We start from the raw sequence: 57,532 nt of genomic DNA on the forward strand, positions 1-57,532 counted from the left end.
GTATTACTGCAGTGTTACATTAGTAGTTTAGCACTGTGTTAGTACCCTGCAAATATTAGCATAGTAGTACTTTAGTGTAACTCAGATGTTGTTGTAACATGAAATAAGTATTACTGTAGTATTATGATGGTAGTATTGTAGTTATTGCAGCCCAGTAAACTGAGTGTGTTGAAACAGTAAAATGTAATTGGACGTCTGCAGAGATGCTCTTTATTTCAGGCGACGTTCAGGATAAAAGTGTTGAAGGACTGACTTACACTGTCTTTGTGTCTTTGTTCAGAAGCAGAGCGACACAGATGGATCCAGTTCTCAACCTTGTCATCGCTGTGGTGGTGGGAAAGACTTTCGTTGTGATCTTTGTGGAATAACTTTCAGTCGAAAACACACCCTAAAAGTACATCAACGTAAACACACTGGAGACAAACTGAAATATTGCAAAGAATGTGGGAGAAGCTTCCCCACATCAGGTAGATTAAAACAACATGAACTGATTCACAGTGGGGTTAAAAAGCACCTCTGTGATCAGTGTGGGTCATCCTTCATCACTGCAATCAACCTTAAAAGACATAAACGAGTCCACACAGGAGAGAAACAATACAAGTGCAGACACTGTGACAAAAGCTTCTTACAATCAGGTAATCGTAACAAGCATGAACGTACACACGTGGAAGGAAACTACAGCTGTGACCAGTGTGACAAGAGCTTCAGGAATCTCAGTTCATACTCCAAACACAAACGATCCCACGTTACTAATAAACTGTTTCACTGTTACCAATGTGCCAAAACATTCACCTCATTGTCTGCTCTGTGCAAACATCAGCGTGATCACTCAGGGCTGAAATCACTCCCATCACAGTGAATCTGAAGAGACAGAAAGATCCTCTTCTAGTTTGAGCGTCAGACTTTAAACCCTTGAGATCAGGCTCCACAGAGTTTAGATGTAAAAATCTGATGAGACAGCTGTGAATGAAAATGTTCCTCAAGTAACATTTTAACCCTCAGGGGTCAACGGCATGTCAAAATCACATGACCAATTTAAGAGCAACAAGATGCAGTAACCCAGGGTCTCCATTTCAACTGGAGTCGAAAGTGTGGACTTCAAACTATGTACCAGTTTTTAAATTGTGTTGACAGGCCATGTAAAACCAGATTCATGATAAAAATTTGGCATTTGGTTGTTTAGGAAGATGGGGAAGTTTCAGGAGTGACGCCAGTGAGATAGAGAGAGTGATCAAAAGAAAGAGAACAAGTTTTGAGATGTGAGACATTTGCTACGGTTACCGTGTTTGCAGTGTGTAGTTGGTGTGTAGTGTCGTCCAAAGGTTTGTTTTGTGTGTCAGAAGAATGAGGCAACTGCTGAATGCAAAAAAGCCACCAATGGCAGTGTTGTGGACTTTTTATGACATATATACCTGTATACACTGGACTTACACTGACATGTATACACTATTGTTACATTGAAATTGTTAAATGTTGTCATTGTTTTACTTAAATTTGCAAACCTTCTCTTAACCTGTGTGTTTAGAGACGAGAGTTAATTAAACTTACTGAGTGTGCACCTGGGACTCTTTCTCTCTGCTCATCTTTATTGACTCATGTTGTGTTCAGCGTTTCCAAAGTCTATCTGGTAAACAAACCTGGGCTGCGGGGGATGCACCTGGGATTGTTTTTTCTCACCTCAGTTTTTTCGCCTTCTGGCAGCTATGTTTTTTCTTCCTGTTCTTATGAGTCTAAATATTAAACCCTGTTCCAAGAATTCTACGCCGGTGCAGCCCCCTCTAGCTTCTGCTCGGTGGCTACTGGGTGACGCCTTGTCTGGGGATCCTCAGCTCTTCCCATGAGGGTGGCACGGATGCCCCTCCGGTGGTCCTCCTTGGGCTCTAGCACTCTGGGGCCTCTGGATGTCTGGGGCCTGGATCTCCTCCATGCCTGCTTCATGCCCTGGGGGACGGGGCTATGGCTCGCTACACCCTCTCAGACCATTACATGTGGAAACCATTTGAATACAAGCGCGCTGATCCACACAGGTGTGCACACGGGTGTTCACTGCTCGTAGACTTAAATTACACCTTTCTTGGCTGCTACTTCAAAGCACATTGTTCACTGTCTGTCCTGCGTGCTGCACAACAACATTGAATATTTAGTATTTACTGCTGTTTACACTTAGCTAGATTAATGCGATGGTGTTGTGTTTAGTATGTTGCTTTGGTTTTTTTTTTTTTTTTGCTTGTTTTCTATTCTTCTACTCTCAACAGGTGATCCAGGAGATTTTTTTTCCCCTTTCTCACTGTCCTTCTCCCCTTCTGTTTTTCTTTTCCTTCCTCTTTCTTTCTCCCTTTCCTATCCCTCACTCATGTCTGTCCCGTCTGTAACATCTGAAAATAAAATATAATAAATAATAAAAACAAAGGTCGATCAAATGGACCAATACGGCAATGCCACGATGATCCATTTGGCAAAATGAATCCATTGGGTATCCTTGTTGGTCTTCAGACAACAATTCTGACGGCTAAAGAACCAAATGGGACAGGCAAAAAAAAAAAAAAGAATTCTACCTTTTTCCAGAGGATCTTTTTGAGTGCCTTGATTTTAACTGAATCCAAAAAAGCTGGATCTCCACATTGTTGAGGGAATAATAGAATAGAATTCAACTTTATTGTCACTGCACAAGTACAAGTCAACAAAATGCAGTTTGCATCCATCCAGAAGTGCTTTAGCGATGATATAGATATATTACAAATATATATTAGCAATAATGTAGATATATAAATATATTACAGAAATCGGTCTGTTATAGGTATGAGAGTACAAAATATGGGGCCATTTTGGGTATGTTATAATGTTCACGGTATGAAGGTATGTTATGAATATGCTATAACTATAGGTATGTACAGGCTGTAGTGGTGTACAAGCTGTGAACAGGATATAAATATGAGAACTATACAGAAATATGAACTATGCAAGTTATAAACAGTTGTAAAATTAAAATTATCGTATTATACAGAATGATTATTTATACAGAATTATACAGTAGTGCAGTTAAGATAAGTGAAATATGTGGATAATTTCTACAGAGGTTATATAAAGTGCTAGTGGTTGTGAGTGGTGGTTCAGTCCATGTTATTCTTGTGTGTATGAGAGTACAGTTGTCCATTGGTTTGTTTTTGTCCATTGTGTGTGTTTAGGTGGTTGTGTGTATTTTCAGTCCATGAGTTTAACGTGGGTCAGATGTCAGGAAGCAGAGTTCAGGAGTCAGGTGAATAAGGTTACCATGATGAGTCTGTGAAGGTTCTCAGTCATCCAGGTCTGTGATGGACCGAGCAGTGAAGGAAACTTAGGCACAGGTTAAAGTCCAAAAAAATGATTTTTTATTTAACCCAAAAAACATAATTGGTTAATTCATGCAAAAAGAATCAAAATCTTGGGCCCATAAAAGAGGTCAAAATATCAAAACTCTACTCAAAGTTGACAACACAACTAATAACTCAAACAAACTGACCTAACTTAACGAGACAAAGGGGAAACTTAAATAGTGGCTGATCAGCCCACAAAAAACACAAGAAGGGGTAAAACACACAAAACCTAACTAAACCAAACATAATGAACTCCAATTCCCCCCCATGGTCCCGAGTTATGGCATGAACCAATTTGTAGTCTTCCTTTAAAGCTCGCTCCGCCCCTTTTCCACCTCTTGGCTCCTTAATCAAGGGACTGGAACAGCTGCAACTAAGGTAACTCAGAAAACAAAAAATTAATCATACATAACAGTGTAAACTAAAATGTGCGCACTTATTTTAGAATGCAGTGTTGTGTCTGTGAAGGTTCTCAGCCATCCAGGTCATCATAGTCAAAGGAGCTTGCAAAGAAAAGCGTCTGGACTTCTTTAAGTTACTTGAAGATGTTTCACCTCTCATCCGAGAAGCTTCTTCAGTTCTAAGGTCAAATGGTGGAGAGTCCCAGATATAAACCTAGTGGGAGTAACCCCCCACAGAGGGACAAAAGGACCCCCTGATGATCCTCTAATTGCCTGAGCCAAGATGTGAAACTGGGTGTGGGTCACAATCAGCCGAGGTTTTGGGTGATTAGGTAGAGGATGTACATGTCAGTTCCCTGAATTGTTTGTTGTGGAAAATTTAACAATAACCCGCAACACACCCAGTGAGCTTGATTTGAAGTGGGTTTAATAAACACATTGCAATGTGGAGAGAGCATCCCAGTGAAACATCAGGACCACCTCTGAATTGTGGCCACCGTCCTTACATCTTATATACAGAGACACAGACAAAGAACATTCCACAAACTCTTACAAAGCGCATCTTTGGTCTCGTTCTCTTGGTGGCGCTGTCACTTGGTGTTCGCTCGCTCTGCGGTAGAGTATCACTTCCTGTTCCTGCTCAAACACAGTGGTGTTTCTGAGTAGCTTATTTGCTTAGCGATTTAAATGAACAACTTTTACATACATTCTTTTTTCATAGTATAATCTTCACGTGCTTCATCCGAAGCACACTTTCTGTGTACTTACTACCTAATTTATAGCTAAAGTATTCACTCACTGTCTCTGTACTGTTTCGCTAGCTTAGCTTAGCTCGTAGCCGACTCGTTAGCACCATGGCTACTTCACCTGTCCCTCCTGCACTTTCTTGCTCATTGTGTCAGATGTTTAGTTACTCCTCGGCCTCCTTTAGCAGTAATGATATCTGTAACAAATGTGGCATACAGTGGGGCAAAAAAGTATTTAGTCAGCCACCGATTGTGCAAGTTCCCCCACCTAAAATGATGACAGAGGTCAGTAATTTGCACCAGAGGTACACTTCAACTGTGAGAGACAGAATGTGAAAAAAAAAAATCCATGAATCCACATGGTAGGATTTGTAAAGAATTTATTCGTAAATCAGGGTGGAAAGTATTTGGTCAATAACAAAAATACAACTCAATACTTTGTAACATAACCTTTGTTGGCAATAACAGAGGTCAAACGTTTACTATAGGTCTTTACCAGGTTTGCACACACAGTAGCTGGTATTTTGGCCCATTCCTCCATGCAGATCTTCTCGAGAGCAGTGATGTTTTGGGGCTGTCGCCGAGCAACACGGACTTTCAACTCCCGCCACAGATTTTCTATGGGGTTGAGGTCTGGGGACTGGCTAGGCCACTCCAGGACTTTCAAATGCTTCTTACGGAGCCACTCCTTTGTTGCCCGGGCGGTGTGTTTTGGATCATTGTCATGTTGGAAGACCCAGCCTCGTTTCATCTTCAAAGTTCTCACTGATGGAAGGAGGTTTTGGCTCAAAATCTCACGATACATGGCCCCATTCATTCTGTCCTTAACACGGATCAGTCGTCCTGTCCCCTTGGCAGAAAAACAGCCCCATAGCATGATGTTTCCACCCCCATGCTTCACAGTAGGTATGGTGTTCTTGGGATGCAACTCAGTATTCTTCTTCCTCCAAACACGACGAGTTGAGTTTATACCAAAAAGTTCTACTTTGGTTTCATCTGACCACATGACATTCTCCCAATCCTCTGCTGTATCATCCATGTGCTCTCTGGCAAACTTCAGACGGGCCTGGACATGCACTGGCTTCAGCAGCGGTACACGTCTGGCACTGCGGGATTTGATTCCCTGCCGTTGTAGTGTGTTACTGATGGTGACCTTTGTTACTTTGGTCCCAGCTCTCTGCAGGTCATTCACCAGGTCCCCCCGTGTGGTTCTGGGATCTTTGCTCACCGTTCTCATGATCATTTTGACCCCACGGGATGAGATCTTGCGTGGAGCCCCAGATCGAGGGAGATTATCAGTGGTCTTGTATGTCTTCCATTTTCTGATGATTGCTCCCACAGTTGATTTTTTCACACCAAGCTGCTTGCCTATTGTAGATTCACTCTTCCCAGTCTGGTGCAGGTCTACAATACTTTTACTGGAGTCCTTCGAAACCTCTTTGGTCTTGGCCATGGCGGAGTTTGGAGTCTGACTGTTTGAGGCTGTGGACAGGTGTCTTTTATACAGATGATGAGTTCAAACAGGTGCCATTCATACAGGTAACGAGTGGGGGACTAAAAAGCTTCTTACAGAAGACGTTACAGGTCTGTGAGAGCCAGAGATTTTCCTTGTTTGAGGTGACCAAATACTTATTTTCCACCCTGATTTACGAATAAATTCTTTACAAATCCTACCATGTGGATTCATGGATTTTTTTTTCACATTCTGTCTCTCACAGTTGAAGTGTACCTCTGGTGCAAATTACTGACCTCTGTCATCATTTTAAGTGGGGGAACTTGCACAATTGGTGGCTGACTAAATACTTTTTTGCCCCACTGTATTTGCAGCTCCGGAGGCCAGGATTACTGAATTGGAGACTCTGCTTCGCACCCTTCATTCACCCATAGCTAGCCAGGCCCCTGTAGCTGGTGCAGCTGAAGATAGCGTAGGCCCCGCTAGCTGTTCCCCGGCAGACCCCAAGCAGCTGGGGAAAGAGGGCGGCTGGGTGACGGTGAGGAGGAAGCATAGTCCTAAACAGAAGCCCCAGGTACACCACCAACCCGTTCATGTGTCTAACCGTTTTTCCCCACTCGGCGACACACCCGCCAGGGGTCAAACTCTGGTAATTGGTGATTCTGTTCTCAGTTCATTAGTGCATAAGCCAGTATCAAATATAACTGGGAAATGATCCGAGATCCCAGCGTTACTTATATCCTTGATACAAATGTCCAGACCATATGAGAAAAACAAGTCCAAAGTATGTCCTTTAACATGCGATGGGTCATTAACCCACTGAGCCAGGTTAAAAGAGTCCGTTAAAGCAAGGAAGTCTTTAGCAAATGGGTCATCCTTAAAGCAAGTGTGTATGTTAACATCACCGACAATGAGAACACAACCATATTTAAAAACGGAGCCTAGGAGATCAGCAAAGTCCGTGATAAAATATTTGCTGTAGTTAGGTGGTCGATAAACCACCACGCAGAGTGTTGTCGCGGATGCAGTCATCTCTAATAATTGGACTTCAAAGCTAGAGTAGGTAGGTGAGGGTAGCTGCCGAACTGCATAAGAATTTTTAAAGACCAAGGCTACGCCGCCACCCCTACCAGTAAGTCTTGGTGAGCTAAAAGCGACACAGTCCGATGGAAGACGTTCAGTAAAAGGGATGAACTCATCAGGAGATGCTGATTAATTACACCATTATCCCAATAAGTCAAGGTAAAGGGATTTATGTTGTGTCCTTCTAATCCACAAAAGCAAGAATCCTTCAAAACTTTTAAAATCTCTTTGACGTACAAACAAAATAAACATATTGAGGTATCCAGGAGAAATTTAAAAATTAGATTCTTTTCCTGTTTCAGGAAATACACACATGACTATTATAGCAATTACTGCAGGGGTGGTAGTACTCGTATGCATCCTATCGTCAGTCTGCCTGGTGCTGTACTGCAAAAGGAAAAGAGGTAAAAGTACATTCTGCCTGTACTACTGAAATAATTTGTATATTTGTATCAATCTTATGGATCCAAAACATGTCTCAGGTCAGCAAGAAAACAGCATGACAGCGTCAGAGAGTGGTGAACCCAACATGTAAGTAAATATTGTGAATAAAAATGCACACCGTGCTATTAGTTATCATATTGGAGAACATTTTTATCATGGAGTTAGGACCAGTTTTCTCACACGTGAATCTAAATATTCCCTAGAGCCAGTTTAGTCAAATAAGAATTCCCTACTTGAGATCTTACTTTGATGAATTCAGCTTAGCCAAAATAATTTCAGTAAAAAGTTCCAGAATAAGAGTTCAAAAACTCCTTCAGTCTGACAAATGGAAATTCAAACAATAAAGATGAATTGTAATCGTTGTAATGCCTTTACCTGGTGCAAATGGATTTTATTTACAGTGCACATTACAGTGTAATGTTGTAAAGTAAAAGCAAAGTAAAATTTTATTTATATAGCACCTTTTAAGACAAAAGTCACAAAGTGCTTCACAGAATCAGAAACGGGCATACAACTCCAAACAAACAAAATCAACCAAAAGCAAGTTTAAACAGATACATTTTTAACTGCTTTTTACAAGAAATGACTGAGTCCAGAGATCTCAAACGCAAAGGGAGCGAGTTCCAGAGTCTGGGGGCCACTGATACGAACGCTCTGTCACCTTTTGTTTTAAACTTGTATGCTGGACAACCAGCAAGCCCTGGTCACATAACCTAAGAGACCTGCTGGGGTGATAAGGAAGAAGATCAAATTCAAATTCAAATTCAAATTTTATTTGTCACATACACAGTCGTACGCAGTACAATATGCAGTGAAATGCTTAGACAACTGCTCATGACCTAAAGAAAAAAAGACTATGAATAGGATAGGAAATAAATATGAAAATTAAAATGAAGGGTAAATTTAACTAGTAAGGAATAAAATAAAATATAAAAATTAAAACCCAAAATCCTACAGGGAGCACACTTAATTCAAACTGAAAGTCCAGTAAATATTCAGGAAATTTATGTTAAATTACACTTAAAATCTAAATTTACATGTGATATTATGTAAAATTAACACTGAATTGTAATTTTAAAGCAGAAAGTGCTACTGCTGTAAGTAAGCCTAACAGCTTCCAGATCACTTATATTTCTGGAAAGATGGCAAGAAGGGCATCACTGCTCATTTCTACAATCTCTCAAATGTTGGAATACAAGCCTTTGTCCCATAAAAATGTTTACTAAAACCTACAAATGAAGAGTTATCCTGGAAAAATTATTATAGATGTTTTAAGACCGTAAAACCTCTCACTACACACTTTATACACTTTTCTCAGACAGGCACGAACCTTTTCACACGTTTCTCTTTTGTTTAAACACTCTTAAAGTTCAAACCTTCATAGAAACATAAGTCCAGTATTACCAAATGAAACCATGCAAAACGTTTCGTCGGCATTGTTGTGTTGAGGAGAAAACTTACAAACATACAGTAGGCCACAGCACTTCAGGGTTACACTGCTCGCGATCGAAGATTTATATAAATTCGACAACCTAAACGCCTTTTGTACTGTACAGCAGCGGTCTCCAACCTTTTTTGCACCACGGACCAGTTTAATGTCAGAAAATATTTTCATGGACCGGCCTTTAAGATGTCGCGGATAAATACAACAAAATAAAATGATACAGACAAAGAAAAAAACTGTGGTATTTTGTAAATATAATAATAAACGCGCATTCACTGTGTAATTGTGTAACTTTATTAGCAGCGTACTCCTGAAACCAACAACGCTGAGAGTAACATCCTCCTCTCTGCTTTTTGATGCTCTCTAGTCGCTATGGTAACGCGTAAATAGTTCTTTCAAAATAAGACACATGACTACAACACGAGAAAAGACCCAGGGAAACCAACTTAACGATTAAAAACCCTGAAAACCATACACTTCCCACCCGAGCCTCAACTCTCGTGGCCCGGTACCAAATGAGCCCGGGTGTTGGGAACCGCTGCTGTACAGGAGACACGGCACTAGATTGATTGACAATGGTCTACACAGCAATCAGAACGCACAACACAATGTGCTGTAAAAAATAAATAATTAAAAAACAGCGAGTGACCACTGTACAATAATTTCCAGTAGCACTGCTGATATATGAAATGTTGAGTTTTGAGGTTGTATTGAAACAAGTGCATTGTACTAGAAAAAGGCGTTTGAAGGATTATTTTAAATTTATGAAAAAGCCTTTATGTAGAAAACGTAACAAAAAAACGAAAAGATAAAAAATAACACATGGACACTTTTGGCCACAAACAAGCTGAAGGTATGGTGATGTTTTTTAAATAAACTCAGAGTATTAAAAACACTTAGAGCCAAATTTATTTATCAGCAGCATCACTAGTAACAAAAACACAATTTAGTTTTCGCTGTAAAAATCGATTAAACTGAATTTACGTGTTTCCGGTTAATGTGGAGGTCACGTGTTTCCTGTTACTGTGGAAGTCATGTGTTTCCAGTTAGTGTTTTTTTTTTTGTTTTGTTTTTTTCCAAGTTGAGTTAAACTTTATTAAACTGTAGATTCATACATTCGCTCCACATCACAGTAATCAGAATTTTGCCCTTACATGATAAATGTTCCATCTAAAACTTTTCATGTTTACTTATTTCATATTTGTTGCTACGCTGCATAAGAAAAGATGCAGAAAGGGCCCTTCATGAGAAGATTTGGTGCTGTAACAACATACAAATATGAAATAAATGATTCCTCATAGAATTGTTTTTATTTTGTTTCCATAAAAGCAGAAATAGAACACGACCACATCCAGTCCAGGTGCCGCTCTGGTTGGAGGATGTTGAGCAGAAACCCTTGGTCAACATTGGAAACATTAAAAGTCAGTGTGGGGGGAGACGTGTGCCCGTCATCGGACTACGCACACATCCAGAATACAGAACTTGGCTCTACAAGTAGGGCAGGGAACCCTGCTGGACAACCACGTCTCCGGTGTCTGCTCGTCTAGACGGCTGGCGAACCATCGACCCAGACACAACAGACACCACATGGGTCTGCAGTGACACTGCTGGCAGTCTGAATCGTCATCATCGGTCTCTGCTTCGTGGCAAAGCGTGACCAGTTTGGCGTTTGCTGGAACCTGCATGCGGCCGATACAGGGCTCTAACTCCTGTCCGTGGGGGAGGGCATACGGCTGATTGAGGTCCACCTGAGCCTTGAACGTTTCCAAAAAGAGTTCACTGAGCGTTCGATGGATCACCACATTAGGAGAGTTTCTGATGGGAGCCCGGAGCTTCTCCCGGAGCTCTGCGTACTCCGTAGAGTTGAGCTTGATATTGAATGGTGTGACAGCAGGGTTAATGCTGTCAACTCTCAGGGTCAGGATCTCTGTGGGCGAGGCTGAATCCGGACTCAGGTGGTGCTGTGTGGACTCTGTCACTGTGACGTGGCAATCGCTCTGCAGGGCCATGTAAATGTGATACGTGGTCACCTTTAACACCCAGGTGTCAGTGACGATGACTCTAGCTCCCGGTGCTCCTGTAGCAAACTTATCTATGTGTCTGAACTCAGTGTTGATGCTGACTGCCACAGAGCCCCAGCTGGAGAAAGGGGGCTGCACATGGGCCTGCAGCACCTTACTGATTGGATGATTGTGCCAGCGACGCCGGGACCAGTAGAAGACAATTATCCAGCTGACCGACTGGAGGCAGAGAGACAGAAGGAGAAACGCTCTCCAGTTGTCACTAACCTGGTAAATGTTAACCAGGTTTTTTTCTGGAGCAGCGACACACATTCCCATGTAGTAACCTAAAGGCAGCGCGGAGTGGACCACGATGGTGATGCTGGTCCTTCTGATGTGATACTGGATGAAGCCCACGTCCTCGCTGCCCAGCCACGACGAGAACAGGTTCTGGATGGTGAGGCCGGCCGAGCGGAACTCATTGGGCGTGAACACGAAACAGAAGGAGAGGACGACGTAAGCCAGAGTAAACGACAGCTCCGGGCTCTCCATACTACTGCCAAGGTCTTTTTTTTTTTTTTTTTTTTTTTTCTCCCCTCATACTTTAATTAAATTTATGCACATATTACTCCGCAGACCGTGCGGAAATGTGTGTGGTGGACCCAGGAGCGAACACAAGCGAGGATGCAGGAGTGGAGTTAAACAAAAGCGAGCCTTTTATTCTGGCTGATGAAAGGAACAAAACAGAGTGAGGGCAGCATAAGAGTAATAGTTCAAACAGAAACCTAAACTGGACATAAACTAAGGAAAAGCTATGGCTGGAGATACGGAACACAGGGGGTGGTAACACAGACGACGCGACACAGACTACATGAAACACAGAGACTAAATACACAAGAGGGATGATCAGGGGAAGTGGCCACACATGGGAACACAGCTGACACAGATAAACATAACAAGACAAGGCAGGAGTAAACAACACTGACGGGAGACTGTCAAAGTAAAACAGGAAGTACACAGAGGTGCAAACAGGAGGAGAGAGAGAGCACGGGCATAGTGGGCTGGGGAAACATGGAATGAAACACAAGGAGGGGAGATGAGGGCTCACAGATACATAGAGGGGCACACAGAGGATAAGAGTAACAAGGGGAAGTCAAATAAGGAACAACATAACAGGACAACTCAGGAAACATGACCTAAATAAGGAACGAAATACAAAAATACAAGAAACTAAGAATACTGGGCCCACATGGCCCAGGACCATGACATCACCCCCCCCCCTTAAGGGCTGGCACCAGACAGCCCAAACACAGAAAAAACCAAACGGAAAACAACCCAGGGCGGGCGGCGGGGGCCCAGGACGGAGGGCCAAAACAAAAACTACCACCAGAAGCACAGGGGACAGTCCAGAAATCAGTCCAGCGGGCCAACCCAAAGGGCAGCAGCACCAGAGTCCGAACAGTTCAGGGGGCCGACCGTGCGGACGGCAACGGCGGCGACACGGAAACAGTTCAGGGGGTCGGCCGCGCGGAAGGCAGCGGCAGCGGCGAAGGAGACGACGGAGCAGTTCAGGAGGCCGGCCGCGCGGAAGGCAGCGGCGGCGGCGAAGGAGACGGAGCAGTTCAGGAGGCCGGCCGCGCGGAAGGCAGCGGCGGCGGCGAAGGAGATGACGGAGCAGTTCAGGAGGCCGGCCGCGCGGAAGGCAGCGGCGGTGACGAAGGAGACGGAGCAGTTCAGGAGGCCGGCCGCGCGGAAGGCAGCGGCGGCTCTCCAGTGTTAGGCGTGCTGGCCATGGCCCGGTGGGCACAGGACCAGTCGAGGCAGGACCAGACGAGGACGAAGACTCTGAGGCTGGGCCAGGCGAAGGTGAGGCTGAAGCCGGAGCTGAGGCTGAGGCCGGACTGGGCGACGTTGAAGGCGACGACGGGGCCGGACCAGGCGAAGCACAGGCTGAAGCTGGACCAGGAGGAGCAGAAGCCAAAGTCGAAGTTGGACCAGACGAGGACGAAGACTCTGAGGCTGCAGCAGGCGAAGCACAGGCTGGAGCTGCAGCAGGCGAAGCACAGGCTGGAGCTGCAGCAGGCGAAGCACAGGCTGGAGCTGCAGCAGGCGAGGATGAAGACTCTGATGAAGCTGGACCAGGCGAGGACGAGGCGGCCGCAGGTGGCAGCTGGACAGGCTCCTCGGGCCCTCCAGCTGACGCGGCAGGAGGCTGAACGGGCCCCTCGGACCCTCCAGCGGAGACGGGTGGCTGAACGGGCCCCTCGGACCCTCCAGCGGAGACGGGTGGCTGAACGGGCCCCTCGGACCCTCCAGCGGAGACGGGTGGCTGAACGGGCCCCTCGGACCCTCCAGCTAACGTGACGTGAAGCGGTGGTGTCGCCGCAGGGTGCCGGATAGGCACACCTGGGAGTCCAACAGCAGATGCAGGACAAACAGTTATGTAGGCCCCTGGCTGGACTAGGAGCTGAGGAAACACAGGCTGCTGAGGCACAAACCCAGAGAGAGAGAAAGCAGGTAGAAAACAGTCTATAGGGCTTAACATCTTGGCATGAAAAACCATGAAGTGAACAGTGGTAGGGACCACCAGTTCAGAGCCAGCAATCATTAGGTTCCCAGAGTCTGCATCAGTCCAAGGTGGCTCACAGGTTACTGGCCCAGTCTCAGTAATCCTAGGAGAGGCCAACATAAGCTGGTTGGACTTAACCGATGGTAGTGTGCGGCTCAGAGGAGCTGGTTCAACCATACGGAAAACAAGAATTGCCACTCGATCCACAAAAACAAGGCTTAGATCATCAGGAGCCAACTCCTGAAAAAACAGTAAATACACAGGTATGGACCTAACCAATGTCACCGTGGTAGCATGACTGTGGTGTGTTGGATGGATGTGTTTGTTGGAACCTGCACCCGCAGTGATCTGTGGCGTCAGAGTGATGACTATATTGAGTGGAGAGACAGATACAGGTAAAACGGTACGTAAACCATTAACTGAAGCAGGTGACACTTCAGGCTGAGAGTGAGTGGTTACACCATTGTTCGAGGCTAAAATCTTATCCAGTGATGAGTTCACAGAGACAGGAGAAAACGGTGTCACATTAACCCTGATCTCAGCCTCCATCTCCTGAGTGGAGGTACTGGTGCTGGAGCAAAACAGTTCAGAATCACCCTGTGTATGACCTTCAGGAAGACAGAATTCATATTGTGACGTTACACAGTCCAGGTTACCATGATCAGCATTTATGTTTTCATCTTGACAGGTTAGAGTGAGTTCATGATCGGCATTCACCGTTTTCAGTTCATTAAACACAAGAGTAGCAGGGAAAACAGGATCACTAGTCATGTTACACTTTAATTCATGATTTGCCAACTCTGCAATATCCTTGCTTACTGTGGCTTCAGAGGGCCCCGGAGGTGAGAAAACACAGTTCTTGAGGTCAGGCTCAGAAACAGATAGCTCAGACTTGGATGGAACCTCAGACATGGTAAAAGACACAAAAGGAAACACCTTCACCCCACTACTCACACTATTACCCTGAGAATCAGTGGAAGTCTCTTTCAGTCTATGTGTAGATTTTGTGGTCCCTGCAGGATTGAGTGAAGCAGTCATGATCGACTGAGAAGGACTGTCTCTAGCCTGTGGCTTGGTGAATAGCTCATTGCTAGCCATATCACCGGCTAGGTCTGTAGTTACTTCACATGCCGTCCGCTCAGAGGAAACTTGGGGTGACAGAACAGGTTCACTCACCTCCGAGCGTCGGGTGATGCGGTGACGACGCGAACGCCGTTTTTTCTTGGCCGTGGGCCCCGTTAACGTGGAAAGTGGAGCCTCCTGCGGTGACGCAGAGGCTGAGGAGGCGTCGTACTGTCACGGTCTGTGGAGGCAGACCGTGCGGAAATGTGTGTGGTGGACCCAGGAGCGAACACAAGCGAGGATGCAGGAGTGGAGTTAAACAAAAGCGAGCCTTTTATTCTGGCTGATGAAAGGAACAAAACAGAGTGAGGGCAGCATAAGAGTAATAGTTCAAACAGAAACCTAAACTGGACATAAACTAAGGAAAAGCTATGGCTGGAGATACGGAACACGGGGTGGTAACACAGACGACGCGACACAGACTACATGAAACACAGAGACTAAATACACAAGAGGGATGATCAGGGGAAGTGGCCACACATGGGAACACAGCTGACACAGATAAACATAACAAGACAAGGCAGGAGTAAACAACACTGACGGGAGACTGTCAAAGTAAAACAGGAAGTACACAGAGGTGCAAACAGGAGGAGAGAGAGAGCACGGGCATAGTGGGCTGGGGAAACATGGAATGAAACACAAGGAGGGGAGATGAGGGCTCACAGATACATAGAGGGGCACACAGGGGATAAGAGTCACAAGGGGAAGTCAAATAAGGAACAACATAACAGGACAACTCAGGAAACATGACCTAAATAAGGAATGAAATACAAAAATACAAGAAACTAAGAATACTGGGCCCACATGGCCCAGGACCATGACAATTACAATCTCTCGTTGGGAGACAACATTAGTGCAACAACATCTTGAAAAGGTTGAATAAGAAACCAAACGAAAAAAAAAACAAAAACAAAACAAAAAAACCCCCAAAAAAACAAAAACACATATATACATATACATAAATATATGAAGGCCATTTTTATGACATATAACAGTTTCCTTTCTGCGAACACTTTAACATACATGTGGCTTACTTAGTACACCAAAAACACAATCATTAAAAGGATAGAGATTGAGTCCCATTGTCGAATATCAAAGCAGCCTCTTTACATGAATCCCTCAGTAATTCTAAAGATGACAAAAAAGATTTTAATTCAATTTTCAATACAGTTAGGGAAGGTCTTTTACTTTGCCATTTGCATTTGTGTATGTGGTATTTGCCCATAATTATCACCACCTTGTGTAGCATGGACAGTTCCTTAGATGGATCACCATTATTAAATAAAACTTGTGTTAGAGTCAGTGGGGTCATCCCATCTATTCTTATACTCAACCAGTCTACTAAATCTTGCCAGAAGTCAGTTGTTACTGAGCAGGAAAAAAACAAATGATCAATACTTTCCACATTTTGTGAACAAAATCCACATGGCTCTACCTCAAACCCAAACCTTTTTTAAGCATTTCAGCTGCTGGGTAATATCCATTAATTATTTTAAATTGCATTTCTTTGACTTTGGGGGGGATAGGCCATTTTAAAAAGTGCGTATATTTGTTCGTTATTTTAATATTACTCCCTTTTAGTTTTGTGTTAATGTTAAAGTCGTGAAATAATTTGTTTTTAAATATCTTGTTCATGGTTTTATTATTACAGTTTTTATCCGTCAAAGGAATCTGGTTTAGATGTAAAGAAGGTAGACTAATTTGTGCCTTAGAGTAATACAAATAACCTTGAATCAAACTCAACAGAGGTAAGGGGATTGCCTTACAAACCTTGTCATATTCTCTAAGGGAACACTGAATGTTAAACTTAGCATTAAAAACACCCACTGAGAGAAACTGACCCCTTTCATCAAGTAAGTCTGTTATAAAAATTATGTTTTTTTCAAACCACTCTTTAACAAACAATGACTTCTTATTAATTGTAATTGTTCTGTTATTCCACAAGGTGGAGCAATGTGGTGAAAAGTTATGGGCAAACACCATCTTCCAATAAGACAAGACCTGCTTATGATATTCTGACAGTTTCACAGGCAACTTCAATATATCAAAATCACATTTCAGGAGAAAATCCAACCCTCCCACCTTTTTGAAAATATTTTTTGGGATATGGAACCATATGGAGTCAGGTTTCAAGAGGAAGGCTTTTATCCAGTTTATTTTAAAAACTCCAACCATTGATTGAAAATCAATTGACTTTATACCACCTTTAGCGTAATCTTTGACAAGTTGTGATTTTTTAATGTAATGTGTTTTATTGCGCCAAATGAATTGATAGATTATAGAGTTAATCTTTTTAATACTTTTCGGGGTAATGTATAGTGAGTAAGCTGGATAAACCATCTTTGAGACGCCCTCTGATTTGGATAATAGATTGCGTCCAAAAATTGTAATATCTCTCGTCAACCAATGATTTAGTGTTTTGGACATGCCATCAATTTTGTCTTTTAGGTTTTTTGATTCTCTAGTGTTGATGTCTTTGTCTAAATAGATGCCTAGATACTTAACTTCATTTTTCACTGGAATCGTCCTCATGCTATTTTCCAAGCAATCATAAAGTGGCAAAAGTTCACACTTCTTCAGGTTCAGACACAAGCCTGAAGCTTTAGAAACAATTGAAATGACATTCAATGCTTTCTCGAGTATTGATTTATCCTTTAAAAATATTACTGTGTCGTCTGCAAACTGACTTATTTTCAGTTCAATATCAAAAATGTTTATTCCTTCAATGTCTGAATGGTTCACAATGAGGTAAGCCATTAATTGAGTGCAAAGAATAAATAATTTTGGAGAAATTGGGCAACCCTGTCGAATTCCACAGAATATGTCTATCCTAGATGTTATGCCTGGATTGAGCGAAACATAACTATAAATTTGCTTGTAGAACAGTTTGATCACTTTGCAAAATTTGTTTCCAAATCCAAAAAGTTCTAAAGATCTAGATAAAAAATTATGGTCTATTGAATCAAAAGCTTTAAAAAAGTCAATAAAAAGTATTAAACTTTCTGAATTAATAAAGGATCGATAGTCAATCATATCTAATATCAATCTTATGTTATTATGAATCTGCCTTCCTTTAATACATGCTGATTGGCACTCATCAATCAATTTGGTTAAGACGCTTTTAAGCCTATTTGCATATACTAAGGCTAATAATTTGTAGTCGTTACATAAAAGTGTTATGGGTCTCCAATTGTCTAGCATTTGTAAATCTTTGTTTGGTTTGGGTAATAAGGTTATTAATCCTGTTTTCGTTGTTGGGGATAGTTCTTCATTTTTTAAACAATCCAAAAAGCCATTAAATAACAAATCTTTAATGTCTTGCCAAAAGGTTTTATAAAATTCAATCGTTAGACCATCAATTCCAGGTGATTTTCCATTTTTCATTTGTTTTAGAGCTGTATCTAATTCGGATATTTTCAAATCTTCTTCTAACCATGTTTTATCATCCTCTTCCAATTTTTTAACCTGATCTTTAATCATATCAAAAAAGATATCTGCATTTTCTTTTTCAGTTCTTGATTTATACAGATTACTATAGAATATGTTAATTTCCTCACTTATTTTGTTTGGTTCCTCAATTATAGTACCATCTTTACTCAATTTAGTTATTTTTTTCTTTGTTTGTCTACGCTTCTCTAGACTATAGAAATAAGATGAATTTTTTTCTCCATGCTCAATCCACTTGGCTCTAGACCTTACATATGCTCCTTTAGCTTTAATCAAGTACACCTCATCTAGCTTATTTTGTAAAGATTGTAAGCGTTCTGACTCTTCCGCAGTCATACAGGGTTTACCACATAATAAATGAATTTGTTCAATTAGATTTTTCTGTTCACATACGCGTAGGGCAGACACTTTCTTTCCCGTTTCTATAGCTAATTGTTTCACACTATATTTAAACCATTCCCATTTACTGACATTAGTCATGCTCATATTGTTAATTTCTGATTTAAGTTCTTTAACTTGTTTACAGAAGTCTTCGTTTTGTAATAAACTATTGTTAAATTTCCATATGTTGTCAGATCTTTGTTGTTTACGTAGAGATAATAAGAGACTTATCAGACAATGATCAGTAAGTGGGGTTGACTGGGTCTCACATTTCGTAACATATGATGATACTGTTTGGGAGACAAGCCAATAATCTAATCTTGAACATACGTTTTTATTTGATGGACTAAACCAAGTATATTTCTTCGTATTTGGGTTTGTCATCCTCCAATAATCGATCATATTGGTTGTCGTACAAAAGTCACAAATAATGCTATCGTGTTCTGGTTGATTTCCTCTTTGTGGTTGTCTGTCAAGCCATGAGTTAGGAGCCAGGTTAAAATCGCCTCCAGTTATTACCTTGGTAGAACCATATGTAGTACTCCACTTTGCAATTAATTTACTTAAGTTAGACATCATATTTCTATTTAGCGACCTGTTATTGTATCCATACACGTTAATAAGAATAATTTTCTGTTCACAGACTTCTACCAACACCATGATCCAATGCCCCATTCCGTCGCTTTTATGATCAATAACTCTCCCTGCAAATTTGTTGAATAAGATCATAACTCCTGCTGAGTGAGTAGTACCATGTGAATAAAGAATACTATCTCCCCATTGATGTTTCCAAAATGTTTCCTCTTCCTTACCAGAATGTGTTTCTTGTAAAAACAAAATGTTTGCCTTAATTTCCTTGCAGAATAAAAACATGGCCTTACGTTTGACATTGTTTTTTAAGCCTCGAACATTTAAGGAACTTAATAGAACAGCCATCTATAAGATAAAGAAAAAACAAAAACAAAAAACGCAAGAACAAAATACAAAACAAGAACAGTAACGGCTTCCTTGGCACTTACTAGAAGAAAAAAAAGTGCTTGAAGCAGGAATAAGCCTAGTGTCCTACCTATGTAATCATAACAGTACTCCGACCCTATCACAGTACTACCCCTTTATATATGCGGCAATTTTAGCTCTGGATAGCCCACGTTTAACTACGGCTTTGCTTTTTGACCCTCTCCTATTTTTTATTTGTGTATTTTTAACAGATATGTATATATAAACATATATATACACACATACATACCCACATTTTTTGGTTAACTTGTAGTGACTTCTTCAAGTGCATCTCACAGATCGATCCTTTTACCGTCTATTATTGCATAACCCTCCTTTAGGAATGCTCTTTTGCCGTTGTTTCGAGCTTCCTGCACCTTGGGCCACAGCTTGATCCGAGCTTCACGGTCTTCTTTGGAGAAGTCTTCTTTAAATTTTATGTTCAGTTCTTTGCAGACCCTGGCCTCTTTGGATTTCCTCCATACTTCATCCCTTGCCGTCCTCATGCTGAACTGTATGATGATTGGTCTTGGCACCTTGTTGCTCACTGCATTGTCTTTCTTCCCCAGTCGGTGTACTGTATCAACCATGAGCTGCAGTTTTTCCACTGATACAGGAACCACTCTTGTTAGAATGCCGATCACTGTTTCACGTGTATTCTCGTTGTCCTTCTCTGTCAGACCCAAAATTCTGAGGTCCCATCTTCTGCGGTAACGTGCACTCTCCCGACAGCTCTCCTTTAATTCTTTGTTTTCCTTCATCAGCGACTCCACCTTCGTCGTCAGCTTGTCAATTTCCTCTCTGTTTTTTTGGGTCGCCTGTGTATTTACTTCAATGCGTTGTTCGAAGGCTTCCAACTTCTTTTCAAGCGAATCAAACCTTTCCTCGCATCTCTTTGTGAAGCCAAGTAAAACTTCATATACATTCTCGATGCTCACCTGCTTCTCAGTTATTTTGCTTTTCATTTTTTTGGGATTGGGACTTGGTAACGGAGTGTGGTCACCTATGGGTCTTCCGATCTCTTTCTGAAGTTCCATCTCTTCTATATCTTCATCCTCACATGCTTCCCGCATAGCAGCAAGGTTGTAATCATGGTCGGAGAGGCTACCTGTTAGCTTGGGGTTAGCCATTTTTATCACTCTAAGTTTATCTTTGTGTCTGCCTGAAGGTCTGTCAAAGTAACTTCCAGGGGGTTTCGCTTGCGTTCTACTTCCTTTGGAGTAACAGTTTGTCAGTAAAGTATTTTACAGGACATCAAAATCACGTTTCTTAATTTTTTTTTCTTTTATTAGTAATATAAACATACAAACAAAATGCACCATATATTACAGATTCAGAGAATAAACATTTGTTACATATTAGCAACTTTCATATATAGTGAAAATAAAATATAAAGATGGGGTCACATAAATTAACAGATTATTAACTCACTAAATCAAAATCTTCTACAAAGGAAACAAAAAAGCAGCCTTTTTCTTTTTAACTAAAGTCAAAGATTTAACCAACAGGTTTAGGTCGTTTTTCCAGTGAGCCAGTGTTGGTTTAATCTTAAAAAAGCGACATTTATGTATAAAATACTTACACAAGATTAATAACACATTAACACCATAATTAGCTTTCTTTTCTTTCAAAAACACTCCAAACATTATCATATTTAAGGTAAATGGGGTAATTTGAATCCCACTGGAATAAAGCCAGGTATGAAAATCCAACCAAAATATTTGTATAAAATTGCACAAAAAGAATAGATGGTCCAAATCCTCCTCTTCTGTTTCACAAAATACACAATTACCCGTTTCTATTTTGAATCTATCACTAAGGAGTCTATTTGTCGGGTAAATTTTATTCAAGATTTTAAATTGGACTTCTTTCCCTTTAGGAGGGATAGGGAAGGTGATATAATCAGTTCTTATTTTTTCAATTTCTTCCCTTTGGAAATCTTTTAATATGTAATTACGTCTAAGTAAATTTGGAGAATAAAGACTCCTTAATGAAGATCTAAGAAACTTATTGTTGCATTTAACATCACAAAATCGAATACCATCTATATATAATTGCCTTAACTTGGGGGAGATGTCAGAATATATTATATCATTTACAACTATGTTTTTAAGTGACAATGGAATGGATTTTATAACCCGATTAAATTTACTTTTAGAACATTGGATATTAAACTTTTGGCAAAAATCTTGATGTCCTAGAACATGTCCTTCCTCATCTACAAAATGGGCAATTGCCCAAACACCTTTTGATAACCAATCTTGAATAAAAATAGATTTTCTGTTCATCAGTATATATCTATTGTTCCAAATTGGGCTATTATGTGGAGTGAAATTATGTTTAAATAACATTTTCCAATAAAGAAGGACCTGTTTATGGAATTCAGAGAGTTTAGCAGGTAGCTTAGTAATTTCAAAGTCACACTTTAGGAGAAAGTCGATACCCCCTAGTGTGTTAAAGACCTTACTTGGTATAAAAAACCAAATGGAGTGTGGATTATTTAGGAAGGATTTTAACCATTTAAGTTTCAAAACACCATTCATTATGTCAAAATCAATTGCGTTTCCACCGCCTTCAATGTATGGTTTAACCAAATCATCTTTAGATATATAATGGCACTTATTCCTCCAAATAAAATTAAAATTCAAGCTATTAATTGTTTTAATAACTTTATTTGATATTGATAGAGAGTAAGCTGGATATATAAATCTAGATAAACTATCCATTTTGGTTAATAATATTCTTCCAAAAATTGTGATGTCTCTTTGTAACCACTTATTTAGGATTGTCTTACATTTGTCAACATTATCTAAAATATTTACTTTTTCTAAGACTTTGTGATCTTTTGAAATTGTGATGCCCAAATATTTTACCTCCCTCTTCACCTTTATATCGTACAGTAATTGTGAATTACACTCCTTTAATGCCAATAATTCACATTTATTTAAATTTAACTTTAAGCCTGAAGCTTTTGAGAATGTAGTGATTATTTGTTTTACCAGGGGAATCTGATGTTCATTTTTTAAGAAAAGAGTAGTGTCATCCGCAAGTTGACTAATTATTAAAGAATTGTCCATAATCTCAATTCCGGCAACGCTGCTGTTTTTAATTAGAATTGCGAGCATCTCCACAACCATTATGAACAACAACGGAGAGCTTCCACACCCTTGCCTAATTCCTCTTTTGACGCCAAATCTTTTACCAGTGCCATAGCCTAATGACACAGAGCTATTTATATCATTATACAGTATATCTATTATCTTCCTAAATTTATCCCCAAATCCAAATCGAGTTAGTGTTTCTAAAATAAAAGGATGTTCTACTGAATCGAAAGCTTTATAAAAGTCCAAGAAAAGAATAAAACTGTCATCACTAATCAGATCATTGTAGTCCAGTAAGTCTAAAACCAATCTGATATTATTATGAATGTTCCTGTCTTTCAAAAACCCTGATTGTGTCTCACTAATTATACTTGAAACCCCTTGTTTGAGCCTTGTTGCAACTGAGCTAGAGAAAATTTTATAATCTGTATTTAATAAAGTTATGGGCCTTAAGTTATCCAATTGTCGTTTATCTTTGTTTGGTTTAGGAATTAATGTAATTAATCCTTGTTTCATGCTAGACATCAATTCTCCCTTTTCAATACTGGCCAGTATAGCTTTGAATAAAATTTCCCGTAAGTCTTCCCAAAAAAATTGGAAGAAATTAACTGTCAGCCCATCTGGACCAGGGGATTTATTAAGTGCCATTTTCTTAACAGATGCATCTAACTCTTCAATTCTGAAGTCAGATTCACATAATTCCTTAAATGATTCAATCACGTTTCTTAATCAGACCCGCAGATTGTACAACCGCTTATTCCGCCATCTTTCTCTCCCCTGGGTAGACCCTGTTGTCACTACCCGATCCGTACCGGGGGAGAGAAAGATGGCGGAATAAGCGGTTGTACAATCTGCGGGTCTGATTAAGAAACGTGATTTTGATGTCCTGTAAAATACTTTACTGACAAACTGTTACTCCAAAGGAAGTAGAATGCAAGCGAAACCCCCTGGAAGTTACTTTGACAGACCTTCAGGCAGACACAAAGATAAACTTAGAGTGATAAAAATGGCTAACCCCAAGCTAACAGGTAGCCTCTCCGACCATGATTACAACCTTGCTGCTATGCGGGAAGCATGTGAGGATGAAGATATAGAAGAGATGGAACTTCAGAAAGAGATCGGAAGACCCATAGGTGACCACACTCCGTTACCAAGTCCCAATCCCAAAAAAATGAAAAGCAAAATAACTGAGAAGCAGGTGAGCATCGAGAATGTATATGAAGTTTTACTTGGCTTCACAAAGAGATGCGAGGAAAGGTTTGATTCGCTTGAAAAGAAGTTGGAAGCCTTCGAACAACGCATTGAAGTAAATACACAGGCGACCCAAAAAAACAGAGAGGAAATTGACAAGCTGACGACGAAGGTGGAGTCGCTGATGAAGGAAAACAAAGAATTAAAGGAGAGCTGTCGGGAGAGTGCACGTTACCGCAGAAGATGGGACCTCAGAATTTTGGGTCTGACAGAGAAGGACAACGAGAATACACGTGAAACAGTGATCGGCATTCTAACAAGAGTGGTTCCTGTATCAGTGGAAAAACTGCAGCTCATGGTTGATACAGTACACCGACTGGGGAAGAAAGACAATGCAGTGAGCAACAAGGTGCCAAGACCAATCATCATACAGTTCAGCATGAGGACAGCAAGGGATGAAGTATGGAGGAAATCCAAAGAGGCCAGGGTCTGCAAAGAACTGAACATAAAATTTAAAGAAGACTTCTCCAAAGAAGACCGTGAAGCTCGGATCAAGCTGTGGCCCAAGGTGCAGGAAGCTCGAAACAACGGCAAAAGAGCATTCCTAAAGGAGGGTTATGCAATAATAGACGGTAAAAGGATCGATCTGTGAGATGCACTTGAAGAAGTCACTACAAGTTAACCATAAAATGTGGGTATGTATGTGTGTATATATATGTTTATATATATATATCTGTTAAAAATACACAAATAAAAAATAGGAGAGGGTCAAAAAGCAAAGCCGTAGTTAAACGTGGGCTATCCAGAGCTAAAATTGCCGCATATATAAAGGGGTAGTACTGTGATAGGGTCGGAGTACTGTTATGATTACATAGGTAGGACACTAGGCTTATTCCTGCTTCAAGCACTTTTTTTTCTTCTAGTAAGTGCCAAGGAAGCCGTTACTGTTCTTGTTTTGTATTTTGTTCTTGCGTTTTTTGTTTTTGTTTTTTCTTTATCTTATAGATGGCTGTTCTATTAAGTTCCTTAAATGTTCGAGGCTTAAAAAACAATGTCAAACGTAAGGCCATGTTTTTATTCTGCAAGGAAATTAAGGCAAACATTTTGTTTTTACAAGAAACACATTCTGGTAAGGAAGAGGAAACATTTTGGAAACATCAATGGGGAGATAGTATTCTTTATTCACATGGTACTACTCACTCAGCAGGAGTTATGATCTTATTCAACAAATTTGCAGGGAGAGTTATTGATCATAAAAGCGACGGAATGGGGCATTGGATCATGGTGTTGGTAGAAGTCTGTGAACAGAAAATTATTCTTATTAACGTGTATGGATACAATAACAGGTCGCTAAATAGAAATATGATGTCTAACTTAAGTAAATTAATTGCAAAGTGGAGTACTACATATGGTTCTACCCAGGTGATAACTGGAGGCGATTTTAACCTGGCTCCTAACTCATGGCTTGACAGACAACCACAAAGAGGAAATCAACCAGAACACGATAGCATTATTTGTGACTTTTGTACGACAACCAATATGATCGATTATTGGAGGATGACAAACCCAAATACGAAGAAATATACTTGGTTTAGTCCATCAAATAAAAACGTATGTTCAAGATTAGATTATTGGCTTGTCTCCCAAACAGTATCATCATATGTTACGAAATGTGAGACCCAGTCAACCCCACTTACTGATCATTGTCTGATAAGTCTCTTATTATCTCTACGTAAACAACAAAGATCTGACAACATATGGAAATTTAACAATAGTTTATTAAAAACGAAGACTTCTGTAAACAAGTTAAAGAACTTAAATCAGAAATTAACAATATGAGCATGACTAATGTCAGTAAATGGGAATGGTTTAAATATAATGTGAAACAATTAGCTATAGAAACGGGAAAGAAAGTGTCTGCCCTACGCGTATGTGAACAGAAAAATCTAATTGAACAAATTCATTTATTATGTGGTAAACCCTGTATGACTGCGGAAGAGTCAGAACGCTTGCAATCTTTACAAAATAAGCTAGATGAGGTGTACTTGATTAAAGCTAAAGGAGCATATGTAAGGTCTAGAGCCAAGTGGATTGAACATGGAGAAAAAAATTCATCTTATTTCTATAGTCTAGAGAAGCGTAGACAAACAAAGAAAAAAATAACTAAATTGAGTAAGGATGGTACTATAATTGAGGAACCAAACAAAATAAGTGAGGAAATTAACATGTTCTATAGTAATCTGTATAAATCAAGAACTGAAAAAGAAAATGCAGATATCTTTTTTGATATGATTAAAGATCAGGTTAAAAAATTGGAAGAGGATGATAAAACATGGTTAGAAGAAGATTTGAAAATATCCGAATTAGATACAGCTCTAAAACAAATGAAAAATGGAAAATCGCCTGGAATTGATGGTTTAACGATTGAATTTTATAAAACCTTTTGGCAAGACATTAAAGATTTGTTATTTAATGGCTTTTTGGATTGTTTAAAAAATGAAGAACTATCCCCAACAATGAAAACAGGATTAATAACCTTATTACCCAAACCAAACAAAGATTTACAAATGCTAGACAATTGGAGACCCATAACACTTTTATGTAACGACTACAAATTATTAGCCTTAGTATATGCAAATAGGCTTAAAAGCGTCTTAACCAAATTGATTGATGAGTGCCAATCAGCGTTTATTAAAGGAAGGCAGATTCATAATAACATAAGATTAATATTAGATATGATTGACTATCGATCCTTTATTAATTCAGAAAGTTTAATACTATTTATTGACTTTTTTAAAGCATTTGATTCAATAGACCATAATTTTTTATTTAGATCTTTAGAACTTTTTGGATTTGGAAACAAATTTTGCAAAGTGATCAAACTGTTCTACAAGCAAATTTATAGTTATGTTTCGCTCAATCCAGGCATAACATCTAGGATAGACATATTCTGTGGAATTCGACAGGGTTGCCCAATTTCTCCAAAATTATTTATTCTTTGCACTCAATTAATGGCTTACCTCATTGTGAACCATTCAGACATCGAAGGAATAAACATTTTTGATATTGAACTGAAAATAAGTCAGTTTGCAGATGACACAGTAATATTTTTAAAGGATAAATCAATACTCGAGAAAGCATTGAATGTCATTTCAATTTTTTCTAAAGCTTCAGGCTTGTGTCTGAACCTAAAGAAGTGTGAACTTTTGCCACTTTATGATTGTTTGGAAAATAGCATGAGGACGATTCCAGTGAAAAATGAAGTTAAGTATCTAGGCATCTATTTAGACAAAGACATCAACACTAGAGAATCAAAAAACCTAAAAGACAAAATTGATGGCATGTCCAAAACACTAAATCATTGGTTGACGAGAGATATTACAATTTTTGGACGCAATCTATTATCCAAATCAGAGGGCGTATCAAAGATGGTTTATCCAGCATACTCACTATACATTACCCCGAAAAGCATTAAAAAGATTAACTCTATAATCTATCAATTCATTTGGCGCAATAAAACACATTACATTAAAAAATCACAACTTGTCAAAGATTACGCTAAAGGTGGTATAAAGTCAATTGATTTTCAATCAATGGTTGGAGTATTTAAAATAAACTGGATAAAAGCCTTCCTCTTGAAACCTGACTCCATATGGTTCCATATCCCAAAAAATATTTTCAAAAAGGTGGGAGGGTTGGATTTTCTCCTGAAATGTGATTTTGATATATTGAAGTTGCCTGTGAAACTGTCAGAATATCATAAGCAGGTCTTGTCTTATTGGAAGATGGTGTTTGCCCATAACTTTTCACCACATTGCTCCACCTTGTGGAATAACAGAACAATTACAATTAATAAGAAGTCATTGTTTGTTAAAGAGTGGTTTGAAAAAAACATAATCTTTATAACAGACTTACTTGATGAAAGGGGTCAGTTTCTCTCAGTGGGTGTTTTTAATGCTAAGTTTAACATTCAGTGTTCCCTTAGAGAATATGACAAGGTTTGTAAGGCAATCCCCTTACCTCTGTTGAGTTTGATTCAAGGTTATTTGTATTACTCTAAGGCACAAATTAGTCTACCTTCTTTACATCTAAACCAGATTCCTTTGACGGATAAAAACTGTAATAATAAAACCATGAACAAGATATTTAAAAACAAATTATTTCACGACTTTAACAGTAACACAAAACTAAAAGGGAGTAATGTTAAAATAACGAACAAATATACGCACTTTTTAAAATGGCCTATCCCCCCCAAAGTCAAAGAAATGCAATTTAAAATAATTAATGGATATTACCCAGCAGCTGAAATGCTTAAAAAAAGGTTTGGGTTTGAGGTAGAGCCATGTGGATTTTGTTCACAAAATGCGGAAAGTATTGATCATTTGTTTTTTTCCTGCTCAGTAACAACTGACTTTTGGCAAGATCTAGTAGACTGGTTGAGTATAAGAATAGATGGGATGACCCCACTGACTCTAACACAAGTTTTATATAATAATGGTGATCCATCTAAGGAACTGTCCATGCTACACAAGGTGGTGATAATTATGGGCAAATACCACATACACAAATGCAAATGGCAAAGTAAAAGACCTTCCCTAACTGTATTGAAAATTGAATTAAAATCTTTTTTGTCATCTTTAGAATTACTGAGGGATTCATGTAAAGAGGCTGCTTTGATATGCGACAATGGGACTCAATCTCTATCCTTTTAATGATTGTTTTTTGGTGTACTAAGTAAGCCACATGTATGTTAAAGTGTTCGCAGAAAGGAAACTGTTATATGTCATAAAAATGGCCTTCATATATTTATGTATATGTATATATGTGTTTTGTTTTTTTTTTTTGTTTTGTTTTGTTTTGGTTTTTTTTGTTTGTTTTGTTTTTTTTCGTTTGATTTCTTATTCAACCTTTTCAAGATGTTGTTGCACAAATGTTGTCTCCCAACGAGAGATTGTAATATGTGCATAAATTTAATTAAAGTATTTAAAAAAAAAAACAAAAAAAAAAACTACCCGATCCGTACCGGAAACCCGATCGGTACCCCGCATGCGCGAAAGGTTTCTACTTCCGGTCGTAGCGTTTTACGATAGTTATGGGTCAGAGTATCTGTTAAGATGTTAAGAATAACAAGTATATCTTAAAATGTTTGCAATAATGAAGCATTTCAGTACAATGTAGACAAAAACGAAAAATAAAAAGAAAGTTACGGATCAGGACTCCCCGATCCTTACTGCGCATGTGTAAAGTCTGACCGTACTGTCACTACCCGATCCGTACCGGAAACCCGATCGGTACCCCGCATGCGTGAAAGGTTTCTACTTCCGGTCGTAAGGATCGGAGAGTCCTGATCCGTAACTTTCTTTTTATTTTTCGTTTTTGTCTACATTGTACTGAAATGCTTCATTATTGCAAACATTTTAAGATATACTTGTTATTCTTAACATCTTAACAGATACTCTGACCCATAACTATCGTAAAACGCTACGACCGGAAGTAGAGACCTTTCGCGCATGCGGGTTACCGATCGGGTTTCCGGTACGGATCGGGTAGTGACAGGCGCTCCCCGGTGGTTGCAGCCAGGTGCTCTTGTGGTTTTGCGCAGACAAAGCTGAATTTTCATTCAAAGAGAGTAAAGTAGCACCAACGTTTGGATCGATATCTGCATCGATCTGTCCACCCTTGTCTCCTGGATCGTAGCTGAGATCAGCGTGAATCACGTGGGTCTCTGCTCCCTGATCTGTTTCCTGTGTTTGGAAAGAGTTCCAGCTTCATCGCGGAGTTTCTCTCGGTTTGTGGGCTCATCTAAAGGTAAGCACCGAGCTAACTTTACTGTGAGTTCAGTTCATGTTGAGTTTAGCTCCTGAATGAGGTCTTCTGCTGCTCTCCTGTTCACAGTTTATTGTGAACACGTTGAGAGAAGAGTGAGAGAGTGTTTGGAGAAAAACACCAACTAATCATTAGCTCAGCATGCTGGGAGAAGTTGGAGCAGAAAAGTCTTTTCATTGTCCCTGCAGCTGTTTTTCTGCCTGCACCAAACCTCTACAGCCTCGTTTCTATTTGAAGTGATAACAGGAAATGGATGAGAGCGATCTGCTGCAGTATCAGGGTCACAATAAACTTTATTGTCCAGCTGCTGTGGATGAACACATGAGAGGGAGTGAACTCCTACAAAGTCTCATTTTAATGAGTCTGGCTGCTGTAAAGTGATGCACAGGAAGATGTTAACAAAAACTAATGAAACAGAGATGAAAGTAAACAGTGTTCATATTTGAAAGCACAGAGAATAAAAATATATTGTGGTGGTTAATGTGCAGGAGAGTGTGAAGAATGTAAAAATGTCTTCCTGTTTCAAACACAGCTGCAGTCAAAGCAGGAAGGAAAGCACTGAAACCACTGATCAAAACTCATTAATCAAAGACCGCTGATCAATGGCCATGAGTACCATTCACAGAGAGTTGGGGAGTCGCTGCAATCACAGCATTTGATCAATGAGCTTTGATCAGTGGTTGTTGATCAATGTTCATGAGAATTTGCATATTAATGCTCAATAACTGACCTCCCAGCCCATTGTTCCTTCAGTGGTGCTCGTTTCAGTCATTATGCAAATGCACTGTTGAAAATTGAGGAGAGCTGCAGTCAGCTGAGACTAAAGAAGTCACTTGGATGAGTGACGAAATGTTTCTCCCACAAAAAGCTACGTCCAGATGAACAGAATCAAAGTTTTGGGAATGGTGGAGGTGGTGGGACTGGGGGGCTGAAGGAGTTGAAAGGGTGGGGGAGTAACAGGTCTGTCTTTAAACTTGTAGTTGCTGTTTTCCAGACTGAAGCAGAGTCGTTAGCTGAAAACTGGTTTTAGAGGTTCATTCAGGACACAACAACAACAACAACAATCTTTATTTATAGAGCACATTTAAAAGCCTTGGGCATACCAAAGTGCTTTACATAAAACAATAAAAGGTTCAAACATTGATAACGGATAAATAAAAATAACGAGTTATGTTCATAGATAAAAGCTACCAATAAGAATGACTACAGCACATGGGTAATAGCAAGATAAAAGCTGTACCACCATAATAAAAGACACCAATAGAAAGATAGGAGGGAATTAATACAAGAGGTCAATAGGTCACAGCAACCAAACAAACAAACAAACAAACCAGCAATTAAAAGGTGGAGAAGGCAAGTTTAAAAAGATATGTTTTAAGCTGTGATTTAAAAGAATGAATAGAATCAGATGCCCGGATGCCAATCGGGAGATTGTTCCACAGCACAGGTGCGACAAGAGCAAACGATCGATCACCTCTAGTCTTAAGTCGAGATCTGGGCTGAGCCAGCAGTAACTGTGACGATGACCTTAAAGCCCTAGCAGGAGCATAAGGGTTTAAAAGGTCCTTAAGGTAGCTGGGTGCAGTGTTGTTAGTAATTTTAAAAGCAAACAACAAAATTTTAAATTGAATACGATATTTGACAGGCAACTGTCTGTAATCTATGTAAAAGGGAAGAGTGGAGACCACCTTCTCAGGCTCTTACAGCCTTACCTGTATCATAACAAAGTGTATAAACCCCAATCCACCTTTAACATGGTCCTTCTCCCAAACCTTCAAATAGGACTTTCTGGCCCTGTCATAGTAAAGGGCTGCTTAGAATATTAGAGCCAATGTCACAAAGTTCCTCCTGAAGTATAAGTGAGTGAGAGAGTTTCCTCACTTTGCAGCACAACACGTCTCACAAGATTTCTACAAGCAATCAGAGTGAAATTTGTACTTTGTGTTGTCAGATGAACATATGAGACACTTTGACTCTTCAGTGCAGTGTGGAGCCTAACAAAGATCTGTTTTGTGTCCCAGCTGATCAGCAGGAGGAGAAGAGTCTGACGGAGCAGCAGAGGAACATTTTCAGCCATCTGGACTCAGCTGAGTCACTACAGAGGAAACAATGAGCTCAACACAGGAGGTGAGGAAAATATCACAGTTTCACCAAATAATCAGTCACGTCTAAAACTCTCATCCTCCCAACCTGTTATATGACTGTGTTGTATATTATGTTGTTTTTTAGAGACCACAGCACATGTTAAAATAAGGAAGGTTTATTCATCAACATTATTAATAATCAAATGGACATTTGTCAGAGTTTTACCCCTGATACTGCTGGATAAACAGAAACTCACTCAGGAACGAGGTCACACAGAGCTCAAGTTTTCACTCGCGAGGGGGAAGCAGTTGTCTCCAACCCACTTCAACTTGCTTTCCCCCTGCAGGTTGTTTTTATTGGTTACACACATGAATATTCATGAAGCTTGTTGCTGTATTACCTATGAGAAACTACTATAACTGGTTATAAAGTGATTGTACTGTGCAAGTGTGATTATACATTGTGTCAGCATCATGAGCTTCAGTTTAAATGAATCTTTGCTACACTTGATGTAATCTAACTCTGACATGAGCACCACAGTCACCGTGCACTAGGGGTGTGTATTGGCAAGAATCTGGCGATACAATATGTATCATAATACAGGGTAGACGATACGATATATTGCAATACTAAAAGCCAGACGATATTTGTGTTTAGTAGGACTAAATTTAATTAGGAAAACTCACAGTAAACAGTCCAAACTGTTTAATGCTTGACATGAAACATCTGAAACAAAAACACTCTAAGTTCAAAATGAATGGAGAAATTAACATCTGCCTTATTAGAAGTCATGTCAAATAAACAAACAAAAACTACTTTACTGAAATATCAAGTATTTTTTAACATGAAAAAAGTAAACATGTAACACTGAAGTCTTTCTAAGTACTATGATTGTAAAATACTTATCCAAAAACTGCTCTATGGAGCATCAAAACAAAGCACTTTTTATGTGACCTTAACATAAACAAATATAAATCAAAAATGAAATTGCTTGAAGAATCCATCCAAGTAAACATTAACAAAAAATGTAAAGTGCTATTACAACTAAGTGTTAATAAAATAAAGTACAGCTCTGCAGTGTCCATCAATGGAACACTTTTAGTACAACCTGAAAAAAGGAATTTACTCATCTAAATAAAAGTGCTTATGAGACTCAACCAAAATGTCAAACATTCTCATATCAGAGATTTTACATGTCTAGTGTTTTCTCAGTGTTTATTTTTCAATTTCCAGATTTTTGTGCAGGAATACAAGCTGATCGACATGGTCAGCTCTCAGGACACTTCTCTGTGCATTTACTATGTCTCCTGCAGAGGAGAAAACTCTCTCTGCAGAGACACTTGTTCCAGGAATGCATAGGAAACTCCTTGCTACTTTGGATAGCTGAGGGTATTCCTGTTCATGGTCCTTCCACCAACTGAGAGGATTTCCTGTGAGAGGCAAAGGGGTCTCATCTCTATACCTCTTGATCTCAGCTGCAGCAACATCATGTTCTGATTTTGGTGCAGTATTGTCAGTAGTAGAGGCAAACGTAGCTCCGAGCAAGTCCACCAGTGCACATGAGGTCCTCTGTCTCTTTAGGGGTGGCCGAGGGATGGAGTCAAAGTTGTCTTTGATATGTGGGTGATGAGCCTCCTCTGTGGCATTCTCTTCCTCCACTTGTTTGTCAGTCTCCTCATTCTTTTGCTGCTGAAAAACATTAAATTCAAATAGTATTAATGTCAGAAAGTCAAAATTCAAATCCAAGATTCACCCTGTTTTTCACTAATATTTGATGACAAATGTCATCAATATGCTTTTTTTTTTTGCTTTTTACTTTATTCACTTGCTTATAACTTCAGTTGAGTTTTTCCAAATAAATTAATTTATTTACTTACATTTTCTTCCTTCTTTATCACAGTCACCACAGTGTCCAAAAGTCTGGAATAGGTCTCACTGGTCTCTGCTTCAGACAGGAAGGGCAGGTCCTTAAACCGAGGATCAACAGTTGATGCCATCCATAGTGTCTCCCTCTCATTTACATATCTCTTTCCCAGATCTTCTGCTCTGGCAGTCTTAATGTTCCTTACTGTCGGTGTATCATCAACACTTTCTTGTGCACCCATCACAAGCTTGGAATGAAGAGGAGCAATGATGGACAGGGTTGGCATACTCTCCTCTGACATCACCAGGGTGGCGTCCTTCATAGGCTTGAGTGCCCTGACAACTTCTTCTGCACATGTGATGTCAGATTCACTTAATGTGAAAATTTCTTTTTCACTCCTACTAACTTCTGCAGAAAGCAGAGCTGCACAGATGGCTGGTTGCTGTTCTAAAAATCGTTCTATCATATCATAGGAGCTGTTCCATCTTGTAATTATGTCCGTGATCAATCTGTGAGCTGGTAGCTGAAGGAGGCACTGTTTCTGCTTCAACTGGTTGCTGGCTGTGGTGCTGCGCCTGAAAAAGGCTGATACACGTCAGATCCTCCCGAGAAGTCGCACCACGGATTGTATTTTCAGTGCTTTCTGTGAGGCGAGATTCAGACTGTGTGCAAAACATTGTATGTGCGTCATGCCTGCAAGTCTAGCCGCGAGAGCCATGTTTGGTGCATTATCGGTAACAACAACAAGGTCCTTTGCGTTCAATCCCCATTCAGCCACAGCGTCAGTTAGTAACGCTGCAATGTGCTCACCTGTGTGACTGTCATGCATGGCTCGGGTTTGTAGTACATGAGACTGAAGGTTCCACTGGTCCGTTATGTGATGTGCTGTAACAGTTACGTACGATTCAGTGGCTCTCGAAGTCCAAGCATCGCATGTCAGAGCAACTGTCTCAGCCGAGCTGAGAGAGTCCAGCACTGTCGCTTTGACTTCTTGGTACAACTTTGGCAGAGCGATGTCCGTGATGTGTTGTCGAGAAGGAACGGTGTAACGGGGCTCCAGCGTTTTAATCATATTACGAAATCCTTTATTCTCCACAACACTCAGAGGGCGCATGTCTTTGCAAATAAAAACAAGTACTGACTGCGTTATTTTTGTTGCACGAGTTGAAGTTGCTGGTAGTTTCGAAAAGTTAACTTCTTCAATTGTCCGTTGAGAGGGATCACCTCGTTTCGTTTTAAAATTAGCATTTGACGCTACGTCGCTATGGTGTCTAGACACGTGTGTTCGTAAATTTGTTGTGTTACCAGAATATTTGACTCTGGCGGTGCAGATTTTACAGACTGCATAGCTCTTGTCATAGTCTTTACTGCCTTCTTTTGTCCTAAAGCCAAAATAAGTCCACACATCAGCTTTGAAAGCTGTGGGGGACGGCTGTATCCTCTCCTCTTCAGTCATCAGTTAGCTAGCATCACACACGTCCACTGACTGTTCTACTTCGTTCTTTTGGCAAACTAGACGCTTCTACAGTTATCGCGAGACCTCGTTTTTACGTCATAGTAAAGGCGGTGAAAACTGCAAACCAGTGGCCAGAGTTTGAATTCCAACATACAAAAGAAATAAACAGTAAATGCATGTCATTTTTCAATTAAAAAAATCGATAACACTGATTTTAAATATCAATTCAGTATCATTGCGCGAAATATCGCGATATTTCGTTGTATCGATATTTTCTTACATCCCTACTGTGCACCAGTCACACACCGTTCTTTACTTTAAATCCATCGCAGTTCAGCAAACAAACCTGTTTATCCTGCATTAACCTGCAGAGGATCTTCATGCAGTCTTTAAATAACACAGTTAATCTGCCTCAGATTGTTTTGCAGCATCTTTCACTATGATGATTCTGTGTTCTGATTTCAACACGTGAGGACTTACATGTAAGCTTTAATCTCCAGTTGATCAAATCCCACTGAGCAGTCCTTCCCTTTAAATCTAACCTCTCTTCTTCCTCTCCTGTCCTGTGTGTCTTATCTTTCTCCGTCTCTGAGTGAAGTTAGCTCTCTTTCTTTTCTCTCCCTGTGATGTACAGCAGCTCGACCTTTAGCCAGCAACACACTGTGAGACAAACTGCACACAAACAGTTTGTGTGTTTGCTGATGTTTGTTGATAGAAACGCTGCATTTGAAATTACCTGTTTGTTCAGGCGCTGTGCAAAAAAGAAAGAAGAACAACGTCTCACTTTAACTCCTGACTATGACTCACAGTTTTGCCTCTTTCATCTCTTTTTATGTTTCATACCCTGGTGATTAGTACACGATCAGGATTGTCTTTCATGTGTTACTTTTCCCGTTTCTCAAGTTGGTTTGATGTTTGATGCCTGCAGTGATGAAATAAACCCCTCAGATGCCTTAAAAGTAACACATCTGTTTTGCAAATGTAAGGAGTACAAAATACAATTTTCTTTTTCTAATGTAGGGAGCAAAAGTAAAATATTTTCCTTCACTGAATCAACTTTTAAATGTTACATTGTAATTATTAATATTGAAAAATGACAAAATGATAGAAATATGTAATAGGAAACAGGAAACATAAAAGTATAGACTTGGTAAACATTTATACTTTTCTGAGTGTGTTAGCATGCTAGCATTAATAACTGTGTACAGCAGGAGGGATGGGCATGATTTTAGTGTTTGAACAGTCATGAATTATTTTTAACAGCAGGTTGGATGTAATGTGTTAGAACTACCAGCAGGTGGGGATAAGAGACCTTTAAGGTGTTTGGTGCCACACTCCACCTTCAGGTTTAAAACTAGTGTTAATGGAGGGAGTTTGAAGGTTGAGTTTGTTCCACGACTGCATTTCACTCACTGCCTCTGTTTGTATCTCTGTCACTGCAGGACCAACATGGAGCGAGAAGTCAGCGCTCTCAGGAGGCCGACAAACCTCACAGAAGAAAGAGAGAGAAAACACACACCTGTGACGAGTGTGGGATGGGTTTTACTGTGAAGGAGTCACTAAAACGTCATCAGGTCATCCACACTGGAGTTAAAGCGTTCAGCTGTGACTTGTGTGGAAAGTCTTTTTCCTGGAAGAGTGGTCTAAAAACACACCAAGTCATCCACAGTGGAGTTAAAGCGTACAGCTGTGATCAGTGTGGCAGAGCTTTTACTCACAGTAGCAGCTTACAGAATCATCAAGTCATCCACTCTGGAATTAAGGCATACAGCTGTGACATTTGTGGAAAAACTTTCAGCCAGATAGGGAGCAGAAATACACACCTACGCATTCACACCAGACATGATGTGTACTGCTGTGAACAGTGTGGCAAACAGTTTATAACCAACAGGCAGTTACAACAACACATGTTTACCCACACTGAGGGACGACCTTATAAATGTGACCTGTGTGAGAAGACTTTTAAAGCTCCACGTCACCTGAGGCAGCACCAACAGATCCACACCAGAAAGAGACTCTACAAGTGCAGTTACTGTGAGGTATGTATTTATATTGTTATCTTGTCATTTTAGCCTGACTGTTTGGAACAACTCTGCTCATTAAACTGTGTTAGCATGTTAGCAATTCTACTGCATGGAAAAGCAGCTCTGAGTGATTATTCAGATTTTCATGTCAGTTATGATTTTAGTATTACTGTAGTATTATGGTGGTAGTATTGTAGTTATTGCAGCCCAGTAAACTGAGTGTGTTAACTGAAATGAAAATCTGAGTGATTATTCAGATTTTCATTTCAGTTATTCAATTCAATTCAATTTTATTTATATAGCGCCAAATCACAACAAAAGTCGCCTCAAGGCGCTTCATAGATACAGAGAAAAACCCAACAATCATATGACCCCCTATGAGCAAGCACTTTGGCGACAGTGGGAAGGAAAAACTCCCTTTTAACAGGAAGAAACCTCCGGCAGAACCAGGCTCAGGGAGGGGCGGCCATCTGCTGCGACCGGTTGGGGTGAGAGAACGAAGACAGGATAAAGACATGCTGTGGAAGAGAGACAGAGGTTAATAACAGATATTATTCAATGCAGAGAGGTCTATTAACACATAGTGAGTGAGAAAGGTGACTGGAAAGGAAAAACTCAGTGCATCATGGGAATCCCCCGGCAGCCTACGTCTATTGCAGCATAACTAAGGGAGGATTCAGGGTCACCTGGTCCAGCCCTAACTATATGCTTTAGCAAAAAGGAAAGTTTGAAGCCTAATCTTAAAAGTAGAGATAGTGTCTGTCTCCCGAATCCAAACTGGAAGCTGGTTCCACAGAAGAGGGGCCTGAAATCTGAAGGCTCTGCCTCCCATTCTACTTTTAAATACTCTAGGAACAACAAGTAGGTCTGCAGTGCGAGAGCGAAGTGCTCTAATAGGGTGATATGGTACTACAAGGTCATTAAGATAAAATGGGGCCTGATTATTTAAGACCTTGTATGTGAGGAGCAGGATTTTGAATTCAATTCTGGATTTAACAGGAAGCCAATGAAGGGAAGCCAAAACAGGAGAAATATGCTCTCTCTTTCTAGTCCCTGTCAGTACTCTTGCTGTAGCATTTTGGATTAGCTGAAGGCTTTTCAGTGAGTTTTTTGGACATCCTGATAATAATGAATTGCAGTCGTCCAGCCTGGAAGTAATAAATGCATGAACTAGTTTTTCAGCGTCACTCTGAGACAGGATATTTCTAATTTTAGAGATGTTGCGCAAATGGAAGGAAGCAGTCTTACATATTTGTTTAATATGTGCGTTGAAGGACATGTCCTGGTCAAAAATGACTCCAAGGTTCCTCACAGCGTTACTGGAGGCCAAGGTAATGCCATCCAGAGTAAAAATCTGGTTAGATACCATATTTCTAGGCTTTTCAGGGCCGAGCACAATAACCTCAGTTTGATCTGATTTAAGAAGCAGAAAGTTAGCGGCCATCCAGGTCTTTATGTCTTTAAGACATTCCTGCAGTTTAACTAATTGGTGTGTGTTATCTGGCTTCATGGATAGATAGAGCTGTGTGTCATCAGCATAGCAGTGAAAATGTATGCTATGTCTTCTAATGATACTGCCTAAGGGAAGCATGTATAATGTAAACAGAATTGGTCCTAGCACTGAACCCTGTGGAACTCCATAATTAACCTCAGTGTGTGAAGAGGACTCTCCATTTACATGTACAAATTGGAGTCTATTAGATAGATATGATACAAACCACTGCAGTGCAGTACCTGTAATACCTACAGCATGTTCTAATCGCTCTAATAGGATATTATCATCATCATCATCATCATCATCATCATCATCATCATCATCATCATTTATTTATTTATATAGCACTTTAAAAACACACCTGGTAGACCAAAGTGCTGTACAATACTAATATGCACATAGTAATAGACATAGCAATAAAGTTAAAAAACAATAAAAATAAAAAAAATAAAATAAAATAAAAATGTCAGATATTATGGTCAATAGTATCGAACGCTGCACTGAGGTCTAGCAGGACAAGCACAGAGATGAGTCCACTGTCAGAGGCCATAAGAAGATCATTTGTAACCTTCACTAAAACTGTATCTGTGCTGTGATGAGCTCTGAAACCTGACTGAAACTCTTCAAATAAACCATTCCTCTGCAGATGATCCGTTAGCTGTTTGTTAGTAGTTATGATTTTTGTTTACACGATCATGAAAAACTAAAAGGGCTGAAAATTAATATGACGGTGTTATTTAATGTTCAGGCAGTTTCCTGGTATATAATGATATTGTTATTACAGGGAGTGCAGAATTATTAGGCAAGTTGTATTTTTGAGGAATAATTTTATTATTGAACAACAACCATGTTCTCAATGAACCCAAAAAACTCATTAATATCAAAGCTGAATGTTTTTGGAAGTAGTTTTTAGTTTGTTTTTAGTTTTAGCTATTTTAGGGGGATATCTGTGTGTGCAGGTGACTATTACTGTGCATAATTATTAGGCAACTTAACAAAAAACAAATACCGTATTTCCCGGACTACAAAGCGCACCTGAATATTAGCCACACAAGCTAAAATCAGGGGAAAATCCTGTTTTGTACATACATTAGCCGCACCTGACTAAAAGCCGCAGGTGTTTCAATGTTTTTTTTTGGGTTTTTTTCGCCTGTCCCATTTGGTTCTTTAGCCATCAGAATTGTTGTCTGAAGACCAACAAGGATACCCAATGGATTTACTTTGCCAAACGGATCATCATGGCCTTGCCGTATTGGTCCATTTGGTCGATCTTTGTTTTTATTATTTATTATATTTTATTTTCAGATGTTACAGACGGGACAGACATGAGTGAGAGATAGGAAAGGGAGAAAGAAAGAGGAAGGAAAGGAAAAACAGAAGGGGAGAGGGACAGTGAGAAAGGGGGGGAGAAAAAAAAAATCTCCTGGATCACCTGTTGAGAGAAGAATAGAAAACAAGCAAAAAAAGACAAAAAAAAAAGAAACAAAGCAACATACTAAACACAACACCATCGCATTAATCTAGCTAAGTGTAAACAGCAGTAAATACTAAATATTCAATGTTGTTGTGCAGCACGCAGGACAGATGTGCTTCGAGGTAGCAGCCAAGAAAGGTGTAATTTGGGTCTACGAGCAGTGAACACCCGTGTGCATACCTGTGTGGATCAGCGCGCTTGTATTCCAAAGGTTTCTCCATGTAACGATCTGTTAGGGAGTGTGGGGGGGCCACAGCCCCGTCCTCCAGGGTGTGAAGCAGGTCATCAGAATCATCAGAATCAGAATACTTTATTGATCCCTGGGGGAAATTATTTTTTGTTACAGTGCTCCATTTTAAACCAACATTAAGACAAGACAGACAATACGCTAACTAAGAATAGTACAATATATACATATATATACGTATATAGGTATGGAGGAGATCAAAACTCCAGACATCCAGAGGCCCCCAGAACACAAGAAACCAAGGAAGACCAACAGAGGGGCAGCCGCGCCACTGTTCCAGTAAGAGCTGAGGAGAGTCCCAGATGAGGGTTCACTCAGCAGCCGCGGAGCAGAAGCCAGGGGGAGTTGCAGTGACGCGCCCGTGAGCTCCGCCGGCCGCCAGCTGTGCCTGAGTGACCGAGCCCCAGGCCGAGAGGCCGGGGGCACCCCACCCCCGAAGGGGCCCGAGCGAGCCCCAGGCTCCAGGCCCCGATAAGCGGCCGCCAAGGAGTGAGCCGGTGTGTACCTGGACGCCCACCCCCAGACACAAAGAACCACCAACGCACCGACACCTGAGGGAGTCCGCCACCGGCAGGGGAAGTGGTGGTAGGTGGAGATAGGCCTCCAAACCTTGGAGGGCCTGAGGTGTCCCCAGAGAGGTGGCGTCTGATACCCAACCTGACATATAGACACAGACATACAGGCACATACAGACACAAACATCCATTCCCCCCCCTCATGCTCTCATATGCACTCACTCCACACTCAACCAACATGGAGACAGACATAAAGAGACGCTGTACACACGATCACACTCCCCAAGCGTACTCTACAAACCGGGTCTAGGTACCCTTGCCCCTGGAGGGGGGAACTGCACCCAGACCCAGGTGGTGTTACCCTTTTCCCTGCGGTGGGGAGAGGCAGACCACCCCGACTCCGTAGCAGCAGGGAGGCCCCACACTCCAGACCGCAGTCGGACGGCCAACTCCACCTAGCCCTCCCGCTCCAGCAGGCCGCAGAGAATGGGGGTGGGAGAAGACTCCAAACCTCCCTCCACCCGCTCATTGTAGTGTTGATGCATGTGTGTTCTAAGGTGCAATTAAAACCCAGGAGGGCATGGAGCTACCTGCCAAGGAGCAGCAGGTAAGCACATAGTCCCTCCTGATAGCCCTCAATGTCTAAGTGTATTTAAAATTGAGAGGTGGGCAACGACGCCAGGGGTGAGGTGTACACCCTGATGGTAATTTGGACTCCGTGATTGTGCCCACCCCCAAGATCCTATATGTATGTGTAATGAGAGTGTGAATAATGTGAATGTCTAAGTTGTGGGATAAAATTGAGGCAGAGGCAGCCAGAAGGGGACAGAGGGGGGGGGGTTAGCCTCCTCTGCACCCTGGTGACATACCCCTACTCCAAGGCCCTGCATGTGTGGGTGGTTGTGGTGGAGCGGGAAGAGAGAGGCAGCTGGAGATCGGGAGGGAAGGAAGGGAGGGGCAGGTAACCCCTCCCTGGGGCCAGCTCCCCCGCTGACCCCAGTAGGCACTCCCACACTCCGCGACCCGCCAGGGAAAGGGGGCCCAGGCCCATCCAGACCGGGGCCCAGTGCAGCAGCGCCTCCCGGCCCCACAGAGCCCGGGACAGTCCACCCGACCCCACCACAGAGAAAACTGCACCCACCCCACCATCCGCTCATCTTCCAGACTACATAAGACAGTAAACGCCCAGGCTGAGATCTTCCTCCACCTCTCCTGTATCTCCCCCTCCTGCAGAGAGAGTTCCTGAAGAGAGGAAAGCTCCTGCAAGATGTGACCATCTCCCCCACCAGTTGAAGAGCCCCCCAGCCGGTTCAACGCACCGGCGGCACCCTGCTCCAGGGCCGGGCCCCCATGCACCCACCCGCCCACAACCCCGGCAACACACCAACCAGGATCCAAGCCCCCGAGGCCCGGCCCGGGCCCCAGCCCAGAGACGGAGCGCCCCCAGAACCTCACGCCCATCCCGGACCCACCCAGGGCCAGCCAGGCTACCAGGTCAGTAACCCACGTCCGTCAGCACAGACCCTCCCCTAGCCCCGCTGCACGCAGCCGCGAGGAAACAGTCACCTGAGAGCCAACAGAGCCCCCAACCGGACATGACCGCTACCCCGGGTTGAGCCCCCCAAGGAAGATGCCTCCGGGGAACCCCCCGACGCCCTAAGCCTGTCCCTACCCCCACACCAATCACAACAGTGAAGGTGGGACCAAATTATGACCCCCCACCCCCACTAGGTGATGGAGCTGATAAAAGGAGTCCAGAGCAATTGATCTGATGTGGTGGCAGAGGCTGTATCAAGACTAATGTAATCTAATAGATAATTTCTATATTGGTTAGAATTAAGATTATTTTTATTTTTCCAGTTCATGAGGACTGTTTTCTTGGCTATGCATAGGGCAGTGAAAATCATATGGGCTATATTCTTTTCTGAAGTGACATTATCTAAGCTGCCCAGTAAACACACTAAGGGGGAGGTTGGAATGTTACATTTCAGACACTTTGATAAGTCTTCACATATCTCGCGCCAAAACTTTTGCACTGGTGGACAGAACCAAAGAGCGTGGATGTAATTGTCTGGTGTATTGCCTTGACAGTGTGAGCAGTTGTTGGAAGATGTAAAGCCCATCTTGAACATCCGATGACCTGTATAGTGCACTCTATGTAGTATTTTGTATTGTATTAATTGCAGACTGGGATTTTTAATTAATTTAAAGGTTTTTAAGCAAATCTGAGACCAGAAGTTTTGGTCTAAGCTGACTGATAAATCTGCTTCCCATTTTGCAATAGGAAGGGATATTGATTCATCTAATTTAGAAAGTGTTCTGTATATTTTAGATAATAATTTGGGGGATTTAAGAGTAAGAAAATGTGCCGCACTTAGTGGTGTTTGTAATTCAACTTGACTGAGGTTAAATTTCTTTTTTACTATGGATTTAATTTGTTGATATTCTAAAAATCTTGTCTTGTTGATCCCATATTGTGCAACTAGTCTGTCAAATGGAATAAATTCTGTTCCCTCTAATATATGTTCTAAGTATTTAATTCCTTTACAACTCCATTCTGGGAAATTAATCATATTATTGTTTTGTAATATGTCAGGGTTATTCCAGATAGGTGTACGTTTGCATGGGATTAATGAAGACTCCGTTATTTTTAGAAACTCCCACCATGCTGTCAGAGAAAAGCTGATGTTGATACTTTTAAAGCATTCATGTCTTTTGATGTTTGAGCTAATAAATGGTAGGTCTGAAATCTCTAGATCCTTGCATAGTGCCTGTTCAACATCTAGCCAGGGCTCAACTAAGAAGGTATGTTTTAACCATTCTGAGATGAACTGAAGCCTGTTGGCTAAGAAGTATTGGTGAAAATTAGGCAGATCTAATCCTCCTCTATCCTTGGTTCTTTGTAGCGTTTTTAAGCTGATACGCGGGGGTTTATCTTTCCAAAGGAATTTGGAAATATATGAATCCAGAGATCTGAACCAATCTTGTGATGGTTTGTTAGGGATCATCAAAAATAAGTAATTTATTTTTGGCAAGATCATCATTTTTATAGTGGCGACCCTTCCCATGAGTGATATGGGTAAAGATTTCCATCTAGTCAGATCGCCTTCTACTTTCTTTAGAAGTGGGATGTGGTTTAATTTAGTTAAGTCTGAAAGCTTAGGAGAGACATTAATACCTAAATATTTAATATTTCCGGATTGCAGTGGGGCAGAGGAAGAATTATGGAAGGAGCAGTTAATGGGGAGAACTGTAGATTTTGGCCAGTTAATTGAATAATCTGAAACTCTTGAAAACCAGTTTATTAAAGTAATTACCTCAGAGAGGTTGGTTTGTGTGTTTTGCAGAAAAAGCAACACATCATCCGCATAGAGACTGATTTTATGTTCTATGTTCTTACATTTTATGCCCTTAATTGTTGTAGCCTGTCTAAATGCTGCTGCTAGAGGTTCGATAAAAATTGCAAAAAGTGAAGGGGAGAGTGGGCATCCCTGTCTGGTGCCCCTCAGGAGATAGAAGCTGGAGGATGTCTGGTCATTTGTTCTGATACGAGCTGTTGGGGAATTGTATAATATTCTTATCCAGTTTATGAAAGAGTTTCCAAAACCAAATTTGTGTAAAGTTGCGAATAAAAATTTCCAGTTAACTCTGTCAAATGCTTTTTCTGCATCTAGAGATAATATTATGGTTTCGATGTTTTTATCGTATGAGTAGTCTATTAAATTAAGTAATCTACGAGTGTTTGTTGAGGAGTGCCGACCTTTTATGAAACCAGTTTGGTCAGGATGAATTAAGAGGGGGGTCATTTTCTCTAATCTCTTTGAGAGAGCTTTGCAGATTATTTTAAGGTCTACATTTAAAAGAGAAATTGGACGATAGCTTGAGGGAAATAAAGGGTCTTTGCCTGGTTTTAGCAGGAGACTAATGTTGGCAGAATTCATATTTGGTGGTAGTCTGCCATTTTCCTCGATTTCCTGCAACATGCCGTGGAATACTGGTGCCAAAATTATCCAAAATTCTTTTTAGAATTCTGCAGGGAAGCCGTCTGGACCTGGAGCCTTATTATTGGGCATACTTATCAGGGCTTCCTGGAGTTCACTTGGCGTCAGTGGCGAATCCAGTTCCATTGCTTGACTATCTAGTAATTTTGGAAGAGTTACGTTGTCAAGAAACTGATCAATTTCATTTTTAGATGGGTTTATTTGTGGTGAGTATAAAGTTTCATAGAAATCCCTAAAAATGTTGTTTATTCTTCCAGGATCATATATTGTGTTCCCCGATAAATCTTTAGCAGCACATATAGTTGTTTTTTCTTTATTTATTTTTAGCTGGTTAGCTAGAAATCGACCTGATTTGTTACTGTGTTCAAAATTCTGCAAGCGAAGTCTTTGTATAAGGAATTGTGTTTTTTTATTAATAATTTCATTTAATTCTAGTTTTGTTTTGCATATTTTGTTCAATGTTTCCTGATCTTGGTCGCACGCGTAGGCTTCTTCTAGTGATTTGATGTTTTTTTTCTAATTCCTGAATATTTTTGTTTTCTTCTTTCTTTTTGTGTGATGAGAAAGAAATTATTTTACCTCTCATCACAGCTTTCCCTGCTTCCCATAGAACAGAAGCAGATATTCCGGGAGTGTCATTAAAGTCTAAATATGAAGTCCATTCCTTTTTAAAATATTTAATAAAGTCTTCATCTTTAAGTAGTGATATATTAAATCTTCAGTTTTTTCTTGGCGTAGTGTTATTCTTGTGCATTAGTGTTAAAGATACAGGAGCATGATCGCTGACAGCTATAGGATGAATCTCAGTGTCTGAAATGTCACACAGCAGTGAGCTGCTGACCAAAAAATAATCCAGACGAGAGTAAGAGTGATGAACATGCGAGAAAAAAGTATATTCCTTACTGGTGGGGTGAAGAGAGCGCCATGCATCGCAAAGACCAAAGTCGCTCATATACTGTTTGATTATATTTGTGGATTGCCAATTGCGCTGAGTTCCTGTTGTGTTGAGCCTATCCATGTCTTCATTTAGTCCAAGGTTGAGGTCACCGCCAAGAATGAGTGTGCAATCAAGGTGTTCAGAGAGTGCACTAAAAAATCCGTGGAAGAATGAGGGTTCATCAACATTTGGACCGTATATACTTACAATACATAGTTTTTTGTTCAATATTGATAGTTTAATAATTAGAAATCTACCCTCTGGATCTATAACTGTATCGAGTACTGTAAAATTAACATTTTTATGTATTAAAATTGCTACTCCCCGTTGTCTAGAATTATAACAGGCTGCAAACACGTTAGGAAACTCAGGTGTTTTAAGTTCGTTTAAACCTGTGACAGGTCTGTGAGTTTCTTGTAATAAAACAACATCTGCCTGTAGTTTTTTAAGCTGGTTAAATATCTTTAACCTCTTTCCTCTGGAGCCAGCTCCATTTACATTCCATGTGACAAACCTCAGCATGCCCATAATTGTGTGTGTATGTCTAATGAAGTATGCTGGGTGTTTCGTTTAGACAGGTGGAGAGAATGTGGAAACATCCCTTGTTTGTAAATAGAAAGAGAAAAAGAAGTGTGGTGAGAGGCTCCATAAGTCTGACTATGTGTGTGAATATTCACTAATATGAACAAGCGTGGCTTGCTTATGTGTCCTGCAAGTCTGTGCGTGCTGTGAGGCTGTTGTGAATGTGCTGCCGTTGAGCTGATGTGTTTGCGTGATCGTGGTGTGAAAATATGGAGAAATAGAGGGTGTTGTTTGTAGGTGAGTGGGGAAGTAGGTGATCACAGCAGTGAAAGACAAGAGAAAGAAAGAAACCACATGAACTGTGAGCAACAACAACAAAAAAGAAACGAAACGGAAACATTCCAATTAAAGCAATGACGGAGGGTGACGGTGTTATATCTGCTATGACATCATATTGATATTACTAGGTTAAACCCATGTTAAAAGAGAAAGTGTGAATGAATAAGAAAAGAGTGTAGCGGGTTCTTATCTGGAGTGCAGTCAATATAACCACGGTGTGGTGCCGGGGTCGCGGTAGAGCTGTCCGTCCACGTAGAGCCGGTCCACGGCGATGACAGCACGGGAGCCTTTCTGGATGAAGCTACATCGAACTGGGAACAGGACCTTGCGTCGTTCCAGGATCTCTTTGGGGAACTGGTCGTTCACGCTGAAGTCCGTTCCTTTCAGCTCTCTGCCGCGACTCTTCACCTGTTCCTTCTGTTTGAATTGACCGAATTTGGCCACAATAGGCCGTGGTCTCCCGGTCCGCGACCGCACGCCCCCCAAGCGATGTACTCTGTCGAAGTTGATGTTCTTTACGGTGTCCTCCGGCAGCTTCAGGTGGATTTTAATGAAGCTTTTCACCGTTGCCTCTGCGTCCTCTCCGGCAGTTTCTGTTTTCCAGAAAACACAAGATTATCTCTCATGCTACGGGCTTGTAGATCGATAACGGACTCTTTTATTTTTTTATTTTCAATGTTTAGCTGGGTCACGTTATCGGTGAGAGATTTGACCGACTCCCGTAGCGTGGCATTTTCAGCGGCAAGCGTTTCCACCTGCTGCTGGCTGAATTCCAGGGATTCTCTCAGAGATTTAAATTCCCGGTGTAAAATCTCCACCAGGGACAGCCTCGCATCGAAACTGGACAATCGCTTGTCGATTGACTCCAGGATGTCTGCGATGTCTTTGCCGGCAGGCGATGTTGTACCGGGGGAGTCTGCCGGGCGACATCTCTTCGATGACGGCGTCTCAATTTTGGTCGGGGAAGATGCACTCTGGGCCTTATTCATTACTAAATCTTGAAAACAGCGGTCGATGTAATCTTGGAGAGCGTCTAAACTCTCCCCGTTGTCCTCCAGGGTGTTAGAGATGATAAAACAGATGTTGTTAGTTATATGACAGTTGATTAGTATATTTGGTAATACTGAAGCTTGAAAAACCTTTGTTAAACTCTATGCTACCATTTGCTTTTTCTCCGCCAAAATCTCCGGCGTCTGACGTCACCTACAACATGGGTCGCTTACCTTGTCCGTCACTTCCGTCACTTACCTGGCTCTGTATTCCTTTCAATGTTGACTTATCATATGTAAGAGAATATGCACAAAGGGAATTGTCAGGAAAGAGATGGCTGTTTGGAGACATACCCCTTTTATTAATATTTTGAAAAACAAGTTATAATAATAATAATAATACATTTTATTTGAGGGCGCCTTTCAGAAACCCAAGGTCACCTTACAAAAAACATAATTAATAAAAGGAACAATAGTCATAAAATATATAAAATAAGTTAAAATTACAAAACAGAGCGTGACAACAGATAAAATCAGCATTAAAGCGAATAAGCCAGTTTAAACAGATGTGTTTTGAGCTGTGTCTTAAATACGGAGAGGGAGTCAATATTTCTTAGTGCAGGACGAAGAGAGTTCCAGAGCCGAGGAGCAGAGCGACTGAAAGCTCTGTTCCCCATAGTGATAAGGTGTGAGGACGGAACAGTAAGATGAATAGCAGATGATGATCTGAGAGGGCGGGAAACAGTGGTGATATGGAGCAGGTCACAAATATGAAGGAGCAGATTTATGGATACACTTGTATGTAAGAAGTAAGATTTTAAAATTTATCCTGGCTTCTATGGGCAACCAGTGAAGCTGCTGAAGAACTGGGGTAATATGAGCACTTAACGGAGTGCAAGTTATGACCCGAGCTGCAGAATTTTGAAGAAGTGTGAGTTTATGAAGGGCCCTTTTAGGGAGACCAAATAGGAGGGAATTACAGTAATCAATACGGGACGTAATAAGACTATGGACAAGGATGGCAGCAGCATGGGGAGTAAGGAAGGGACGGAGTCGGTGAATATTACGTAAATGGAAGTAAGCAGACCGTGTTATGTAATTAATGTGAGACTGGAATGAAAGAGTATTATCAAGTATGATACCCAAACTCTTAACCTGAGGGGAGGGAAGGGTGGGAGAATTTTCAATGTTAATGGAAAAGCTGTGGGATTTGGTTAAGATAGATGGTGTACCAACAAGTAAAACTTCAGTTTTATTACTGGGTTATGGGTACATATTTGCACATGTAGTACATAACAGTAACCTATAGCACACCAGAAAAATAGATTCGGACTACCTTTTAGGCTCAGGTGCAGTGTAGGGCTGAACGATATATCGCATTTGCGATAATATCGCGACATGATCAAGTGCAATTTTCTAACCGCAAAGGCTGCGATTATACTCTGGACATGTCCAAATTCATGGGCTGCATCCTCCTGAGGCCGCATTTGTAGATCGATTACGTCACAGCGACGCGCCGAAGGCTGTCCAAATTACTACCATATCCCAGAATTCATAGCGCGGCCGAGCCAAACTCCAGTTTCCAGCAATGGCGGCTGCTACTAAGTTTTAAAATTACTCATACTAATCTTTCTGGGTCACAAAATAAACTTTTAACATATTTTCAGGCGAGAAAGTAGTTGTGTAAACATCAAATATCTGCTCGGTTTATCAAGATATCCCATATTTGCAAAAGTGCTTCGACGTTTTCAGAGGCGTCTGCTACCCACCAGCTCGACAGCTAGCCGGGAGCTCGAGGGTTACTGATGCGGCCGAGAACGGCACAACTCCCGGCACATCATTTTCAGATCACCGCGGAGTTTCGCTGCTCGGGTTAAACGTAATATATAAGTCACTTAGACAACCTAAAAATGTTATTGTTGGGCTTTTTTCAGTGTTTTGTTTGTTCATGAGTAAATCGGTTTGGCTGAGATTAAAGTTATTAGATTAGATAAAATAAAACTTTATTAATCCCCCGGGTGGGTTCCTCCTTGGTTTTCACACAGCTGACTAAACGTCAAACAGAAAACTTATTAAACAGAAGTATGAGACAGTCGAGAATTTACACCAGTGTCTGGTTATATTTTAGATAGCAAGAAGCAGACGGCCGAGTTTATTAAACTCCACCGAGACAGCGGTGACGCTAATCAGAACTAGACCGTCCAATTTCACGCCTTTAAACTTTAAAGGCGTGTTTGTGTGTGTGTTTATACAATTGCTATTATGTTTGCACTTTATGTGTAATGTTACTGACTGCAGAGATCAGTAAGATGTGTGTATTTTTTATTTATTAGTTTTATTTATTTAATATTATTTTTTAATTGAATGACTGTCTAGTAGTTCACAGATGTCGAAAAACTGAGTGTGGTAAAGCCACTGATTTTTTTATGTATATTTCTGCAATCTGCACATTGTACTGACTTTCATTTTAATGTTTACACCAGGGTTCCTTGTCAGCACTTTATGCTCAGATGTTTGTAAGCTAAAAATAAACTATTGTGTATGTTCAAATATACTGTTGTGACTGAAGAAGTTAAATAAAAATGTCAGTCATCAATTCATGCATCACCTCATGTCATCATAACAGAGGTCTGTCTTCCAGGAAAGAACAGTTTAAAATTAATGTAATATAGTATTGGCCATACTATATGATGTATTGCTTGTCTTTGTTTAATAATACAGAAGACAAAGACCTTAAAAAATAATCGCATATCGCATCGCAATCGCAATATTGGGGCAAAAAATCGCAATTAGATTCTTTTCCATAATCGTTCAGCCCTAGTGCAGTGACACAGCTTTAACAAGAAGAAAAGTCAGTCATTCACCACCATCTTCCTGCGCACTAAAACCACCAAAGTCCTCTCCTCCAGTGTCGGAAACGAACAGGCTCAGAGTGGCTTCATCATCCACTCTCCGCTTCTCTCCTTCATTGTCACTTTCAAAACCAAACAAATCCTCGTTGTCAGTGTCAGAGTCGAACACCCTCAGAAGGGCCGTGGCGGTGTCCTCCTCTCCATCATGCAGCAGTCCAGCCCTTCAAAATCCGTTGGTGATCGTGGATGTTTTCACACTTTTCCACGCTGTCAGAATCCACCGGTGGAGTTGAGCATAACTTGCTTTTCGCAAGTTTATCGCCGCTCGTCATCCACGCCTCCCGCTGAACGCGTAGCGCTACTTTGAAGTTTGTTTTTTGCGCTACTTCGTATGGCACTACGTTGCCTGGCGGACGGACATGTGACTAACATACTACTCTTGAACCCCGATCCTTCCGCCAGGCAACGTAGTGCCGTACAACAGCGGAACAAACAAAACAAATAGTCTTACGATATGACAAAAATCATGGACAATCCATAGAAAAGCCGCACCTGACTAAAAGCCGCAGGGTTCAAAGCTTGTGCAAAAAGTAGCGGCTTATAGCCCGACAATTACGGTATATACCCATTTCAATTATTTATTTTTACCAGTGAAACCAATATAACATCTCCACATTCACAAATATACATTTCTGACATTCAAAAACAAAACAAAAACAAATCAGCGACCAATATAGCCACCTTTCTTTGCAAGGACACTCAAAAGCCTGCCATCCATGGATTCTGTCAGTGTTTTGATCTGTTCACCATCAACATTGCGTGCAGCAGCAACCACAGCCTCCCAGACACTGTTCAGAGAGGTGTACTGTTGTCCCTCCTTGTAAATCTCACATTTGATGATGGACCACAGGTTCTCAATGGGGTCCAGATCAGGTGAACAAGGAGGCCATGTCATTAGTTTTTCTTCTTTTATACCCTTTCTTGCCAGCCACGCTGTGGAGTACTTGGACGCGTGTGATGGAGCATTGTCCTGCATGAAAATCATGTTTTTCTTGAAGGATGAGGACTTCTTCCTGTACCACTGCTTGAAGAAGGTGTCTTCCAGAAACTGGCAGTAGGACTGGGAGTTGAGCTTGACTCCATCCTCAACCCGAAAAGGCCCCACAAGCTCATCTTTGATGATACCAGCCCAAACCAGTACTCCACCTCCACCTTGCTGGCGTCTGAGTCGGACTGGAGCTCTCTGCCCTTTACCAATCCAGCCACGGGCCCATCCATCAGGCCCATCAAGACTCACTCTCATTTCATCAGTCCATAAAACCTTAGAAAAACCAGTCTTGAGATATTTCTTGGCCCAGTCTTGACGTTTCAGCTTGTGTGTCTTGTTCAGTGGTGGTCGTCTTTCAGCCTTTCTTACCTTGGCCATGTCTCTGAGTATTGCACACCTTGTGCTTTTGGGCACTCCAGTGATGTTGCAGCTCTGAAATATGGCCAAACTGGTGACAAGTGGCATCTTGGCAGCTGCACGCTTGACTTTTCTCAGTTCATGGGCAGTTATTTTGCGCCTTGGTTTTTCCACACACTTCTTGCGACCCTGTTGACTATTTTGAATGAAACGCTTGATTGTTCGATGATCACGCTTCAGAAGCTTTGCAATTTTGAGACTGCTGCATCCCTCTGCAAGATATCTCACTATTTTTGACTTTTCTGAGCCTGTCAAGTCCTTCTTTTGACCCATTTTGCCAAAGGAAAGGAAGTTGCCTAATAATTATGCACACCTGATATAGGGTGTTGATGTCATTAGACCACACCCCTTCTCATTACAGAGATTCACATCACCTAATATGCTTAATTGGTAGTAGGCTTTCAAGCCTATACAGCTTGGAGTAAGACAACATGCATGAAGAGGATGATGTGGACAAAATACTCATTTGCCTAATAATTCTGCACTCCCTGTATTTCAGCATAAATGGCCTTTTGTTTACAGAGCCTGATTCCGCTTTCAGGAGCACATGTAATAAAATAAAACACAAATGAAAATAAGCACAAAACCAAACATTCAGTAATCTTCTCTTATGGTTAACAAAGTTGTATCGTTACGTAATGGTATTGTAATATTGTAGCAGTAGTATCATTGCTTGTTTTTAACTTTAGTACTTTTAGACATTAATGTTAAAATACTAAGTTAATGTTATAATTGCAGTGTCATGGGGGTAGTAGTGTTTTTCTTGTGTCCCATTCAGTTGAGTGTTTTAACTGCACAGTTACAGTGTTATTAATGCAGTATTAAATTAGTATTACTGCAGTGTTACATTAGTAGTTTAGCACTGTGTTGGTACCCTGCAAATATTAGCATAGTAGTACTTTAGTGTAACTCAGATGTTACTGTAACATGAAATAAGTATTACTGTAGTATTATGATGGTAGTATTGTAGTTATTGCAGCCCAGTCAACTGAGTGTGTTAACTGAAACAGTAAAATGTAATTGGACGTCTGCAGAGATGCTCTTTCCTTCAGGCGACGTTCAGGATAAAAATGATGAAGGACTGACTTACACTGTCTTTGTGTCTTTGTTTAGAAGCAGAGCGACACAGATGGATCCAGTTCTCAACCCTGTCATCACTGTGGTGGTGGGAAAGACTTTCGTTGTCATCTTTGTGGAAAAACTTTCAGTCGGCAAGACACCCTAAAAGTACATCAACGTAAACACACTGGAGACAAACTGAAATACTGCAAAGAATGTGGGAGAAGCTTCCCCACATCAGGTGACTTAAAATGTCATGAACTGATTCACAGTGGGGTTAAAAAGCACCTCTGTGATCAGTGTGGGTCATCTTTCATCACTGCAGTCAACCTTAAAAGACATAAACGAGTCCACACAGGAGAGAAACCATACAAGTGCAGACACTGTGACAAAAGCTTCTCACATTCAAGTAGTCGTATCTATCATGAACGTGCACACATGGAAGGAAACTACAGCTGTGACCAGTGTGACAAGAGCTTCAGGAATCTCAGTTCATACTCCACACACAAACGATCCCACGTTACTAATAAACTGTTTCACTGTTTCCAATGTGCCAAAACATTCACCTCATTGTCTGCTCTGTGCAAACATCAGCGTGATCACTCAGGGCTGAAATCACTCCCATCACAGTGAATCTGAAGAGACAGAAAGATCCTCTACTGGTTTCAGGGTCAGACTTAAAACCCTTGAGATCAGGCTCCACAGAGTTCAGATGTAAAAATGTGATGAGGCAGCTGTGAATGAACATGTTCTTCTAGTGTACTGAGAAAAATTAAACAGGTGATGAATAAGATAAACATGTTAAACTGTGTTATAGACAGGATGCACCTAGCTGCTACTCAGGTGCGTATGTGTGACAAAAATTACGAATGCGTAGTGACATTTATGTTACCAAGCGCCTTTGCGTACTTGACCATCTCATTTAACCTTAAACATGTTGCTGCAGCTTCTTTGGTGTTTCGCCACGACCTAAGAAACACCAACCTGAGCCACAGCCGAAGAAAATACTTTGGGGGATGCTTTTTCATTGATCTGTGGACATCACAAAAGTCGAGCAGGAAATCATTTACATTGTGTCTGTGTCCAGCAAAGGAGAGTTTACCTCTGACTTTCTTGGACTGATTGAACTGGGTGCTGACCGGCTGCTACTTGCTACTTGCTACAGTTGAAGACTCTCTTGTGCACATTCTGTGCACAGCACACACACTGGAGAATTGCTTAAAATCAGTTGATCGCAAGGTTCCCAACTGTGAGACGTTTAATCGCTGTGTGATCAAGCTGATGCAGTTTTATTTGCAAAAAAAAGTGGAGCAAAAAAAAAAAAATGCTACACTGAAGAAGCTGTGTGAAGAAAATGGGATCCCCTTTGTAAAACTGGGTATGTTTCATAATACCAGGTGGTCTTCATGGAGGTCTTTTGTTTCGTACCAATTCGCGAGAGTTGAGGCTCGAAGATGAAATGTATGGTTTTCAGGGTTTTTATCGTTAACTCTGTTTCCCTCGGACTTCTCCCATGTGTTATGAATAAATTTTAATTATTTACATGTTACCATAGTGACCAGAGAGCATTAAGGGGCAGAGAGTGTTGTTGGCGCATTTCAGGAGGAGCCTGCTAATAAAGTTAGTGAATACAGGTTTATTATTATATTTACAAAATACCGCAGTTTTTGTCTTGGTCATATCATTTTATTCTGTTGTATTTATCTGCAACACCTTAAATGCCGGTCCGGGAAAATATGTGACTGTTGGAAAACAATTCACACAATACACATCACAGCAAAGCACCTCCCACATGGTTCTAAGACAAGGCACTATGCGTGTGTATGTGTAAACATCTGTATGCATGTGAGAATGTGTGTGTGTGTGTGTGTGTGTGTGTGTCTCTGTGTGCGTGTCTAAATGTTTCTAACAACATCCTTAGTCATAATCTCCCCCACACCCAATATATGGTTCAATTCCTCTACTGGTTCACCATACACAACACAGTGAAGTCATACAAAGGGCAGGAAGCTTACCAAACATCAAACAAACCTTCACAAGGGTGTGCTTGTGATAAAACACTACGCCGAGACTGTGCCATGTGTTGTGTTGTGTGTCACGTCACATGTGTATTCATACCTCCAGTGTAAGTTGAACCTCAGTATTTGTCCAGCTCCTCCATATTTCTGTTGACCAACACTTTGGCTTGTTCCGGTGTTCCATTGAGTTTAATGAATACTTTACAGTTGCTGGTCCATGTACTCTGAATTTTTCCCTGTTTCTTCAAGTAACGTGCTTTCCTGGCAATGTCCGCATTTCTTTTTATCAGATGTTCATTCATGAAGACATCGGCTCCTTTCAGTTTCTTTCCTTGTTTTAACAGTGCTGTTTTGTGTTTTGTGTTAGCAAATCTCACAATGATGGCTGGTTTGTCACTGTCATTTTTTCAGGGTAGAGGGTGGCAAGCCTCAATTATTGTTATAATCCACTTCCACACATTTGGACCGTAGACAGGTAACCACTTGAAGCTCCGTGGAGTTGACATCTTTCTCTCCTGGCCCTCCTACATTGTCAGCTGTGACCCCCCCCCCCCCCGGGCGTTTGACCGGGGTTTGATGTGAAGCCCCGTAATGATGACATCGTTCATCCGGGTGTACTGCTCCAAATCCACCACTCTGTTCTCTGGGTACGCCAGCCGCCGATCCTTCTCTGCGTTCTGTATGCGGAGAGCCTTAACTTCCTCGACCAGGTCCAGGATGGCTTTCTGCTGCAGTTTGACAGCAGAAATCTCCTCTGTCATAAACTCCAGCAGCTTCTTAATATCGTCGCCTTCCTCAGCTGACAGAACTTTTTTCGGGCCCATGCTGAGAGACGCTCTTCAAGCGTCTTTGCTCCATCAAAGCCATCAGAGGCAGATTCCAGTGTAAACGCTGTTCCCACATGAAAAACTGGACTGATCCACCTCCTGCTGTCAGACCTGCAGGGTTTAGGCCTGTGGTGTTCTCTTCTGTCTTATACTGAACACAAACTATTTTTTTGGACTGGCACAAATAATTTGTGTGCCTTCTTATTTGATCCAGAACACCTATTTGTTCTGTAAATACATTTAAATTGTTATATAAAAACACCTGAGGGATTGGCTGCATTTTTAAGCGAATAGTACCAGATAACTGTTGTTTCCAAAACATGTGCAGAATTTTTAGAAATGTACAATTTTGTATTTGCATTTCAAGTTATGAAAATGATTCTTCAAACATTTTTATGGGTTTCACAGGAAAAAATTTAACTTTTTTCTACTCTGAGTTTGAATTTTTGCTTGAACTTAGATAACTTGTGCTAATATAGTATGCCGAAATGTAAAAAATAACTCAAATTTCAGATATTTGAGGTTGTGCTGAAAAGATTATACCAAACAAGGCGAGATAAACTGTTTTTATTATAATAATAATAATAATAATAATAATAATATAGAGGAAAAATCAAAAGCAGTCAAAAATGGCAAATTATACTTGGACCCCGGAGGGTTCAGCAGTTACTTTGGTGTTCCTCCACAGAAATGTCAGAAGTAGTCTGAACTGCAAAAGAAGCACGTATTCTGGTTGCAGGAGGTGAGCTGGCTTCAAACAAATGATTTTCATGGCATATTCTGCACCACGTCTTTGGGCGATCAAAGAGAAGAGGAAATATTACACTGTGAGAGGGCGACTGATCCAAAACATAAACATTAAACTGAAACTGGATCTTATTGTAAGGTTATCGGGCCTTATTCCAGTTTTTATAACACAGTAAATTGTTTGTGTGCATTTGAGGGTCGACGTGCCAGTTCAAACTCCACACCAGTAGGTGGCGGAAAAGCACAATTTTGTTGTTTGACAACCGCCAATAAACGATGTAAAGAAGACGAAGCGCCTTCCGGGATGAGAGACGGAGCTATTTTTTCATCCAAAGCAAGTAAAAGAGTAAATTTAGATGATAAAACAAACTAAACGACCGTTTGGATCGATATCTGCATCGATCTGCCCACCCTTGTCTCCTGGATCGTAGCTGAGATCAGCGTGAACCACGTGGGTCTCTGCTCCCTGATCTGTTTCCTGTGTTTGGAAAGAGTTGCAGCTTCATCGCGGAGTTTCTCTCGGTTTGTGGGCTCATCTAAAGGTAAGCACCGAGCTAACTTTACTGTGAGTTCAGTTCATGTTGAGTTTAGCTCCTGAATGAGGTCTTCTGCTGCTTTCCTCGGTGTCTGTTCACAGTTTATTGTGAACACGTTGAGAGAAGAGCGAGAGAGTGTTTGGAGAAAAACACCAACTAATCATTAGCTCAGCATGCTGGGAGAAGTTGGAGCAGAAAAGTCTTTTCATTGTCCCTGCAGCTGTTTTTCTGCCTGCACCAAACCTCTACAGCCTCATTTCTATTTGAAGTGATAACAGGAAATGGATGAGAGCGATCTGCTGCAGTATCAGGGTCACAATAAACTTTATTGTCCAGCTGCTGTGGATGAACACATGAGAGGAAGTGAACTCCTACAAAGTCTCATTTTAATGAGTGTGGCTGCTGTAAAGTGATGCACAGGAAGATGTTAACAAAAACTAATGAAACAGAGATGAAAGTAAACAGTGTTCATATTTGAAAGCACAGAGAATAAAATATATTGTGGTGGTTAATGTGCAGGAGA

At 40.9% G+C, this 57,532-nt stretch overlaps 2 protein-coding genes across 2 annotated transcripts; both read right to left on the reverse strand.

Moving 5' to 3' along the window:
• Positions 1-10,269: 10,269 nt before the first annotated feature.
• On the reverse strand, positions 10,270-11,476 carry LOC146625285 (E3 ubiquitin-protein ligase TM129-like). The gene has a single exon (XM_085362751.1). It carries the CDS (start codon positions 11,474-11,476, stop codon positions 10,373-10,375), a length of 1,104 nt encoding a protein of 367 aa, XP_085218877.1. The 3' UTR covers positions 10,270-10,372.
• Positions 11,477-32,857: 21,381 nt separating this feature from the next.
• Positions 32,858-55,723, reverse strand: LOC146625286 (E3 SUMO-protein ligase ZBED1-like). Its single transcript, XM_085362147.1, has 4 exons — positions 55,467-55,723; positions 34,200-34,888; positions 33,520-33,854; positions 32,858-33,331 (listed from the first exon to the last, which is right to left on the reverse strand). Exons 1-4 carry the CDS (start codon positions 55,721-55,723, stop codon positions 32,858-32,860), a joined length of 1,755 nt encoding a protein of 584 aa, XP_085218273.1.
• Between the last annotated feature and the right edge of the window lie 1,809 nt (positions 55,724-57,532).

Source organism: Diplotaxodon limnothrissa, linkage group LG9, assembly GCF_057381915.1.
Source record: "Diplotaxodon limnothrissa isolate DT_005_m linkage group LG9, D_limnothrissa_male_GT1.1, whole genome shotgun sequence".
NCBI lineage: Eukaryota > Metazoa > Chordata > Actinopteri > Cichliformes > Cichlidae > Diplotaxodon > Diplotaxodon limnothrissa.

What these genes read in the sequence shown, in the direction of transcription:
- LOC146625285 (XM_085362751.1), bottom strand. Translation starts at nt 11,476, where the DNA reads ATGGAGAGCCCGGAGCTGTCGTTTACTCTGGCTTACGTCGTCCTCTCC.
- LOC146625286 (XM_085362147.1), bottom strand. Translation starts at nt 55,723, where the DNA reads ATGGGCCCGAAAAAAGTTCTGTCAGCTGAGGAAGGCGACGATATTAAG. An exon ending in TCTCGCGGCTAGACTTGCAG is followed by an intron (nt 33,855 to 34,199) that starts GCATGACGCACA and finishes TCACATGTGCAG; the next exon opens with AAGAAGTTGTCAGGGCACTC. An exon ending in TGATAAAGAAGGAAGAAAAT is followed by an intron (nt 33,332 to 33,519) that starts GTAAGTAAATAA and finishes AATGTTTTTCAG; the next exon opens with CAGCAAAAGAATGAGGAGAC.